This window comes from Coptis chinensis, chromosome 3 (genome assembly GCF_015680905.1).
Source record: "Coptis chinensis isolate HL-2020 chromosome 3, ASM1568090v1, whole genome shotgun sequence".
NCBI classification, from domain to species: domain Eukaryota; kingdom Viridiplantae; phylum Streptophyta; class Magnoliopsida; order Ranunculales; family Ranunculaceae; genus Coptis; species Coptis chinensis.
The window spans coordinates 49,305,284-49,377,372 of record NC_141458.1 but is presented as its reverse complement, the minus strand read 5'-3'; the positions used below and the strand labels follow the sequence as shown (position 1 = coordinate 49,377,372).

Below are 72,089 nucleotides of genomic sequence, written 5' to 3'. Positions count from 1 at the left end.
TCATTTCATCGAATGTTGTTAGCTGAGGTGAAGCTTGGTGGTGTGGGTCTGGTTGGTATGGTGTTTGATAGTCATAGTTATTGGCGTTTGAGTGACTCTGGTTGATGTCGTACTGTGATGGGTTAGGTTGAGGCTGAATGGCTGGTTGATTGTTATTGGTGAAATTACATGAATAGTTTGGATGACTAGGAAACTTTTGATTGTATGAGTCACTATAAAAATTTGAAAATTGAGGCTCATAATTATTACTATATCCTATAGTAGGCTCAGGCTCTTGATATGATGGGCATTGAGAAGCCCAATGGTCAGTACTACCACAACATGAACATGGTGAAGGGTTCCCATAATGATTACAAGATTGCTCTTGATATGATGGGCATTGAGAAGCCCAATGGTCAGTACTACCACAACATGAACATGGTGAAGGGTTCCCATAATGATTACAAGATTGCTCTTGATATGATGGGCATTGAGAAGCCTAATGGTCAAGACTACCACAACATGAACATGGTGAAGGGTTTGCATAATTATCATATGATTGTTGGTCTACATATTGATATGCCATATTGGTTTTTCAAATATATTATAGGGCAATTAATATGCAACCACAACTCTAAGCATACATTTCTAGATATGCGTGTGGTATTTCGTTTTAAGAAAACAAGCCTGATTATACTAGAATTAAAACTCCTCTGACAGAAGAAACAAGGAGTGAAAGAAGGAGTACCTGAATGCCTCCTTGCTTCGCTTACGAATAGCGTCTTGTATACGCGATTTCAGTGCATTTAACAAGTTAGAAACACTAAATAACTTTAAGGAATAGAAATTTGAACTTTCCTGTGAAAATCGGGCTGTTCACGATGAATTTTCCTTGTAGGGCGCGGGTTAAGCGCGGGTTGGGCGCGGTCGCGCTCAAGGTAAGTTGAAATTACAGTGTTTTGGCGCGGGTCGCGCTCGGTTTGGGCGCGGGTCGCGCTCCAGGGTTTTCAAGTTTTAGGCCTTTTATCGTACTCCAAAAAATCTGAAATTTTTACAGTAATTTTCTCAGACGTCTATCAAGTAGCCTGTAAAATTTTAGATCAATCGGAGCTGTGAAAGTCCCTCTACAGCCCTTCAAAGTTTGCAAAACGGTTTTCGGACACAATACAAACAACCGAATGGTTAACTCATCAAAACAAATCCAAAAATTGCCAAATTTTTACTGGAGACTCCTAACAGATCCTACTTGTTCCTGTAAAAATTTGAGAGCAATTGGAGTTCTACAACCTCTCCTTATCGGCTGGTGTTCCAGATATTAAGTGTTTGCAACACTGCAGAAACACACTGGAAACACTCTACTATTTAGGAGGTCAAAACAAATAAAAAACTCGTCAAATTTTTACTAAAAACTTCTGACTTAGGATAGATACTCCTGCAAAAATTATAGAATTTTTAGAGCTCCCTAAGTAACCTTATTCGTCTGTTTTTAAGAACATACGATTGTGAAAACTGAAATGCAGCACTGTAAAGATCGTATTTTTTTTCACAAGGTAAAACCAACTTTGAAAAATCTGAAAATATTCCAGTAAATCAACAACACATTAAATATTATTTCTGAAAATTTTCAGAAGTTTCAAAAATTTAGAAATACCTTCACCGTAGTGTTTGTCTCTGTGAATCCATGACCCCTATGCCTAAAACAGTGAAATGGGTTCGAAAATTCAAGAAATAATAATGAAAAATTAAAAGGGTGGGTGGGTAGAGAATGGGGGATTGCCCCTTGGATTCAAGCAATTGAATTCTTGTCTTGAACGAGATTAAGATGGCAGTGGCGCCATTTGATAACCCGAAAAAACTCAATTAGATTACTCTAATCTTATTCTTACGGTATCAATAATTTATTTCCTACTCTCACATATATATTTATGCAATATATAGAGTAAGGATTCGTTCCACTCTTAAACCTTCAAGACTTAAATAGAATTCAATTTATCAAACACAAGGAACAGTAAGAGTGATGTGTTATATGAAATATCTATTCTATGATTATACTACGGATTCAATTTATACTAACAAGATAATGATAATTCAACTACTGAAATACTAACTGGACTCTATGATAAGGAATTAGGGGATTGATTCCACCTTTAACTCTACTTAATCTACTAACAAAGAATCTGTAAGACTCCAAATTGAAATGTTCAATTTGGTAAATCTAATCCCTAACTATTCATGGCAATCTCTACCAAGTAATAACTAGCATGTGAAGCATTAAACCCATTCTCATGGTGAACTAATTACTTATAGAATTGAATAGATTATCAGGACGAATTCTAAGATAACAAAATCAAGTTTTCACCGAGGCTTCCTCAACCCCTCTAATGGAGGGTTAGCCTAGAGTCATTAAACTATCATTTCTCATGGAATCTAAACAAGACATAATATAAAGATTTGAACTTTACTTGTTTAAACTCAATTCAAAACTACTCATGCAAAAATTGAATTAAACTAATAATGATAACAAACAAGAATTTAAACTAGATCTATAAATGTAAGATGACAAAATCGAAATGACTAATAATAACTATTTTATTTATCTAATGAAATGAAGAACAATGATTCAAATGTTTAAACTAAAACAAGAATTTGCGACTAATTAATTAAAACTAATTAGATCTAGATCTACTTTTTCTAACCTAACCCTAGCTACCATTGCAAGGAACTAGTTTTCTAAATAAAACTAGATCTTAAGAACTAAGTTTTACTTTGTTTTTATATGTTTCAGATCCAAAAATCGTGCATGGGCTTGGAGCCATGTTTTGGGCCAGAGAATCAGGCCCAAAACCCAATTCTTTCAGTCCAAAAAGGGCTCTTTAGCTACAGTTGGCTTCGACAGATGTTTAGTCCACTTTTTCTCCTCTGATTGGGTCAAGGCTTGGACCATTGGAAAGCTCTTTCCGAGTCGGTCGTTTTGACATAAGGTAGACCCAATTCTGAGGTCTGAGTCCAAAGATATGGTCTTCGGAAGTTCTCACGACTTTGTGCCTTTGTTTTACGCCCGCGTGGACTTTGACTTTTCATCTTTTGACCGGGCTTTACAAAGGCTTTGTCTTCTTGAATCTTGGCCTTTAATCATATAACTTCTTAGCAACCAACCCTTGCTCCATTATCTCGCTAAAGTGGTACATATCTGCACATAATGGACTTTGAAGCCTGAAATACATAAAAACACGTAATCAGTATTAACTCTTAATTATTACTCACATAATTGGTCTAAAAGTATGATTATTAAGGGGTTAAAACTACAGTTTTGGGCTCTTATCATCCTCCATATTTCACTACTGCTTACACCAAAGAAAATGCATATGCCGCCAACATTAAGTCATGAAAATCATGTGACTAAGCCTCGAAATGTCTCATTCACTCTTTTGTTCTCCAGCCAACACAATGAATGTTGTCAATATAGGCCCTAACAACATGGCAATCACTGTACGCACAAACCCATGAACCACAGTAAGCACCTTTAAATAGTTGGTCCTCTAAAAATTCTTTACTTGTTTGTTAATAGGAATGTGACCTCCCCAAATTGTTGCTGTCATAGGATGTCATCTACAAGCGGTATTTTTGCACATCTGAACTCAAGCACCCCCTTTGATAGTCTAGGATTGTGTGCCAACCTAGGTTGTTAATAGGAATGTGACCTCCCCAAATTGCCTTTGACGTGTGCTGTGATAATTAATTCCTTGACTATTAAAGACATCCAATCACATTAAACCCATATATTGTTTTTTATTCCTAAAGACGACTAATTCCATGTTTTCCAGGAAATTAGCAAACTTAATTCACAGCGGCGAGCAGCAAAAGTATATAACCACAGGATGGGCAAGACGGGATTTGCTGATATTGGAGAACAATTGGTGAGTACATTGTCTATCTCAACATTTATACATGTAGGCACTTTGTTAATTTGTTTGGGTATGATAAACCTTCAACCAAGAGTTTCGAAGACATGCATCGTATTAACCCTGTCATTTGTGTGATTATTTTGTAACCATAGAAAAAAAAGTTGGGACCATCCTTTAATGGAAAAAATCGAAGGCCTTCAATATGGAAAAGAGCTTACTCAAAAAAAGGAAAATATATTGAAGTAGCTATGGAAAGAGTGGCTGAAAAGATTGTAAGTTTTCTAATCGTTTATTATTATGTTTTAATGTTAGACATGAATGCTTGTTGTGATTTGGATTTGCTAAATCCTTGTTTACTTCAAAACTTAATTGAAGGATGTGTTGACTAAGGAAGTAGAGGAGGGAAAGGTAGTTATTGAAGGAAGTAAAGACATCTTAACTCTAGCATTGGGCACACCTGAGCATCCTGGTCGCACTCGAGCAGTTGGAAAGGGGATCACCCCCACCACATATTTCCATGTTAACAAACATGGCTCAAAGGAACATGTTACAAAGTTGGAATCAACAATTCAAGAGCAACGGGACCAAAACTACCGTCTTCAGGAAGACGTTAGGTTGCTGTTGGATAAAGTCAGAAGGTTGGAGGACAAAGATAACTCCTTACCATCTGAAAAAATCTTTTCAAATAGCAATATGAGTGTCAATATTGATCAGATGATACACTCATTTGGCAAACATCAATCTGGTAGACTAGTAAAAAATGCTCAGCAAGTAAGTTACTACTGTGAATGTTTCTTTTATTTTTTTTTTATTGGTAACCTGCCATCTATTTGTGCATCATTCATCGTTGCATCTAGTGTTTGTGCAACAACAGCTTGACCCAACCATTTTATGCATTCCAACCTTCTAATTACAAATTTTATTTTTCTGACTAATAGATGAAAAAAAATGGGAAGGCAGCCCAACCTCCATCAAAGCCCAAAGCAGATCATGGTAACAAAGGAAATAATAAAACACAAGAAGGTCAAACACCATTTTCGAGGCCAACATCTGGTCTAGGACAGGCAAGTAGCATTTTACACATGATATATATAATTTTAATAATGTTGCGTGGTTCTAAGATTTATACTTCAATTGTAGGGCCTAGAGTGTAATTTGGCTCAATCTGATCGTGTGAACAAACATCATTTCAGGGTCCAACATCTGGTCCAGGAGAGGTAAGTAGTGTTTTACACGTTATATATATAATTTTAAAATGGTTCTAAGATTTATACTTCAATTGTAGGGCCTAGAGTGTAATTTGGCTCAATTTGATCATGTGAACAAGGCAAATAAGAAAACACGGGGTCAAACATTTGGTCTAGGGGAGGTAAATTGTAGTTTACACGTAATATGTTATTAAAATATAATGTTGTGTGCTTATTATGATACTTAGACATTTATATAGGAAAAAGAATGTTATTTGGCTGCGGTTGGCCGAACAAATATTGTTGCTGAAGACTTGGTATACGAGGCAAATAAACGAAAAGAAATTCACGGTTACCCTTTGGGACTCAATAATGTTAGGTGTTGTTGGGTTGTATCGCTTGTTTCAAGAAGAAGGGTCGCCTTGCTCTTCCTATACAAGTGAATGAGGAGCTTAGATATGCCGTAGATGCTCTTGGCACACAAGTTCCTTGGCCAAAGGACCATGTCTATTATAAAGACGACATTGGGGTAAATAACAAGATTCTTTAATATGAAGTTATATGATCGATTTCTGAATTTGGCTTCTCTTTTAATAATTGGTTGTTCTGAATTTTTAATTTAGGGAAGTAAAAATCAAACTAGTGATAGTCATAATCAAGGTGCAATAGATTCGTTTGTGGGATTCCTCAATATGGCGCTTCCAGGGGACCAAGGTTCGATACATTTTCTAATAGGAGGAGAATTGTTTGGAGATAATATGGGTAGTTTCATTATGGAGAAAAGCGATATAATGGATGTATGTAACATGGGTTGGTTAGATGCTGCTATTTTGGTGGTATACATGAGGTTAGAATATCTGCAAAATTTCATTGTTGGTGTTATCGTAAATCTTAGATATTCATCTTTAGTTTTAGTAATTATGATTGCTTTATTTTTCTTTCTCTAGGATTCTTTATGACGAATTTGTGAGTTATCGTGATGTCGTCGGATTTGTAAACTCTTTATCTTTCACAAGAGCTAATAGGAATGAGAAAACTCAAATTATTGTGGAGAGCTTGCAGAATACAAGTGGAAAAAGAGTTGTTCTTATCCCTTATAATCCAGGGTAAGGATATTGTCTTATATTTTTAATACCATCCATGTTTTATCATTTTCATTGGAATGTATATTATAGTTTTAATGTCTAATTTTTCTTTTTTAACCACACATGCCTCTGATCTTTTTGTAGTGGACATTGGGTTTTGATTGCTATTAATTTATCGCGAATGACTTTTAATTGGTTGGATTCAATGCATAATCTACCATCTAATGATATGGATATCTATTTTAACAGGTTTGTCATGATTGTGTATGTATATGAAATAATTAGATCATTACGTGCTTATCTTTTACTTGCTAATTAGGTTTTACATTGATCTTATTTTGAAGTGCGGTCATGAAAATAGAAAGACTTGAAGGGAAAGGAAGTAAAGGTCCAGTGAAGTGGGAGAAGATTATGGTAATAAACAAATTCTTATGCATACATACTGTGTGTTTGGAAAAATATATGCTTATGAATATTTTCCATGTTTGTACTTAGGGCCCGTACCAACCTGGTAGTAAAGAGTGTGGGTATTACGTAATGAAGTTTATGAGAGAAATAATGGAAGCTTGTTCAGATAATTCTTTTGAAAATAAGGTATAATTCGTCATACACTAACATTCTCTATTTTGTGTCAATTTTCATTATTTAGTTATTATATACTTTTTTATCTTTGATCGTGCAGATGACAAATCTATCCCTCAAAGATACATATACACAAGAGGAACTTGATGTTGTTCGACTTGAAATTCTTAGATTCATCTAGCATAATGGAGCGTTCGAGCCAAGCGTCGAGTCTTAGCTAGGTTTTGGCCCTTTCCAGTTAAGGTGTGGTGCTTGGTCTCACCATTTTTTTTTTGATATTTTGGATAGAACAAATAGATTGTTTTTTTTTTATTGATGCAACAAGTTAGGTCATTATTATTTTGATATAACAAGTAAATTTGGATGATTCTTTCATTATTGATGACTCAAAAAAGTTCAAAATTCTTTTAGCAATTCAATGTCTTTGTGTTGGATGTGTAAATTTATTTCTTTTGTTTGTGTTGCACTATGAATTGTTTATTTGAGCAATGTGTTTTTAAATCCAGTGTGGATATGTATGGTGAAAATGGGCAGGTTGCAGGTTGAATGAATATGATTAGAATCAAATAATTAGGGGTTTTTATTTTAAAAAAAAATGACTATAAACCACGGTTTGATTAGAACCAAGGTATAAGCAGTTTATATAACCCACGGTTTGTAATGACTATACACCACGGTTTGATAAGAACCGAGGTATAATCAGTTTATATAACCTACTGTTTGTATCCAACCGTCGTATATATCATCATTATTTCCCACGGTTTGTAAATATAAGACCAAACTTTTCGGACTATTAACCACGGTTTGTAAATCCTAATACCACTGTTTTACTTAAACCCATGGTATATAAGAGGTACCTTTCCCCACGGTTTTGTTAGAAGTATTTGTCACGGTGGTTGTTACCACGGTATGAAAACAGTGGCTAAAGGCTTTTTACCACTGTAAATAACAGTGGTATATGAGCTTTTCTGTAGTAGTGAGGGTATTCTAGTAAGACTACTTTGTTGTTAATCATTTTGCCATAACGCAAGGTTGTGACTACTTTAATCTCTTTGGTTTTAAGGTTTTAAACTTTCTTTTCTTCTTTATCAAGATAGGTTTTAAAGAAAGCCTTCTTTTATGTCAAGGACATCTATCTCTGGTCTTCTGAGTTAAGGACTTGACTTTCAGCTCTCTGGTTTGGAGTCCTTGACCTTTGACTTTGACTTTGACTTTTTAAGCACTTTTTCATAGCAGCTTCGAGTCTTCATAATAAGCGTAAATAAGGCTCCTTTTGGTGCTAAGATGCAGCTTTCATAAGAAGTTATCTGAATTGCTCTGTAACCTGAAAAATGCAATAAAAGTTATGAGTTGTAATGCGTAAGAAGGGTCCTTTTGGTGCTAAGATGCAGCTTTCATTATGCATAAGAAGGGTTGTAATGCAATAATGTATGGGTAATAAAACGCATATTTAGGAGCTGATCAAGTAACTACAACAGTTACAAGTTGAGATGTACTGATAAGAGCCCAAAACTGTAGTTTAAATCCTTTAATAGTATTTATATTTAGCCAATTATATTATTAATAATATAGGTTTATCACTAATTACGTGCTTTTGAGTATTTTAGGCTTCGGAGTTGAATAAATGTCAATTTTTTACTAATTAGGCGCTAAAATGAGCTAAAGTGATTGCTAGAGAATTTCCATGAAGAAAGCCTAAGTTTAATGGAGAAAAAGCCCTTAAAAAGTCCAAGTCAACACTGTAAAGTGAAAATCAAACCGGATTAGAGAGAAGAAGAAAAGTTAATAGAACTTCAAAAGGCCATATCTTTAGACTCAGGCCTTGGAATTAGACCTATTTTATATCAAAATGACCGGCTCATAAAGCTCTTTCCAATGGTTTAGGCCTTGACTCGATCAGAGTAGTATAAGTTGGTGAAAATGTATGCTATAGTATTACAACTAGAATTGAAAGTCTTCGATTTACCCAATTAGGTTACAGACTTGATTTATGGGTCCATAACCTAGCCTAAAAGCCCATGCACGAAATTGTAACCTAACCCTCTCCTATATAAAAAGGGTTAAGGCTAAAACAAAGATTGGTTACTCCCTCTTTAGTTTAGAATAAATTAGGGTTCTCTCTCTCTCTCTCCTTTTTAGTTTTAGTTTATAAGTTTAGTTTGTAGCCTCCATTAGAATTATTAATAAAAGCTTTAGTTTACTTTCAATTCAAGTATCTTTAAATTATGTCTTCTATTCAATCTTTAGTTAATATGATTCCTATAATACAAGGTTAAACCTCCATTAGAGGAGGTTTATGAAGCCATGTGAGGATGATTGGAAATTAGTATGGTTGTGGATTTGTATTAGCGTTTTAAGTTTGATTCTTATGATTGTTTAAAGATAAAGATCATAAGAGTTGAACTAGAGTTTAGAGCTACCACCAAAGAGATTTGTGGTGGAGCTAAACTCTTATGCTAGTGAAGCCTTGATCCGACAAGACTTGGTGTTCACTAGGGATCAATAAGCAATTCGATAATCAACCTAATGGTCAATCGAATTGTGTGGTGGATTGAATATTCTCTATACCATTTTATCATCATTATATCTACTGTTTTGACATCTTATTTACTGATTTCACATCACATATTACTCTCATCATTGTTCCTTTTGTTTGATTAGTTGAATTCTATTTATGTCTTGATAGTTTATGAGTGGAACGAATTCATATTCTTTATATATTGCATAATGAATTGAGAGTAGAAATATTGATTAAGCACTTATTTAGTTAATTGATTATTTATGTTTACGCATAGATAGTTAGTATACGTAAATTTGCTATTATCATGTACATTTGTAAATATTTTATTGATGATTTATTATAAAGCACACAAAGTAATACAGGAACAAGGAAGAATACGAGGAGATAGACAACCTGGTTAGAGTTCTAAGTCAGGATAGATGCGTTCAATGTTCACTTGATTTTTTTTATTATTATTATTATTAAAAGAATATATTTTATTAAATTTCCAAAATAAATCATATAAAGGATTTGGAGGTCAAGCGCACAACAAATTGAACTGCAAGACTTTTCTGAATAGCAAACCCAATCCTTCTAAACACATATTCATTGGAACTAGCTATCATCACATTGGTGTTCCTTACTTTCTACAACCTGTTTATTAGCAGCTCAACCGCTTCCAACACCAGGTGGCCAAATGTATCAAACGCAAATGGGACAAAGCAATGTAGGTTAGCTGCACACGCTCCTCATGTTTCCAACAGACCAGTTATAATTCAAAACATTTGTTGGTTGAAGCATTGATCTACATTACCATCTCTAGGGTTTATAAGGAAGTTGACAGGAGCTTTTTTTTCTTTTTATCGGATGTAAAACTTTGGAACTTCGTATGTATGAGAATTTGCACTTAAAAATAATGGTCAACTACTTGTGTTTAAATTATATATGTATATCGTTGTACGTGTGTGGTTTGGAGTTAGTTGTGTACCCGTGTATGGGTAACGCTAGAAAATGACTTTTACCTTGTGAATGGCCTGGAGGGTAGAGGCAACATAATTTGTATAATGTGTGCACTCAAGCAATAGACGTCATAAATTATGTCCTATGTTCACTACTAAAATAATATATGACAGAATTTGTGTTGTACGTTCCTCTAAAGCAGTTGTACCAGCTAAATTGAGACCTTGTATAGCACCCCTATTGTCTTTTGGGGGATTGGGTGTTATATTGCCCTTTTAGCAGTCCAAGTAATATTGAACTTGCTCCTAGATAGATGAGATATGACACATTTAAAGCATTTGTTGAAAAGCCAAATCAAGTTGTGGCAAACTGGCAACTCCTAATTTAGCACAATAACTGACTGATGGCAATGTTTGTACAATATGTGCGTACTCTTACTCTTGCAAAGGCACACAAAGAAGAAGAACAACTTTCCAGCAAGATGCAATATTTAGTGTCACTTGGCCTGAACGTCCTCTGTACATAATTACTGATAAGAGCCCCAAACTGTAGTTTTAACCCTGTAACAGACATACTTTTAGACCAATTATGTGAGTAATAATTAAGAGTTAACACTGATTACGTGTTTTTATGCATTTCAGGCTTCAAAGTCCATTATGTGCATAAATGTGCCACTTTAGCGAGATAAAGGAGCAAAGGTCGGTTACTAAGGAGTTTCGTGATTAAAGGCCAAGATTCAAGAAGACAAAGTCTTTCTAAAGCCCGGTCAAAAGCTGAAAAGTCGACGCGGGCAGAAACAGCACACAAAGTCAACAGAACTTCCGAAGGCCATATCTTTGGACTCAAACCTCAGAATGGGGCCTACCTTATGTCAAAACGACCGGCTCGGAAAGAGCTTTCCAATGGTCTAAGCCTTGATCCAATCAGAGGAGCAAAAGTGGACGAAAATTCTGTTGAAGCCAACTGCAGCTGAAGAGGCCTTTTTGGACTGAAAGAATTGGGTTTTGGGCCTGATTCTCTGGCCCAAAACATGGCTCCAAGCCCATGCACGATTTTTGGATCTGAAAGTATAAAAACCAAAGCTTAACTCCTTGTTAATGGTAGATTTTTAGGTTAGAAAATAAAGGAGCTTAGAATAGAAAGTAGCCATTAGAATAGCTTCTAGATCTAGATTTAATTGTTTTAATTAAGTTTAATTTCAAATCCAATTCTTGTTTTAGATTAAACTCTTAGAATCATTACTCTTAATTAGTTTGATTAATAAAATAGCTAGTTGTTAATTTCAATTCTTATCATTTACATTTGTGTTAGATCTGATTCATTTATTACTTGTTATTCAATTCTTAGTTATTAATTAGATTTTAATTATTGTTTAATTTAGATTAGTAAATTTCAATTCTTTATATCATGTTTAGTTTAAATTTAATCGAAATGATTATGTAATGATTCTCGGCTAAACCTCCATTAGAGGGGGTTGAAGCCTTGATGAAAGCTTGATTCCGACTATCGTAGAGTCGTCGTAATTTCCTTTCCACTCTAGAAACGATTAGTTCACCATGAGAATGGGTTTAATCATTCACATGCTAGTTATGAATTGGTAGGAATGTCATGTGTAATTAGGGATTAGGAAGAACCAATTGTTCTGCGAAGCAGTTCAATTCGGATTACGACGATTCGTCGCTAATAGGATTAAGTCGAGTTAAGGTGGAATCAATCCCCCTCTAACTCCTTATCATAGAATCAATGTAGCATTCCCTTAGTTGTTTTAATAGTTGACTAGTGCATCTTGTGGGTAGTTGCATCGTAGTCTAGTAGCCACTTCGTAAATCTCTCATTAGACTTAGAGTAGAATACTTATACTTAGAAAACACAACATGCGGAAGGACTAGGAGTGGAACGAATCACTCTACTCCACTATATCCCATAGGATTGAGAGTAGAATTCTTTGATAAAATATAGACACGTAAATAGTTTGTAGTTTTACTTACGTTTTGAGTTCATCGTTCATTTCGTAGGTAGACTATTCAATTTTATGTTTATCAATTACTAAAAGAGCAATTGTTTTATGTTAAGTAGAATGAAAAATATGATAACTATATATGAACATTTCTTCCTAAACGAGAACACTTACTAAAGATTGTGCTACAAGGATTATTTAGAATCTAGAAAAATAATTAAATCTGTGATATTTTCAGGGCATTTTGTAGGAATATCATCAAACCTGTAAAAGGTTCTTTTTTTGTTTAACCTAATCAACCTATGAGGATAGGGGATAGATGAGATTGGTGATGTTATTACTGAGTTCAAATGATCGAACTGCCTACTGATAAAAGTAATTTTACGTATTCTAACTATCTATGCGTAAACACAAATAATCAATTTACGTAAATACGTGTTTATATCAATATTCCTACTCTCAATAACGAAGTAATAATATAAGAGAGTCAGGATTCGTTCCACTCTTAACTGTCTAGACTTAAATCGAATTCAACTAATCAAACCCAAAAGGAACAATGGTGAGAGTAATGATTTGATGTGAAATTTCTATACTACCATTCCCAACACAAGAACAATAATAACAATAAGACATAATTAAATTAAACTGAAATTAAAACTAATTTAGAACTAAGATTGTGAATAACTAATTATGAATTTAAGACAACTAAATCTAAATAAGAATTTAAGCAATAATCTAAATTGAAATGAAGAACTAATACTTTATTCTAAAAACTAAAATATGATTCTAAACTAACTAATTGAATGAATGTAAAAAAACTAGATCTAGATCTAAAAACTAATCTAGATCTATCTTTTTCTAACCCTAAACTCTATTAACATTAGCTTCCTAACCTAACTACCATTAATATTGAGTCAAGCTTTTGTTTTTATACTTTCAGATCCAAAAATCGTGCATGGGCTTGGAGCCATGTTTTGGGACGGAAAATCGGGCCCAAAACCCAATTTCTTTAGTCCAAAATGGGCTCTTCAGCTGTAGTTGGCTTCGACAGATGTTTCGTCCACTTCCGCTCCTCTGATTGGGCCAAGGCTTAGACCATTGGAAAGCTCTTTTCGAGCCGGTCGTTTTGATATAAGGTAGGCCCAATTCCGAGGTCTGAGTCCAAAGATATGGTCTTCGGAAGTTCTCACTTTTGTGCATCAAGCCGCCCGCGTGGACTTTGACTTTTCAAATTTTGACCGGCTTTACAAAGGCTTTGTCTTCTTGAAAATTGGCCTTTAATCACAGAACTCCTTAGCAACCGACCTTTGCTCCTTTATCTCGCTAAAGTGGCACATTTCTCACATAATGGACTTTGAAGCCCGAAATGCATAAAACACGAATCAAGATTAACTCTTAATTATTACATAATTGGGTCTAAAAGTATGATGGTTAAGGGTTAAAACTACAGTTTTGGGCTCTTATCAAACCACCCCCAACAGCATTTTGCTTGTCCTCAAGCAAAGATGAGAAATTAGAATAAGTGACCAAAAATGGAGTTCTATATACTCTCATTTCGCTGAGTGTGATTGCATTGACCATATGCAACAAGGCCTTAAACCACTAGGAATTCCCTAGTGGACGAAGTTATAGCCTCGTGAGAGTTTTCCAAAGAAGGTACTCACAAACTTCATCTATATACTACAACGACTAAGAAATAAAACTATTGTTTCCTTTATTTATGTCTCAATTATCTATACATCTCACTAGCAATGAATACGTAATAATCATGTCTAAAACCTAAGTTAATATATGCATAATAATCAATCATCTATAAATAAACATATATACAATGAGTAATGCTATGAAATGCAGTAAATGGTCCATTTCTGAAACTTTGGAATAAGCGTCCTTAAGTAGGTTCTCACATAAAAGTCAAGACAAAAATCACTGATTTTTCCACTCAAGTTTTGCTACTCCAAAGGTGTACTGGCATACTTTACGCTACAATCTCAATGACACACAAGGAAGTTCGAAGTTGATCAAACACATCTGCCACTTACTATCCCACTAACCTATTCCTAATTGAGCTAGAGGTCTTTATTAGGTGTTGCGGGGATTAGGAGATGGTTTAAGAAGGAAGGAAATGGATATTCAAAAAGGACAAGTCTGAGATAATAGAGTCTTCATATTATGTAACTAGAGAAAACCTTGTTATTTACTTTTGCTTCTACACTTTGTTTCCATCCTTAGCCATATTTTATTTTCTTTTTCTTTGGCTTTTGACTCCTTTTATTCTAATTTTTTGGAGTTTTTATTTTATTTCTATTTTTATTTTTCTTTTCTTTGGATGGAAACTTATTTTCTTTATTTTCTGAAGCAATTAACTAACTTTTGTTTACACAGGTTTTTCTCTTCTTCTTTCTTCCTCATTCTATTCTCAGACTTATCTAAATTGGGTAGGTTGAATTTTTTAATTTGTTTTGTTTTGTGATAAGGTAAAGGATTTGTGGTTTATGAAAGGGCTAATAAAAGGCTTAGTGGGGCGACTAGCGGAAAATATACTTAGGTCAGAATTTCTAGCTATATCGATCCAAAAAGGGCCTAAATTCTCTCTTAGGACATGGTATAGTGGTCAAGCAAGTGGATGTGTGATTTCTCTATTCAGAATATACTTCTCCCTTGTGTCATTTCTCAAATGTTTCACTCATATAAGGCTTTAGGCTATATTCTCACAGGATTTGTAGAATAAGTACTCTAGCCTAGATTTCAGAAACTTACTGCCAAACAATCATAGATACTCATGTAATATATTTATAGATAGATGCAAAGATAATTACCTACATATTAACCTAAGTTTCTAAAAACTATTCTAATGCAAAAGCTACGTGAGACTTCTAGATTATTAAGAGCATAGAGAAAGAAACAATACCAATATTCCTAAGTGTATAGTATAAACTTTTTATTTTTATTTTTATTATTTTTAAGACAAATAATACGTAATATACAACCTAATATGTGCTTAACATTTACATCGTGTTTCTATACCACCCCCAAACAATTTGGGAGAAAGGGATTCATGAAACAATTCAATAGCACAATTAAATTATGTAACTAACTAATTTTTATAATTTTTAACATTTTATAAATAAAAGTGCGTAATTTACATCCTAAAAGTGTCTAATTTTTGCAAATGTTTTTATCCCACCCCCAAACAATCGAACGCTTTGTCCTCAAAGTGTAAAGAGATAAGGAAAGAATTTACCATAGAAACGGGCAAAAATTGGCAGACTATAATGAAAATATTGTAAAGATGATATGATAATATGAAGCACAATTAAACCGGTATCGCATTTAACTAACACAAACTCTAATGAGTAAACATGACAGCTTAGGGTGGCAACATGATTTGAAATGAATGCCAAAATCATGCACCCCCAAACAAAATTGGAAAACTCTTTTAAGTTTGAAAATTTTGTTTGGCCTATACTCCGTAAAGTTGGTATTGTAAAAAACTTGGGTCTTTTAAAGTCGATTCCCTAGACTTACTAATATATGTTTATGTTTTTATTTTATTTAGTTTTTATATGTTTGATTTTTAGAAAAACAAAACAAAATTACGATAAAAGAAATAAAAATGAAACTCACTCCATAGAGAAGCACTACTCAATCCACGAGAAAAAGTGCAAGAGATAAATGCGTGAGTCACATGAAACGTAGACTAAGAATCCGACACTTACAACCACTCACTCTAAAAGGAGGGTCCGGTTGCCTTAATGGTGCACTCCCATAACATAAGATTGGAATGGAGTTCACCAAAGAATAAAATGAGTCTTTTATAGTCAGATACTTGAGACTTTATCTAATATATATGTATTAAAATGCAGTTTACCATATATCAACAATCGAAAAAGTTGTGGGTCTTTCCACAAATAATTAACATGGAATGTACCATCAAACAGAATTAAGCACCAAGATTTCCTATGACGTAGCTTAGTGGAATGAGAGCAAAGCCTTATAGATCTAAAACCTAATCGAAAGCACGCTTTCTTTTTGTCCTCCTAACAAGGGGGATGCCAAGTAAAATGAACGCGAGAAAATTGATGGTTGTGGAAGATAATGAGGGATGGGATAATTTTGAGAAGGAAAAATGGAAAAAAATGAAAAAGTGTCGGTGGCTTGTCCTTGGGTGTTACTTCTTCACCAGTTGGTTTTAGATAGTTATGAAGCATAGGAGAAACGCCAAGGTCAAGTTCAAACTCAATGGTTCTTTGAAAAGGTAGAGGGTGAGGAACATTTGTGATGGAAGGTGAATGAGTGACATGAGGATGTGAGGTGGGTGACCGGTGTTCAACTAGTGTTCTTAGGTCTATATCATCGAGGCCTTGAGATATGCAAGACATTCCTCAATAGGTGGGTAAGAAGAATCACTAGGATAGAGGGCAAAAAATTCTTCTTCCGGCCATGGCCAAGAGATGAATGGATGTCAATAGGAGAGAACTTCAGGCGGCAAAGAAGGGTTGCAAAAGAGTCAAGGAAATCCTCTTTGATGTTATCTATCTACGCCTAGGGAGTAGAAATTGTGATCCTTGTCTTCTTCCATAAGAGGGGTATCTACTAGTGTGGGGGGACTAAAGTGTCATCCGCGACTAATGTGAGGTACAAAACTCTCAATGGACTTCACTTCCCCTTCTACAGCAAACCTAATTGTCCCTATTTTTTGTCTAAACATGTTAACTTCTACGTAAAGATTTCCAAAAGAAAGAGTCATTGAGCCATCCTCGACAATTGATTTGGGCATTGGCGGTGCCAAGAAAGGATGCCCTAAGATGATGGGAATGGAATCATGAGCAACTTCGTGTCAAGAATAACAAAGTCGGCCGGATAGTAAAAATCCTTGAACTTTAACGAGAATATTTTTAACTACACCCTTGGGATACTTAATAGAACGATCGCCTAACCGCAAAGTCATTTTGGTTGGTTGAAGTTTTGTTAGACCTAGTTGTTTATATAAATAAAAAGGAGTAAGTTAACACTTTCCCCCGAGTCTAATAAAAAAAGGTTGTTATGAAGGTATCACCTAAGGTGCATTGTACAAGAGGGATCTACCAGTGGTCCTTGTAATTTAACAATTCCGTTATGTTCGATAAAGAGGATATTGTTCAGCTTAAGAATGCTTCGTAGGTATGTTGGTTTTCCTCTTCTTGGTGCACAACTCTTTTAGAAACTTAGCGTGTTCAGGTAGACTTTTTATAGCTTCTAGAAAAGTTAGGTTTATAGTCAAATTTTAAACACTTCCCTAATCTCATCAAAATTCTCATCCTTTTAAAACACAACTAGTCTTTTGGGGATATAGTGCTTTATCGCTATTTTAAGCGTAAGGATAAAAGTTTTATTAGTCTTTTATTTATCTCTATCCGCTTTCCAACTAGGTGTCCATATTGGAACCTCTACAGTGTAGGGTCTTCACTTTCTATTATTGGGTCTTGTAATGTTTTCCCCTTTTTGGTTGTGGTTTAACTGGTACTTCTACAACAGTAGGATCTTCAGCTTCTATTATAGTATTTGGTATGGTATCATTTTTAGTTTTTGCGGGTAATCTTTAGGCATAATCACTTGGTTATCAACTACTGAATGAAGGGTAGTGACTGCCAGAGGTCCCCTTTGGTTTATATTACCATTACAAGAATACCGCTTATTTCAAAGGCGGTGTTTGTTGACTTAGGATTAGGCACTCGCTGACTTGGAAACACGCCGGTTTGGTTATTATTTTGGTTAGAAGACATGTCAATAACCTTTTGGCACAAAGACCGCATCATTTGCATCATTTGTTTCATCATATTAGAAGTTTTGATCATCTTTGATCTTTCATCAAGTTGGAGTTTTGTTGCATAATTTGATTTTGTTTCTCCAACAAGGTCACTACTACTTTGTCCGTAGATGGTTGTATTGGAATTAAAACTTGTTGAGCGTTCATGTCTTGATGTTGATAGTTCTCAGTTATGGGTACTAAACCTCTATTCGGTCACCTAAGTTCCTTTGTCCTTGATGTTGAGTTAACTGGTTGAAGTGTGATGGTTGTGGTGGTGTTTGTGCATAGACAAGAGGACAATAGAAGTCGGAATGCTCAAGACTACAAATGCACATTACAATGAGTAGAGTTAATGTTCATGACCGGAGGGTCATTGTTGAACAGAGATGGCATCTACCTTTTAGTGAGGGCATCGATAAGAGTTTTAAGCTTCGGGATCATATTTAACCTCAAGAGAAGAAGGAGAAGAGCGGGAGAAATCGCTACCTCCCAATTGTTGTTCTTCTTAGATTGATCTTTTAAGAATTTATAAGCTTCCAAGGCTCCTTTATTAAGAAAACTACCCCCACCATGATATCTAGAACCTCCTTATGATAATGTGAAAGCCCCTTGAAAAGCACGCGAACAAAAGTGTCTTTCGCAAGATTATGATGCGCATTCAATGAGAAGATCGTTGAAACGATTCCGTGCCTCAAAAGGATTCATGAGGATTCCGGGCTGAAGAAATGAATCTTGTGAAGCATTTCATCCGCCTTTGGTGGGTAAAACTGTTCCATGAACAATTGAACAAGTTGAGCCCATGAGTCCACGAGAGTTTGGCGTTTGGGCGCTTAACCAAGATGCGCCTTTATCGGCTAAGGTGAAAGGGAATACCCCTCAATTTAATTTGTTCCGCACCAACCGTAGGATGGTGGAATGTTGTAAGGACTTGTTCAATCCTACGCGATGCCGATAAGGTTTTTCATGGTCTAAACCATGAAAAACGGGTAACAAATTAAAAATATTTGGGGGGATTCGGAAATCCCTCACTGGGTCTGCTAGACGATGCAAGATTTGGGGCTATCGCTCAAGGCTTTGTAGAAGTCAGAGAGAGGAGTCTCTCTTTCTTCAGCCATTATATCAGGTGGTGTGTGTAAAATTCTTAGATAGGCGTGTGGTATTTATGTCTACGAAAAACAAGTCTGATTATACTAGAATTAAAACTCCTCTAACAAAAGAAACGAGGAGTGGAAGAAAGGAATACCTGATTGCGTCCTTACTTCGCTTATGAATAGCGTCTTGTTTACGCGTGTTCAGTGTATATAACAAGTTAGAACACTGAAAAACTTGAAAAATCGAAGTTCGAAACAAAAATGTGGAAACATCCGGCTAAAATGAGCTCTTTCGCAGGTGCGCTTCCTTGGCGGTTTGGTTTTGTGAATGTCCAGTGTTTGGAGCTGGTCGCGCTTTCGGTTTGCCGGGTCGCCAGGCCAGCTTTTTTTGCGCGCAAAGCAAGCGCTTTGCTTAGGCGGGTCGGCGCTCGGGGAATTTCGATGTCAGTGTTTGAGCGCTGGTCGCACCTCAATTTAGGCAACGGTCGCGATTCAGGGTTTTCGAGTTTTAGGCCTTTTATCATACTCCAAAAATTTGAAAGTTTTACAGTAATTTTTTAAGACGTCTATCAAGTAGCCTGTAAAATTTCAGATCAATCGGAGCTATGAAAGTGCCTCTACTGTCCTGCAAAGTTTGCAAAACAGTTTTCGGACACAATACAAACAACCGAAGGGTTATCCCATCAAAACAAAGCCAAAAATTTCCAAACTTTTACTGGAGACTCCTGACAGATCCTACTTGTTCCTGTAAAAATGTTAGAGTAATTTGAGTTCTACAACCTCTCCTTATCGGCTGGTGTTCTAGATATTAAGTGTTTGCAACACTGCAGAAACACACTGGAAACACTCTACTATTTAGGTGGTCAAAACAAATAAAAAACTCATCAAATTTTTACTACAAACTCCTGACTTAGGATAGATACTTTTGTAAAAATTATAGAATTTTTAGAACTCCCTAAGTAACCTTACTCGTCTGTTTTTCAAGAACATACGGTGTGAAAACTGAAATGCAGCACTGTAAAGATCGTATTTTTTTCACAAGGTAAACCAACTTTGAAAAATCTGAAAATATTCCAGTAAATCAACAACACATTAAATATTATGTATGAAAATTTTCAAAATTTTCGAAAATTGAGAAATACCTTCACCGCAGTGTTTTTTTCTGTGAATCCGCAGCCCCTATGCCCCAAAACGATTGAACAGTTCCGAAAATTCAAGAAATAAGAATGAAAAATTAAAAGGGTGGGTGGGTAGAGAATGGGGATTGCCCTTTGATTCAAGCAATTGAATTCTTGTCTTGAACGAGATTAAAATGGCAGCGGTTTGGCATTTGATAAAAAGTGATTTTAATGATTCTAACTATCTATGCGTAAACACAAATAATCAATTTTACGTAAATACGTGTTTATATCAATATTCCTACTCTCAATAACGGAAGTAATATAGAGAGTCGAGATTCGCTCCACTCTTAACCGCTGTCTAGACTTAAATCGAATTCAACTAATCAAACCCAAAAAGGAACAATGGTGAGAGTAATGATTTGATGTGAAATTTCTATACTACCATTCCCAACACAAGAACAATAATAACAATAAGACATAATTAAATTAAACTGAAATTAAAACTAATTTAGAACTAAGAGTGTGAATAACTAATTATGAATTTAAGACAACTAAATCTAAATAAGGATTTAAGCAATAATCTAAAATTGAAATGAAGAACTAATACTTTATTCTAAAAACTAAAATATGATTCTAAACTAACTAATTGAATGAATGTAAAGGCCTACCTTATCAAAACGACCGGCTCGGAAAGAGCTTTGCAATGGTCAAGCCTTGACCCAATCAGAGGAGCAGAAGTGGACGAAAAGTCTGTGGAAGCTAACTGCAGCTGAAGAGGCCTTTTGGTTTGAAAGAATTGGGTTTTGGGCGATTCTCGGCCCAACCCATGGCTCAAGCCCATGCACGAATTTTGGATCTGGATGTATAAAAACAAAAGCTTAGCTCTTTGTTAATGGTAGCTAGTTAGACCTAAATTAAGATATAGAATTATAGATCTAGTTTTATTAATTAAATTAAGTTTTAGTTCCATTTAAATTCTTGTTTTTAGATTAAATCTACGAATCATTGTTCTTGATTGATTAGATAAATAAAGTAGTATTTTTTATCAAGTTCGAATTTGTCATTTCCATTTTAGATCTAAATTCAATTCTTGTCATTGTTTTATTCCAGCCATTAAATTAGATTCATTATTGCTAAATTAAGTAATTCTCAATTTCTCACATTATGTTTAGTTTAGATTCAATGGTAAATGTTAGATTGATGACTCAAGGCTAAACCTCCATTAGAGGGGTTGATGAAGCCTTGATGAAACCTTAGTTGTTTAGTATAGAAGCGTTGTAGCATCTATTCCACTCTAGAAGGTTAGCGTTTAGCCATGAGAATGGGTGGGGCGACCTCACATGCTAGTTAGTACTTGGTAGAAATGCCATGAACACTAGGGATTAGACTTCGAATTCTTGCCGTAGAAAGCGTTGAGAATTGAGATACAACATTCTGCTAGGTTGTTAAGTTGGATTAGAGGTGGATTCAATTCCCTCTAATTCCTTTATCTAGAGTCAAACAATAGTATTTCCATAGCATTTGTAGTTAATTTCTAGTAATCATCTTAATTAAGTATCGTAGTATAATATTTAAAAGCTCTCATTGACTTAAGAGGCGACTAGTTAGACTTAGAAAACAATCCATGCTAGGGAACTAGGAGTGGAGCGAACCATTACTCCATTTAGTGCAATTAAGCATTGAGAGTAGAAGCTTTGATAATAGACTTCGTAAAGAATAGTTCTAGTTTACTTACGTTTTGGATTAAGTAGTTCATTTACATTAGGTAGACTATACATTTTACATTTTATCAAATGGGCGCTAAAACTTATATCTTAGTTGCACTTTAGCATTGTATTCATAATATAATTAGTTATTTTTAAGTCCCATTTCACCCACCCACCCTTGTTTGATTCATCTCTTTGTGGTTGCCGTTTCAGTTTTGGAAAAATTCAGCGAGAAAGCGGCGCCAGCCAAAAAAGCGCGACCAGCTATCTTCTTGGACTTCGACTTTGCCTTGGCGGGCCAGCTTTACAAAGAAAGAAGCGCGACCAGCGCTATCTTCTTGGACTTCGACTTTGCCTTGGCCATATATAAGCGCCAGCAGCGCTCCTCTGAAATTCGGGGATTTCCACGGTTTGATTTAAACTTGAGGTGTCAAGTTTTTTAGGTGTTCTAATATCTTATTACGAACAGCGTGCACAAGGCGCTATTCATAAAAGCGAAGCAAGGGCGGCTATCGGGTATTCCTTTCTTCCATACCTCGCATTTTTCCGGTTAGAGGTTTTATACTAGTATATCGAGAATTGTTTGGAGTGTTGCATGTTAGTTAAAGCTCAACTTAGTCTTGCATGAGATTAAAGGTGCAGTCGAACAAAAACAACAAAGCGTAATTACACCACAACAAACAAGTCTATCTAGTACACCACCCGCGACACCTCTAACTACTATCACACAAACCATACGACATAATGGCTGAAGAAGAGACTCCTCTCTCCGACTTCTACAAAGCTTTGGCGATAGCCCTAAGTCTTGCATCGTTCTAGCGGAGACCGATGGGGGATTTTCGAATTCCCCAAACATATTTAATCATTACCCGTTTTCCATGGTCTAGACCATGAAAAACCTTACCAACACATCGTAGGATTGAACAAGTCCTTACAACATTCCACCATCCCTACGGTTGAGTGCGAACAGATTAAACTAAAGGTATTTCCTTTCACACTAGCCCGATAAAGGCGTCTTCTTGTTAAGCGCCCAAAGCCCTAATTACGTGGACTTCGTGGGCTAAACTTGTTCATTTGTTTATGGAACATTTTTACCCACCCCTAAAAAACGGATGAAATGCTTTCCAAGATTCATTTCTTCCGAAATGAAACCCCTCATGAATCATTTTAAAGGGCATGGAATCGTTTCACCGATCTCCTTATAGAGTGTCCACACCATAACCTAGCAAAGACCGTTAGTTAGTGCCTTTTTCAAAGGACTTCAACATCACCATAAAGAAGTCCTTGACATAATGGCCCGGGTAGTTTCCTAAGTAAAGGAGCCGGGAGGCTTACAAATTTTTAGAAGACCAAACTAAGCGAAATAATAATGGGGGTAGTGATGATATCCCCGCTCGGCTAGTTCTTCTTCAACGGTAAAGGCCGCCCGGTATATTTGAGAATAAAACCGATCGAACTTAAAATTTCTTGGAATCTCTAACTAAAAAGTAGAGGCTATTTACGTTCAACAAAAGCCTATCCCGTCATGAATGTAAATTCCAACCCATGTACTTTCTGTTTGAGTCGAGCACCACGACAATTATTGTCCTCTAGCTTATGAACAACAACCACGAGCGGGATAATGTTTACTCTATTAATAACTATCCTATTCTAGCCCCGGGAGGCGACATCCCACTTCGGTTGGAGAAATAATCAACAAGTAACACCTCGAGTACAATAATCAAAGCGTTAGGCAAGCAAACAATTATAACCAAGCTTCACTTAGACAAGGACAAGGACAAAGTCAAGGGAATTATAATAATTATAACACCCAAGCGCCAACCTAGGCAAGGTCAAGCACAAGGTCAAAATAATTATAATAATTATAATACCAATAGAGGTATCGTTAGGTTAATAATAATAACTATCACAACCCACCCATAAATAATCAGCGAGAGATAGTTCGGTCGCACCACCGTGACTACTACACCTACACAACCGGATCGTATCGGCGCTTTATCTGAGGTTACCCAACAACTTTTCCAATCAATGACTAAATCAAGCGAGCGGATCTTACAATCAATAAATCGGGGCATACAACGGTTAGTTAGCCCAATGACCAAAGGCGTTTTCGAGTCGAAGCTATACCAAACCCCAAAAAGCGACAAACCACGACCTTTGAGGTAAGCGGTAATTCTAGTCACGGACACTACAATGGTAGGTGACCTAAATGCCATCACCACTCTCCGTTACGGAAGAGTGGTTGATAACAAAATAACTTGCTCTATAGTTACCCCATGATTACTCCTACACGGATATCGAACTAGATGCGAAATAGAAACCGAGGAGCCTACCACCGGTAGAGGTACCGGTTAAACCACAACCAAAGAAACCGAAAGCCAAGGTTACCGCGGCAAGTAGAGAGCCATATCGCGAAAATATAGAAGCGAAACCACCGTTCCTCGAAAATTAGCCATGCTAACTAGGGATACAAACTTTGAGGAAATTAGGAGCGTTTTCAAGAATCTAACGATAAACCTCCCTTTTCTCGAAGCTATTAAAAGCTTCCTAACCCGCTAAGTTTCTTAAAGAGTTGTGCACTACTAGGCGTAAAGGCGAACATACCCAAAGGCGCCTTTTTAAGCTGAGCGGTTCCCACTTTATCCGAAAATAATGGAATTGTTAAGTACAAGGACCACAATTAGATCCTCTTGTAAAATGCACCTTAGGAGATTCACACCGCGACGACGGCTTTATTAGACACGGGGGCGAGTGTTAACTTACTCCCGTATTACTTGTATAAACAAATAGGTCTCTAGAAATGCAACCTACAAAATAGCGTTGCAATTAAGCGGACCCAGTCAATTAAGTATCCTAAAGGTGTAGTGGAAAACGTGCTTGTTAAGGTTCGGGGATTTCTACTATCCTGGCTGATTTTGTTATCCTCGATCTGAGAAATTAAGCTAATGACTCCGTTACCGATCATCTTAGGGCCCCTTCTTGGCAAGCTGCCAATGCGCTTATAAATTGTCGCGATGGAAAGATGTCCTTATCTTTTGGCCATCTTTTTACGTCCGAGGTAAATGTTTTAAAATGATGAAACGATTACCCGGATTAGTCTATAGATGGGGAGGTTAGCATGATCGAGAGTTTAGCTCAAGATTATTTTAACAACCGTTTCACGAAAACAATATGTACAAATTCCTTTCTTTTGGAACTTCCGATTTTGTAAATGACTCCTACTTAGAAAGTCAACACCATCCTAGAGTCCACACCAATTGTAGACCCGTCGGTTGCTCCATACACTGATTATGAAGACTTGCTACGGCGGTATTCATTATGCAAAATGAGGACCGGACGAAATATCTATTGATTTTCCACCCACCCGTGCTTAAACCTCTTCCCGGGAATTAAAATATATACAACTTGATCCGGATGGTAGTCATCCGGTAATTATATCTTCTTTGTTATCTAAAGATGAAGAGACATCTTTAATAAGGGTGATTAGGGAACATCGGTCTGCGATTGGTTGGTCCTTAGCTGACATTAAGGGCATCGACCCTAATATGCGCACTCATCGTATCCATTTGGAGGATAGCGAAGACTTCTCGCGAACCTCGGTAAGCTTAAACCACGCCATGAAAGAGGTGGTTAGGGAAGAAGTCTTGCGATTACTTTCGATCGCGGGTATTATATACCCAATCTCCGATAGCGAATGGGTAAGTCCCATTCATGTAGTTCCTAAGAAATCGGGAATTACCATGGTAGTGCGTAGCGGGAAGGGTGACTATGTTGTCACTCGAGGTCCTATGAAATGGAGAATCTGTATTGATTCTGAGGCGTTTAAATGCTATGACCGCGAAAGGATCACTTTCCCTTACCATTTATAGATCGGATGCTAGAGCGTCTAGCTGGTCATGCCTTTTATTGTTTCTGGATGGCTACTCGGCTATTTTCAGATTATTATTGATATTGATGACCAAGAAAAGACAACTTTCACATGTCCCTTCGGAACATATGCCTATAAGCGAATGCCTTTTTTGGCCTTTGTAATGCTCACGGAACCTTCCGGTGATTGTATGCTTCATATATTTAGTGACATGGTAGAAGCTTTATGGAAGTTTTCATGGATGATTTTTCTATCTATGGAGACTCCTTCCGCAATTTGTTTGTCTAACTTTGTCTAAGGTTTTTGACCGCGGTGTGAAGAAAAAGAGCCTCGTTTTAAATTGGGAAAAGTGTCATTTCATGGTCAAAAGGGCATAGTACTAGGTCATATTGTATCTAGTGATGGCATCGAAGTAGATAAAGCCAAACTAGATAAGATAGCGACCACTACCTAAACCACGGACTTGTCCAGGTGAGATTAGAACCTTTCTAGGCCATGCGGGGGTTTATAGGCGTTTCATCAAGGATTTTTCGAAAAATAGCTAGGCCTTTAACTAACCTCCTTTTGAAGATGCCATCTTTGATTTTAATTTTAACTAAAAAATGCTTTTGAAACCTTAAAAGCCGCCCTAACCACTTGCACCTATTATCAGACCTCTGATTGGTCTAAACCATTCGAACTCATGTGTGATGCTAGTGACTATCACGGTTAGTCTTTGTCTTAGGGACGAGAAACTAGATAATAAGTCCACTTGTTATTTATTATGCTAGTAAAACTTTAAAGCGATGCTCAACGGAATTATACAACTCTTGAAAAAGAATTCTTAGCTGTCATTTTATGCTTTAGATAAATTTAGTCCTTATTTGGTTGGTTCTAAAACTTTAGTTTACCACGGACCATCACGACCATAGGTACCTTCTTGCAAAGAAGGATGCTAGCGAGATTAATCCGATGGATTCTTCTCCTGCAAAGAGTTCACATTAGAAATAAAAGGACAAAAGAGGGTCAGCGTAGTTGCCGACCACTTATCTAGACTTACAAATGGCGATAGTAGTGATTACGAGTCCATACGACTCTTTTCACGATGAGCATCGTATGCTATTTTTCATCACCATGGTATCACGGACATAAATAAATTATTTAGCGGCTGATGTTATGCCTCATAATTGGTCAAGAAATGAGCGTAAGAAGTTCTTGGCGAGTCAAGTTATACTATTGGGATGAGCCCTACCTTTTTAAGTATTGTCGCGGATCAGTTATTAGATCGTTGCATTCCCGATGGGAATATAATGAAGTCTATCGTTACGCCATGACAAAGAGTGTGGTGGCCACTTTAGGCGGAATGAAAACAGCCGCTAAAGTTCTTCAATAATGGATTTTATTGGCCTACCCTTTTTAAGGATGCCCAAGTGCATTGCAAGGCGTGTATTAGTTTACCAACAACTTGGGCGAATCCGCGGGCGTAATATGATGCCTTTAAATCCAATCTTGATAGTAGAAATTTTTCGATGTTTGGGGTATTGATTTCATGGGCCCCTTCCCTATTTCCCACGGTTATATTTATATCCTAGTTGCCGTGGACTACGTGTCTAAATGGATAGAGGCCCTAGCTTGTAAAATAGCAATGACCATAAGACCGTTGTATTTTTATTAAAGAATATATTTTTCAGTCGGTTTGGCATTCCTAAAGCCATCATTAGTGATGGTGGAACACATTTTTACCTTGAGTTGTGTGCATCCCTAGTTAAAAGTATGGAGTTACACATAAAATAGCAACTCCTTATCATCCACAAACTAGCGGACAAGTAGAAGTTTCTAATAGGAAATCAAAAGATTTTAGAAACAACGATAAACCACGATAGGAAAGACTGGTCGAAGCGTCTATCGGATGCCTTATGGGCATATAGAACTGCTTTCAAAACTCCTATAGGTATGTCTCCTTTTTAGACTTGTATTTGGGAAACCATGTCATTTGCGGTCGAATTAGAGCACCGTGCTCTGTGGGCTATAAAAAGCCTTAACTTCAATATTGATGAGGAAGGGTGTCAAAGCGCCAAGTTACAATTAAATGAGCTTGAAGAAATCCGTGGCGATTCTTACGATCTTCGAGAAGGATTATAAAGCCAACATGAAGCGTGTTCATGATAAGCATATCTTAGCGTAAAGAGTTTGTGGTCGGACAAAAGGTTTTGCTTTACAACTCCGTCTACATATTTTCCCGAGGGAAACTAAAACCCGTTGGTGCGGTCCTTTTCTGGTTCTTGAAGTCACCCACTACGGGGCAATTACCTTAGTAAATCCCAATGACAACAAGTACCTTTCAAGTTAATGGTCAGCGGTTAAAACATTTTCCGCGAACTTTTGTCCCCCTCGATGTGGAGGAAGTCCTTTTACGGGACCACATCTATGAGGACTGACCTTGTCATTTGGTGTACTTACTTTCATTTCCATATCTTGATAAGTACACCATTCAGTAACCGGGCCCTCCTTATGGAGTGTGTGGCTGTAAGTACGGATCCTAAGTCCACAGTTCACATAATTCCGCGTTTTCCACTTTTCGCATGTTTTCGATTTTTTTGAGTCATGTTCCTCTATGGAGTGAATTATGTATTTATTGTTTTTCGTGTTTCTTATAGTAAACAAATAAAAATAAATTAAAATTCATAAAAATCATAGACATAGCAATCCAACAAGTCTTGGGAATCGACTTTAAAGCGACCCGTTGTAAACAAATTTTGTGGTTAAAAATTTGTTTGGGGGTCAGGAAATCAGTCTTTCCATCCGGATTGCTCGAACTTTCTAGTTGTGTTGTGTAGGTCCATTAGTATAGTTCATTTGGGTTGGCGTTATCAAATTTAGTGTTCATTCGTTAAGCATAACTTCGTCAAGCCGCACTACTGGCGTTTTCCACTATCTTATTCGTCACCCCGGTTGGAATCGAGTGTTTTATGGATCATTGGATTGGAAATTCTCTCCTGATCATTTCCATATCTCATTAAAGAATCGGACCGATAATGAAGGCGGAAATCTAGTTTGAAATTGCGCTTTAAAATCGACAAAAGTCGAAAAATACGAATTGGGCTTGGGCCTTCACTTCATCAAGCGGCGCCCAGCTTCAATCATAAGCGCGACCAGCTCTCAAACTCTGTAAGTCAAAAATCCAAAGAGCGCGACTTCGCTCTATCTGGCAGCGCCAGCCCCACTCAAAACCAGATCGCGATCTTCTTCTTCTCCAGCCGCTTGACACAAAGTATAAATCCAAACCCTAGCAACCTAAAAATAAAAAAAAAAAATAATAATAATAAATAATAGAATATATCCAAATAGAAACACCACCCACGCCCATAATAGAAACTCAACACCAATCTTCCACAATCTCCAACCGATCCCACCATCGAAACCACCAACCAATTCGAGTTTCGAACCTGCCGCCGAACCTACCATAACCACCACTGTTGGTTTGGTTAGTTTTCATCAAACTCGCATCCACCACCATCTACAAACCCCAAATCAGTAAATAACTTCAATGGCAGTAGCGGCGTAGAATTCTGCGGAAAAGCGCGTTTGTTTAAACCGGTTTAAAATCATTTTATGGCTGAGGAGATGTTAAAGAGACATTGGAGCGGTTGTGGTATTCGACCGGAGAGGATTTCTATCACTATGAATTGGTAGAACAGTTTTATAAGAAACGAGAAGTGGAGGAAATAGGATTTTCATTAGGATAGCGAGGAGCGGAGGAATTCTGAGAGGCGGTTGTTGGGTGAGCTATTAGGAATCACCCACAGTAACCAACCTAGATCGACCATTCGGGAATCCAAGAATCTTTGCGGTTCTGTTTTGATGAAAGATCACGGTCATAGAGGGTGAATACAATCGATATCTCATTGCGTTAAGCGGGCGACCACGAGAACCAATCAAGGGCTGTAAATCGATGGATTGGTAAGAACGTCCTCGGGAAAGACAAAGTCGGCGACATCGGACTTGATTAATGCGCGTTCTCACGGAATTTGCAAGCGAAGGAGTATAATTTCTGCATCCTTGATTTAATTTTGAATGTGATTAGAGGTGGGGGAAAAGAGCCTGGCCTCTTCCCATATTGATCACTAAGATTATGCTCTCATTTAGAGCCGTCGCTAGATCTGCTCCTATTAAGATCAAATTGCCTTCTAATGCAAGTATTTATAAAGAATGCATTCAAAAGACTTGGCCGTTGTCTGCAGAGAAGGAAGTTGAGTCGGGATAATGAAGGGGAAGATATGACATGGTTGGTTGAGGATAATTTTGATAGTCATACTTCTAATTTAGAAGCGAATGATAATCTTTGCAAACTGGTTTTCGCGATCACGGTTATCATATCTGTGAAGATATTAGACATAGACAAATTACGTGATTGAAATAAGCAAAGCGGACCTTGGGGCGGCCGGTTGAAATGCTCGTAAAGGGTCGACAAGATATAATGTTTAACTTGGAGGTTATCCACAAGAATCACCAAGCCCGATTATCACGATACCAAAGGCTGAGATGGAAGCCGCAGTAGCTTGTTGGGATAGAGATGCTACGACGCATGCCACTCATTGATGAGTCATCTCCGTTGAGTCGAGAGGCATGGCGTCGTCGCCCTTGAACCGATGGCTCAAGCCATTCGACACCCGAGAGCGATCTCCATCTCGGGGACCATCTTCTTCCTGCGCCTAGGTGTTCACCATAAATTGGGTCCTTTTATTTCATTGTCTTTATTGTTTTGTAGTGGAATTTTACTTCAGTAGTTAGATTTGAATATTAAGTTGTTTGTTTTAGATTATTTGGATTCCATAGTATTTTAATATAATTTATTTTGATCATCTTTCGAAAGGTTGTCTTGGAGTAAAAGTTGAAATTAGGCCGATATCGGCATATCTATGATTTTTTTGTAGTGGTAGCATGATATCTAGGAGAGTTTAGAAGTTACTATTCTAAACCAAGTTTAAAAGATACCAGGGTTGTTAGGAAATCAAAGCTATGGATAGTTTCCGTTTTGGGTTTGGCGGTTTCTATTTCGAAATGGCCTTAAAACAATTTGGCAACTTGCCGATTCGTTTTGGAAACCCGGAACCTATTTAAACTTCCATCATACTACACTCACAACCCACACTACACCCCACAATCATCTTTCACTTTTCACTCCGACCCTTTTTCTTGTTTTTCTTGTTTTTCTTAGAAACTCAATTTCTGCACTTTCGGGGCGCCAGCGCTCAAAATTTGCAGCGACTTCGCCTACTTTCTTGTAAACTGAAAAATCACTAGAAGCGCCCAGCATACGTAAGTAAGCGACCAGCTCAAACACTAAATCGAAAATTTAGAGCGCCAGCGCCAGTAAAGTAAGCGACCAGCGCTAAAACAACAAATTCAAAAACCCAAAGCGGCGCCCAGCAGATAAAGATAAGCCAGCGCCCTCTCCGATAAACCACGAAATTTTAGATTTTCTGAGGTTCTTCGAGTTTTTAGCAGCTATTCTACAAAGTAGTGTTGAGATGACACCACCTATAGTCATTCTGAAACGATCTTTTGAAGACTTGATGGGAACTATACCTATGGAGCATCGTTCAGCGGCGGATCTTGCGATTAGGATGGCGGCATCTTACGGTAAGTGAGGGCGATTCTTTTCACCTAAGCTAACTGAATTCTTTTATAATAATATTACTTTCTTTTGTACCCAAGAAGGAGAACAAAAGTTTTCCCTTACTATTGATGAATGCGACTATGGAATTCAATAAGCACTTGATAGCTTTGGTTTGAGTTGCCATTACGACCCTATGCACACATGGGGATATATGACGGATAACGATACCTATATGAATATGCCTATTTCCATGAGTATTATGGGGAGGGTGTTTAGTATCATGGACCAAGACCAATATAACATGTCATGACGAGTAGCCTATCGGCTGAATGTAGAGCCTGAACCATGTTGTTCATCATGATGAACATTCTAGAAACGGCGGTTTATACGCGAATAATACGGCTGTGGCGTTTTCCTTGCTTTAGGCGAGGGGCGTCGTCGGTATGACATTCCCCGAGTTTTAGTTGCTCACGTTGAAGCGAGGCCATACCTTGAGGCATAAGTACCTTCTTATGCATCTTGGTTTGCGCCTTATCGCGGCGCTTGCCTACCGTATTACGTACCGCGATTACCGCAGTTGGAAAAGGGTCGAAATCATGAGACCTACCAATCGTGGTGGTAAGATCATTCGAGCCATGACTTGGCGGGATGGCGAGATGAAACCACATTTGGTTGCTCCTTACACCCCATCGGACCAAATATCACTAGAGAGGTTAGCATTAGTTGATGATACGGCGTAAAGGCGTGGCAAGTTGTTATGGCATGGCGGGATCGCGAAAAGAACCTCATATAGAAGAGGAGGATGGCGAGTAAATGCTGAAGTGCGCGGTAAGTTTTTAGTTAAGGTTAGTTATCTGCTTATGTCCCAAGCAATTTAAGTTCTGTTAACCCCATAATGGGTGGAACTCTTATAGTGTTGCGTCGGTTTTTATTTCCTATATTAGTATGTTCTAACATTGTTTTGCGATGTTTACGAATTTCCGCAGCGTTTTCATGGTATTGTTCTACCCTCTTTATTTAAATGCTTTGAGGACAAAGCATGCTTTTGTTTGGGGGCATAGAAACTTCGTGTAATTAAAGGCATCTGTTAGGATATAGATAGATATAATATGCTTTCAAAAATTTAAAATATAAATAAAATAAATCCATGCTATACACTTAGGAATATTGGTATTGTTTTCTTTCTCCATGCTCTTAACAATCTAGAAGTCTCATAGCTTTTGCATCGAATAATAGTTAGAAACTTAGGTTAATATGTAGGTAATAATCTTTGCATCTATCTATAAATATATTACATGAGTATCTATGATTGTTTGGCGATAAGTTTCTGAAATCTAGGCTAGAGTACTTATCTACAAATCCTGTGAGAATATAGCCTAAAGCCTTATATGAGTGAAACATTTGAGAAATGACACAAAGGGAGAAGTAAAATCCGGATAGAGAAATCACCGTCCACTTGCTTGATCACTATGCCATATCCTAAAGCGAGAATTTAGGCGCTCTTTGGATCGATATAGCCAGAAATTCAAACCTATGAATTATTTTCCGCTAGTCGCCACTCTGAGCCCTTTCTTTAGCCTTCCATAAACCACAATTCCTTTACCACATTACAAAAACAAAACAAAATAAAAAAATCAACCTACCCAATTTAGAATAAGTCGAGAATAGAATGAGGAAGAAAAGAAGAGAAAAACACATGTAAACAAAAATTAGTTAGTTGCTTCAAAAATAAAGAAAAGAAGTTTCCATCCAAAAAAAAAAAAAAAAAAAAAAAAAAAATAAAAAATAAAAAAAAAAAAAAAAAAAAAAAAAAATATAAATAAAAGGGAGTCAAAGGCCAAAAAAAAAATATGGCTAAGGATGGAAACAAAGTGTAGAAGCAAAAGTAAATAACAAGGTTTTCTCTAGTTACATAATATGAAGACTACTATTATCTCAGGACTTGTTCTCTAGAATATCCATTTCCTTCCTTCTTAAACCATCTCCTAATCCCATGACACCTAATAAAGACCTCTAGCTCAATTAGGAATAGGTTAGTGTGATAGTAAGTGGCGGATGTGTTTGATCGACCCCGCTTCCTTTGTTGTCATTGAGATTGTAAAAGGTAAAGTGTGCCCACCGCATTACTTTGGAGTAAATGTGAAAACTTGAATGGAAAAATCGAGAGAGGTTTTTGTCTTGACATTTATGTGAGGACCTACTTAAGGGCAGCTATTCGAGAGTTCTCAGAAACAAACCTGCTAAACATTTCATAGTATTACTCATTGTTATATGTTTATTGTAGATGATTGATTATTATGCATATATTAACTTAGGTTTTTTTACTGTTATTCTTATGTAATTGCTAGTGAGATGTATAGATAGTTGAGACATGAAGGAGAAAACAATAGTTTATTTCTTAGTCGTTGTAGTATAGATGAAGTTTGTGAGTACCTTCACTGGAAAACTCTCACGAGGCTATAACTCGTCCACTAGGGAATTCCTAGTGGTTTAAGGCCTTGTTGCATATGGTCAATGCAATCGCACTCAGCGAAACGAGATTAGGTAGAACTCCAATTTTTGGTCACTTATTCTAATTTCTCATATTTGCTTGAGGACAAGCAAAATGCTGTTTGGGGGTGGTTTGATAAGAGCCCAAAACTGTAGTTTTAACCCATAATAATCATCTTGTTAGACCAATTATGTGAATAATAAGTAAGAGTTAATCTGATTACGTGTTTTTATGCATTTCGGGCTTCAAAGTCCATTATCTTGCTTGAAAATGTGCCACTTTAGCGAGATAAAGGAGCAAAAGTCAGTGAGAACTTCGAATGCCATATCTTTGGACTCAGACCTCGGATTGAGGCCTACCTTATGTCAAAACGACCGGCTCGGAAAGAGCTTTGCAATGGTCCAAGACTTGACCCAATCAGAGGAGCAGAAGTGGACGAAAAGTCTGTGGAAGCTAACTGCAGCTGAAGAGGCCTTTTTGGACTGAAAGAATTGGGTTTTGGGCCTGATTCTCTGGCCCAACCCATGGCTCCAAGCCCATGCACGAATTTTGGATCTGGATGTATAAAAACAAAAGCTTAGCTCTTTGTTAATGGTAGCTAGTTAGACCTAAATTAAGATATAGAATTATAGATCTAGTTTTATTAATTAAATTAAGTTTTAGTTCCATTTAAATTCTTGTTTTAGATTAAATCTCACGAATCATTGTTCTTGATTGATTAGATAAATAAAGTAGTATTTTTTTTATCAAGTTGAATTTGTCATTTCCATTTTAGATCTAAATTCAATTCTTGTCATTGTTTTATTCCGGCCATTAAATTAGATTCATTATTGCTAAATTAAGTAATTCTCAATTTCTCACATTATGTTTAGTTTAGATTCAATGGTAAATGTTAGATTGATGACTCAAGGCTAAACCTCCATTAGAGGGGTTGATGAAGCCTTGATGAAACCTTAGTTGTTTAGTATAGAAACGTTGTAGCATCTATTCCACTCTAGAAGGTCGCGTTTCGCCATGAGAATGGGTGGGCGACCTCACATGCTAGTTAGTACTTGGTAGAAATGCCATGAACACTAGGGATTAGACTCGGAATTCTTGCCGTAAGAACGTGAGAATTGAGATACAACATTCTACGCTAGGTTGTTAAGTTGGATTCGAGGTGGATTCAATTCCCCTCTAATCTCTTTATCTAGAGTCAACAATAGTATTTCCATAGCATTTGTAGTTAATTTCTAGTAATCATCTTAATTAAGTACCGTAGTATAATATTTCGTAAAGCTCTCATTGACTTAAGAGCGACTAGTTAGACTAAGAAAACAATCCATGCTAGGGAACTAGGAGTGGAACGAACTTCGTACTCCATTTAGTGCAATTCGCATTGAGAGTAGAAGCTTTGATAATAGACTCGTAAAAGAGTAGTTCTAGTTTACTTACGTTTTGGATTCGTAGTTCATTACGTAGGTAGACTATACATTTTACATTTTATCAAGCTCCCATTCAGAGTGCAATCGAGCTAGTTTGCTCCTTTTGGTTAGCACAACTTTCTAGCCCCTAGTTTTGGGTTCAACTCCACTTGATCATGAAAATTGATTTAGATGATTGCAATTAGGTGGCACAATGTGCGTGACGACCTGGCTGAGGTCTTGATATGAGTGACCTGGCTGAGGTCTTCATATGAGCGACCTGGCTAAGGTTTTAACATGAACAACCTAGCTGAGGTCTTGACATGAGAGACCTGGCTGAGGTCTTAATATGAGTGACCTGGCTGAGGTCTTGATATGAGGGACCTGTGATATGTATTCTAGTGATGGTTGGAGCACGCTCATAGTATAAATAGTGTGTGAACTAGTCTGTCAAGTTACGACAGACTAGAAAAACTGTGTTGTTACTATTCTAGAGTTATGGCAGCTCTAAAAAATAACTATAATCCAGATCCAAAAGTGAAACAGATATAAGAAATGAGTTTGCTTATCTAATTTAGCAATATTTATTGTAGTTGCTAATTTCCGTTGAGTAATCCATTCACGGCTTTTGATTCACACTTTATGGTCTTGGAAATTGAAGGCTCTTGATAGTTGATTGAAAAAATATAACTTTGAGTATGTGACTTTCCAAGAAATTTGACCCGGGGGCACCAATGTAAAGGTTATTTTTGTGTTTAACCTTATTAGCCTATGAGGATAGGGGATAGATGAGATTAGTGATGTTATGGCTGAGTTCAAATGATCGAACTGCCTACATTTCCAGTTCTCCAGTGAACTGGAATCAAGTCAGACGTAGTTCATATTAAAATTGAGTGATTGAATTAGAGGTGGAGAGAATGTGAACGTACCCCCTTCTTTTGTGATTTATAGCACATGACCTATGGTCAATCCGTTTTAATGTGGGACTTGAATGAGCTTAAATGGAGGATAAATTAGTGCATGGGTGCTGTTACAGAATTGCTATAACGATTGTCTTTCCTTCTCTGAGTGTTATGAGACCTGGCTAAGATATTGATATGAGTGACATGGCTGAGGTTGACCTGGCATGAAGTCTTGATATAAGCGACCTGGCTGAGGTCGACCTATCATGAGGTCTTGATTCGAGCGAACTGGTTGAGGTCGACCTGGTATGAGCGACCTGGCTGAGGTCTTGATATAATTTTGTGATAAGCTGTGCTGGACAGTGTATAATATACATTGGTTGTGTATATTAGTCTCTCACAAAACCTATCAAATTTTTCTTTAGAAAATAATTAAATCTAGAGATTCTGATTTTTTTTTAAAAATCTAGATAAGAAAACACATTTATAATCGTTACCTTTTTGGTTAATTTTCCAATTTAATTTCAGTAATTAATGTAAGACCCAAAAAATCGATTGGGGGATGCAAATTTTAATTCCAATGAGTTTCTTGTCCACGGAACTCCCGAGAGCACAGCCTACGCCCTAGGATCTCGGTTCAGATATCTCGAGTCAAGAAATCGAGAAAGAGAACAACTACGACTCGACAAGCAGGTAGTGGTGCGAACTTCGAACTGCCCAAGAATGTACGGCCAGTTATAGCGCGTGCCTACTTTCTTCTGCTGTCACAATCACTCCATCGGCATCATACTTTTAACAAAAAGCCATATCTAGTGTGAAAAACGGTTGTCTGCTTGCGTCATGGAGCTTAATACCTCCCACCCCTACTCACCTAAACAAGGTTAGTTAGCTTCTTCCACCTTCCTTCACTCAATCTTTACAACCCAATTCCGTTTTATTGCTTTCCGTTCAATTCAGCTGCCTTTTCGATATATCATATATTCTTTTGTTTTGTGTTCGTGATTAGGCCACTACATGTAGTGCCTGCTCTTATGGTTTTGTTGGAATTATTACTGCAAGCTTTTCTGGTTTCTTGGTACTTAAGTCTAGATCTAGATCACTAAAAAAAGACTTGTTGCTTTAACATGGTATCTAATGTCTGCCCTTCAAACTGCAATATCTGAAGGCACTTTCAGTACATTGATTGCCTACTAGCCTTGCTCTGAAGACATTCAGCAAATGACATTAAGAAGTAAAGAATGCTGACTAGTCGTAAATTCGACCCTCAAGAAATGGCACAAAGAAAGAAATATGTACTGCTTACATCGAGACCATCGGCAAATTATAGTAAGAAATAAAGAATACTTACTAATCTTATCCCAAGACCTTCAGTTTCTAACTAATAATATATAATCAACCCCCATTTCCAAAAAGTTTTCGTTAATTCTAACCAGTTAAGGTTATGTGATTTTCATTTTATGAGAGTAAAACAAAACCCACAGAGATCAAAGACATTGGGGGGAAACAACACGTACATAAAAGCTCAGAGAGAAATATAGAAAGAAGAAGAAGAAGAAGGTGAAGGGAAAGGGCTTACCTTTTCAGCAGACAACGACACTAATGGAACCAAAACAATAGATAAGAGAGAAGAAATTAATAAACTAGGAGATGGAGGTGTTTTTGCTTAGATAGAGTTGCCAGTATAGAGAAGCAGTTTTATGAGTTGGGAGAGACTGAGAGATCCTGCAAATGGATGCGATGGTTTTTGGGTTGCAAATGAGTGTTGTGGGAGCTATTTATACGCGGAAAGTGGAGGAAACAATTTGTTGCAACGGGCTATATGAAATAGTGGGCCAAACACTTGGAAATTGGTAGTTATTGGGAAATGGGTGCAAATGCATCCCATTACGTTGAACCAAACAGAGCAAGTAGATCATTACAAGTACCAAGCACTAACCACACAATGTAGTAACTACCCGAACATGGTTCTGTGCATAACATGACCATAACTGAATCTAAAGACTTTGTCAACACTTGACAACTAACTAAGGACTTACATAAATACTTAAAGACATCCTAAACTCTAACATTCCCTCCCTTAAACTGATTGTGTTGCTAGCAATCAGTTTAGAAAGATATTGCACCTATCGCACCAGCTAGTACTGCACCTAGGACACTAGCTAGTAGTTCCCTCCCTCAGACTTCATCTGACATTGAACAAACACCAAGGAGCTCACGCAATTTCACGAACTGAGGCAGTTTGAGGGGTTTGGTGAGAATGTCAGCAACCTGATCCTCACTCTTGCATAGATGAGATCAATTGTTCCATCCTTGACAGGATCCCTTAGGAAATGATAACGCACATCAATGTGCTTGCTTCGCCCATGCTGAACCGGATTCTTTGACAACTTGATTGTGGAGCTGTTGTCACAATATACTGGAGTGTTACCGTTGGGATGAAAATACACTTGGCTGAGCATTCTTCTCAACCATATCGCCTCACAAGCACAAGAGGTTGTTGCCACATACTCTGCTTCGGTGGTGGACAGAGTAACAATTTCATGCGTCTTTGATGACCAGGAGATAGCTCCAAAACCAAGCATAAATGTGTAACCAGAGGTGCTTTTTCGGTCATCAGGATCACCGGCATAATCACTATCTGTGAAGCCAATCAATTCAGATTGTGTACCGCTCTTGTACAAGATGCCAACGGAACTAGTACCATTCAAGTAGCGCAAGATACGCTTGGCTACAAGAAGATGCATTTCCTTCGGATTCTCCATGTACCTACTGATCAGACTTACCAAGTGCATTATATCCGGCCTTGTAGTTGTTAAGTACATAAGGCTCCCAACAATTTGCTTGTACAGTGTGCTGTCCACTTCTTTTCCTTGAGGATCCTTTGTGAGTTTTGTACCAACTTCAACTAGTGTGCAAACCAGATTGCAATCTTTCATTTGGTGTTCAACATGCTACGCACCATATCTAGGATTGTGCAGTTCTTTCTCTCAGCGACACCATTTTGCTGTGGTGTGTAAGACGCTGTGAGTTGCCTTCATTCTCGCAGAAATTTGCAAATTCCTTTGAGTTATATTCTCCACCACGATCCAACCTAAGGACCTTGATGAGATTTCCAGTTTCTTTCTCAACAAGTCCTTAAAGGTTTTGAATGCCGAGAAATCTTCGGATTTCTGCTGTAAGGAATAAACCCAAGTTTTACAACTATAATCATCAATAAAGGTAATGAAATACCTTTTACTCCCATTGGATTGCGGATTGATTGGACTGCAAATATCAGTATGGATCAATTCCAGTGCCTTTTCAGCTCTCCAAGCCTTTCCCTTTGAAACGAATCTCGGTGTTGTTTGCTAACAACACAGCCTTCACATAGCTGTGGGGGATGATCAATTTGCGGAAGTCCTGTCACCATATTCTTTTGCTGGAGAAGCTTCAAGCCATTGAAGTTCAAATGCCCATATCGGAGATGCCAAATCCAGGATGAGTCTTTCACAATGCTTGAGAAACAAGGAAGAGCATCACTTTGTATATATAGTGGAAACATAACGATTCGAAGTCATTTGTACTTGAGCAAGCAAGCCTTTCTTTGGATCTTCAATCCGACAAATTCCACCTTTGATGCTGATTTCATAACCTTTCTCTTGGAGTTGACCCACGCTAAGCAAATTGCTTTTCAAGGCCGGAACATAGAAAACACTTGATATAGTCTGAGGAGTGTTTTCCTTGGTCCAGATTTGAACATCACATTTCCCTTTGACTGAGATTGTCGAGTTATCCCCAAACTTCACAGAATTATGGAATGACTCGTCTAGAACAGAAAATACAGATTTATCTCCACACATATGATTGCTAGAACCTGTGTGTCTAAATACCACATGTTTTGTTTAGTCACTTCATTAGTATGGCATACCATCAGAAGAGAAACTTCATCTTCCTTTTCTGCAAAGTTTGATTTTTCGCCTTTTTCTTTATACACAACAGTATCACATTCAGAACGATAATGTCCATACCTTCCACACTGGACGTTTGATTTATCAAAGGGCTCTCCTCTACTATGCTCTCCTCTACGATGACTGTCACGGCCTCTACCTCTGCCTCGCCCTCTATAATTAGGAGCATGAAATTCTTCTGATTTCATAGATGTTGATCGATCATCTCTGTTGTTACTTCGTCCCCTTCCTTATCTCCGTCCCCCTTGATGTTTTGATGACGTATTGGTAATAGAAAGCTGGGACTGCAAGGCTTGCTCCACAGTCACACGTTAATGCATTCTTTGCTCATGAACCATCAACGAACTCATCAATTCGTCAATCGAAAGTGTATCCAGGTCTTTCGATTCCTCTATCGAACAAACTACATAATCAAATTTCGAGGTCATGGAACGAAGTACCTTCTCAATTATAGAGATATCGTCCATCTTCTCTCCATATACTCGTAATGGACATTGCTTTGGAGAAATAATTAGAAACAGACTCAGTCGGTTGCATACGAAGAGTCTCAAATTCTCCACGAAGTGCTTGCAAATGTGCACGTTTTACCTTTGCAGTACCCTGATGCTTCTTTTTCATTGCATCCCATATCTGTTTGGAAGAATCCTTGCTGAGAATTGTTTCCAGAATCGACCAATCAATTGCTTGAAATAAATAATTTTTCACCTTTAGATCCTTTAATCATTGTTCTTCCAACGCTTTCTTCTGTGCGTTTGTCAACGCGGCTTCATTTTCGGGTTCAGAAATTCCAGTCTCGACAAGATTCCAAAACTCTTTGGTTCTTAGAAAGTTTTTCATTAACATACTCCAATGGTCGTAATGACCATCAAACTTAGGGATTGCAGGTTGAACAAAAGTTTCTGATGCCATACCATTCAAATTTGCCATTGGCAAAGAGAAACAATGTGCGCATAAGAATGTATGTTGAAACCAGGCCTTAATTTATTTGTATGTTGAAAATGTGGCTATAATGTGCGCATAAGAATGTGGCTCTATCCCTCCCCTTGTATATATCAACGTCTCATATAAACGCGCCAAAGTGAATTACGACATGAAATAGCGTACCAATTAAGCCAACAATTAAGGCTTCCCCAATGTACCACATCCCTACCCCGTATCCGTTTCCATACCCCGTATCGAAATGACCCACATTTCTTGGAACATTTGGTCCTACTTTACGCAATGAAGCTAAAATTATAATTATAATTATAATTACCACCTCCCCTGTATTCAGAAGAGAGAAGAGTACCTTCTACTAAGTTTATGAAATAGCATGAAACATTCAACCTTTTTCTTTCTTTTTGCCCGGCATATAAGAAAGTCTTTGTATTCATAACACTTTCCCCTGTGAAGCCTTGTCCTTTATCGCTTTATGTTCAAGCAAAAAGTAGAAAATGTTCTTTTTATTTATTTATTTTTTGGTAAGTAAAAATCCTTTTTTTTTTTTGCATTGTTGTTAGAAACATTCAACTATTTAAGAGCATTCTTGTACTGTATTAGAATCCTTTTTGGCATTGTCGTGTTTTGTAATACTCTCACAAATAAAGAAGAAAAGCAACAAAACAGGCTGATTAGTGGATTTATGTAGATGCTCCTGTATCACTTAGCCTTGGTCATGGAAAAATTATTCTCATTTGGTTTTCTCTGGTGGACCCTTAAGCAAAAACTTTCATAAAAGCCTTATCTGCGTTCATGAAGCCAGCTTGATATAGGCATAAACATAAAATACGTCACTTGCTCAATTCCGCAGGAAATGCAGTTTAATGAACGAGAAAAAAAAGATCTCACATGTCATGAATTAGGCTACTTCACAAGAAATATGTCAATGCAGGTTGCAGACTCTAGTACCAGAAAGGAAGATTGACATTGATAAAACAAAAACTGACACCAAAAACAAAGATTAAGAAACATATAGCTCATATCACTGGCTTTGTAGTTTGTTATCTACATTTGCTAACACTGTTATCTATCATTTTTATTCACCTCAGGAACACCTCAAGAAAGTGCATCATCAGTAAATTATGCTTTTTGGCACCAGCACCTTTTGAAGTTCAGTACCATGGCATCGGAAGCATACAAAAGGAAGCCAATTTCATATTGGATTTTATTAGGTTTAAGCTGTGGAGCAATGCTCGTTGCGTTTCCCGCTTCCAGCCTTCTATCTCGTGTCTACTATGCTAATGGAGGCAAGAGCAAGTGGATCATCTCTTGGGTAGCAGTTGCAGGGTGGCCTATAACTGCTCTCCTCTTAATTCCCATGTACTGCTTCTGTAAAATTTCACCGACACCTCTTACCGTTAAGCTCACTTTTTCTTATGTCATCTTAGGCTTTTTAAGTGCTGCTGACAACCTCATGTACGCATGGGCATATGCCTATCTCCCAGCTTCAACTGCTTCCCTACTGGCATCTTCATCCCTTGTGTTTTCTGTACTCTTTGGATATTTTATAGTTAATAACAAACTCAATAGCTCCATGGTAAATGCCATTGTAATCATCACTGCTGCCATGGCTATAATCGCCTTGGATTCAGGATCGGACCGCTACAGCAATATAAGTAAGAGTCAATATACCATGGGGTTTATATGGGACATACTAGGATCAGCTCTACATGGACTAATCTTTGCTCTTTCAGAACTAGTATTCATTAAGTTATTGGGAAGAAGATCTTTTCACGTTGTGTTGGAGCAGCAGGTTGTGGTTTCTTTATTTGCTTTTTTGTTTACAACAGTTGGGGTTATAGTAAACAATGACTTTCAGGGTATGAAGTCTGAAGCTAGAAGTTTCAAACATGGAGAAACCTCTTATTACATGGTTCTCATATGGGCTGCTATAACTTTTCAGCTGGGGGTTTTGGGTGGCACTGCTGTGCTTTATCTGTCTTCAACTGTGCTGGCTGGTGTTCTTAATGCAATAAGGGTACCTCTCACGAGTATTGCAGCTGTTCGTCTACTTAATGATCCCATGAGTGGATTCAAGATCCTTGCTTTGATCATTACGTTCTGGGGATTCGGGTCATACATTTTGGCAATTATACCGTTTCCGTAAATAAAGCAGCTCTCTCAGGTCATAGTTGAACCTTAATCGTGTCGCCTGTACTGTATATGTTAGGGGAAATACTTTATGTAAATATATTTTGTTATTAGATTTAAGTCGACCTTTCTTTCTACTTGTACAACAATCAGCATATCATGTTTTTCAGTGTATTCATGTTCAAAGATACGCTCCATATTTATGTTGACATATTGACATACTGTATGCATTCAGCTTGTAATGCAGATACAATTGCACCCTTCCAAGCATCTGGACGCATTGACAATTACATGTTACATTCTCTGCCAGTCAATACACATATTTAGACTTCTAACCACTGGGTTAAATTGATTCCAGACTAGATGATGAATGATGAAAGCCTTTTAAAACTCTAGTAGTCGTTATCATGTCAATACACATGAGGGACTAAGACTTTAATCAAGGCGACGGAGGAGGTACTCGACTTGAACAAGCTTGGTTAGTGGCATAACCCATTCTCCATATAAGCGAGAAACTAATGATGGATCAACTTTATACTTTCCAGTGTCTCCCTTGTCATCGAGACTGACTTCTTGACCAAACACCATTGCTTTCTGCTCAACCCTCTTCTTGACCATCTCTTCAACACTTTCGAACGTCAATAGCTTCATAAGAGTGTCCTTGTCCTGGAAAACGAACATAATCACCACAACATCCACAATTTCCAACCATCTGAAATTGCCTGAAATGAAATGTCGTACCTGAGCACGAATTGCAGGCCCATAATCTTGTGCGGCATCTCTGAATTTGACCTCTGCTACAAATTTCCCATAATGTATCCTTCTAGAGAGGGCCTGCCAGAGAACATTTGCCATTCCAAAGTTTAAGTATCAAAACCTGCATTTTAATTTCGGAATTCTTGAGTAGATTTTTCCCACCCATTTTTACCTGCAAACATTTAAGATCACATTCTGCTGTAGACCCATAATTCCCATCGTCACCCTCAGCAGTGAACAATGGAAGGAACTGGTCAAAGTACATTTTCCATATGATATCGTTTATATTAATGAAGGCAGCTGCTGGATGCAATACCTACAATTGGGATCAGTCAAACAAGTAACTACAACGTTTGTCTTTTCTGAAAGCAGAAGGTACCTTTGAGTTGAAAACAAACCTGTGGGTAGTTATGAGGAGGCGCGTGCGGTAGTGGTAAGTCATTTGGAAAGAAAGGATGCTCCTCAGGGCTTGTATATCTCCCCACCTGTGTAGTATATACCCAACACAAGAATGCATTCAAGTATAATCTTAAAGAACATGAATTAGTTTACCAAGCTAGCCACACATAAACAATGTAATGAATACTATTTATTATTGAAGCAGTCGTCTCTCTTGCTCACTTGAGCTGGAATGATATAGCACACGCGGGTATGAGAACGAACGAATTGAACCAGTTGATCATGTGCAGCTCTTCATTACTGAGTTTGGTGATTCTATTAACTTCTTTTTGGTTAGAAGTTGAAATTTAGTGCAAGGTCAGATTCCAATGTGCAAGTTGGGCGACATTAGCATAACCATTATTTTCTTAATACACTAGGGAATCAAATTGTAAAATATGCATAGAAGAACTCCACTTGACATAAACAATGTAGAATGGCACGAGCACTTCAAGGCACTAACTACCTAGTTGCCTAGTAGATAGACATAATATACATTTGGATAGCATTTATAATGATATTCAACTTTATCCATTTAATATTTAGAGTATAGATCTTAACTTGGTAAAATAAGTCTAAAAACTAAGGAGCAGAGGTGTGACCTTGGCGCGAATAATTTCCGTCTCCTTGACGATGTATTCAAGTAGAGATCCACAAAGAGCAGGAGAAGACAGGGGGTCGTACGCCGGAGAATTGAAAGGAAATTGGGCTCGTTCAATAAGACTAAACACGATAGTGTCTTCTTGACTAATGAGGGACTCCCTCACTGACTCCAGACTCAATCCAGAATCTGTTGCCGAGTCAGTGGTCGTCTTGTTCTCCATGAATCTGCCTGCAACAACACAGACACAGATTGAGCGAGCTCATCCCAGATTGTAATTCATGAAAAGAAAGAAATTCAATATTAATTAAAAGGTGCAAGAGAAAGACCTTCCTTGTACAAGAAAATATGAAGCTTGGAATGAGCTTCTGATCAGAAGGATCATGAAGAGAAATGAACAAACGGATGAGTGCTGTTTCGGTGACTACACATCTCTTTGGTGCGTTATTTACGCGTCATGGCTTGACTTTCGGCGAGACTTGGATGGAGTTAAGGGTGGAATTCGAGGCTAAACAAGCCGAGCTTTACCATGCTCAAGCTCGGCTCGCTAATTACACGAGCTTTAAATTGAGCTCGAGCTCTACTCCATATAGTTAAACGAAAATGGTCGAGCCGAGCTTAAACGAGCCAAGCCCGAAACTGAGTCCGAGCAGGTTATTTTTACACTATAAATATGCTTATTTAAGTTTAAAACGAGCCGGAACTTCATCAAGCTCATTTGTTACACGAGCTTTAATTTGAGCTCGAGCTTGGCTTATATAGTAAACGAGCGAGCTCGAGCCAAGCCCAAGCCGAGCTCCGAGCCCTCGGCTCAAATTCCACCCTTAGATGGAGTCATGGAGACTTTGCTTTCAGGTTGGTAGGTAGAGAGAATGTGGTTGACTAGAAAATAGACTACAGGTTACATCCTCGCGGGTGCGGGTTACCTTAACTTAAATCCAACACAAGTGTCTACAGAAAACATGGCTTCAAAAGATATTTTGGTTAATTTGGTTGTGGACAACCCAATTTTAAATTTAAGCAATAAAAAAGGGTCGCAGTATTGACACCCCCTTACCAATTCAAATGTACTGACACCTCTCTATTAATCACATGAAAAACACTCACGGCAAGAAGTTATCGCGAGATCGCACAATCTATGGTATCGGGTTGCCACGAGATCCCATATCCCACGGAAGGTGGTTGCCGTGGATCTTTTTTTCTTTTAATTTTTTTTAATAGCCACCGTAAAAAAAGTTAGTTGCCGCGAGATGGTTTTGTTCACTAAAATGGAGTCTTTGATTGTGTTAATTATCAAAACTCTTCTTCATTAATTTGATCACAAGTTTTTCTTATAACATATGTAAATATTTGTCGCGAGATAGCAAAATTATGTCTCGATTATATATTTTTTTGTCATGGTTTTGGTGTTGTTCTTGGAGTGTATAAAGAAACTTTAAAGAAGAAAATGAGATATCCATATGTTGTGTGTTCAATACGCAAAATTTGAAGTGAAAAAATAAAACACACAAAAATTGTTCGCGCAACCGCCTACCGTGGATATGGGATCTCGCGCAATTTAATACCGTGGAGGATCCGAGTCCTTTTATAGTTTGTTTGGTGATCTTTCATCTTCCTTTCCGTCAAGTTAGGTCTCATTGATGAGAGCCTTTATGGAGCATTTGATGGAGAGTAATAGCGAAGCATTAATGAGGCTGAAGCTCTAGTCTTTGATGAAGATAGTTGTCACGTATGTTACTAACCGTTATGGTCTCACACCAAGCTGGCAGCTCGTGAATAAGTATACGATCAAAATACTTGCGATCTTCCTTAGAGGTCGTTGGTTCGTTCTAGAGCGAGCTAATATGAGTTCGTCAAGAAAAGTGTTATGTGTGAGTTGTGTTGGACACGTGTATAATATACATTGGCTGTATATATTAGTCTCTCACATACACCCCCCCCCCCCCCCCCTCTCATTAGGTTGTTCATATCCTGTGGGGCGACATGATGAGAGAGTAGTTCCACACATGGGAATCACACGGGGTAGTAATTGAAGATGCAAGTGATGTTGCTTTGATAGGTATTGCTCCTATTGAGCTGACTGGGGATCATTCTTTGGTGCTAAAAGCATCTGTTGATGCTCCTGATTGTATTAAGCCTCTGAAGGTGCAAGAGATGCAGCTGTGATAAAAATTTTATTGTTCCACTAGAGTCACTGATGCTAAAAGTGGATGATGGGGTTAAGTCCTTGTAACTGGGAAATGTATTGATGTTATGTAGGTTGGTTTTCTTGGAGTGATGGGATGTCGTTTTGTTTAGAAATGGTTTCCTAAGATAGTTTGGGTAGTTTGTTGATACTATGATGTTTTTACGAACTGGTTTCCTGAGATGACTCGGTCAATTTGCTGATACTTTGATAATTATGTGAATTGGTTTCATGAGATGACTCAGGCAGTTCTTTTGAAGCTTTGATAAGTAGTTTGACATAATATCTTTGGTTTAAATACTCATTTGAATTGTGTTGAATTGAATTGACGTGGTAAGACTCGTTGACGCGGCCCTATGGGATGGGGATCTTGCAAATTTGAAATATTTGCAAAAATATTATATGAGTTCAACAAGTAGACATTGAATTGAATTATAAACTCGAGAGAGCGCTCGATTCAATTGATATAATCCTAGAAGCATAGGTCCTCAATTAGTGACAATGGTTTAGCTCAAAAGAACGCTCTACGTTGGATTGATCTTAAAGTATAGGTCCTCCGATTTGCATTGGCTCAAGAGAGCATTGGTTAAGGTGTGTGATGTTTTCCACTTAATTTATCCTAGAAGTATAAGTCTTCATCAATTAGTGAGAAAGTTTTGGCTCAAGAGAGACTGCAAGATTGTAATTTGGATACCCTCACTTTCAGAATAGTATGGTGATATTGATCATGGCCATGGTATCAATATGTTGGTAAACTACTATATTTGAATAGTACTTGGATTTGGAGGTCGCTCTTTTATGTAGTTGGTGATTCTATCGAACTGTTTGGCAATCTTCCTTGTAGCCGGTGATTTGGTTTGGTTGCTTTACCCTAAACCGATCCTAGAAGTATAGGTCCTTAGATCAGTTGGTAGTTCCGTTGAATCGCCCTTGTAGTTGGTGATTCTATCGAACTGTTTAGCAATCCTCCTTGTAGATGGCGATTTGGTTTGTTGCTCTGAACTTATCCTAGAAGTATAAGTCCTCGCTTAGTAGAAAATGGTTGCCCTACCCTAAACCGATCATATAAGTATAGGTCCTCAATTGGTAGTTCTGTGTTGAATCGCTCCTTGTAGTTGGTGATTCTATCGAACTGTTTGGTGATCCTCCTTGTAGTTGGTGATTTGGTTTGGTTGCTCTACCCTTTACTAATCCTAGAAGTATAGGTACTCAGTTGGTAGAAAATGGTGGATCTACCCTGAACTGATCTTAAGAGTATAGGTCCTCAGTTGGTAGAAAATCAAGATAGCAACTCAAGAAAGTGTTCTGGTTTCTTGTTTGTTCTTTGATGAATCCCCAGCAGGCTCGTCTTCTGTATGGTGATTCGCGTTGAGCATCCTTGATTGCGAGCTGATCTCGTATGCATTCGTTGACATCTATCGAGCTATTATGAATATATGAGATCTAATTTGAATTGAATAAAAACAAGTATTTAATAGACAATATAAGTGATGAACTGTTATAAAGTGAAATTAACTAATGATGAAATTTTTCAACAAGTGTTCTATGGACGAGGTAACATCTAACCGTTCTGATTTTTTTTATCCAGTACGCTCCATTCCCTAATCTCGATGAAAAATGTATTGTCTTTCCCATGTGGGAAAAGTTTTGAGTCTTGGCTAGCTTTGTTGTATTTTTGAATTGAAGCTAGCCCTAGCTTGCAGATGGTTGTAGCCTTGACCCGATTTGGAATTTGATTGACTCGCACTAGATCAAACTAACGGGAGCAAGCTTTAGACGCCAGTGTCGACCTAGAAATGATGTTAGCTCAAGTTTTTGTGAAACCCGATGACACAGTTATAGACTGACCTACTACTAAAAAGGAATTAGTATAAATCAAGTATAACAATTGTGGAGATGTATGGAGTATTGAGTTCAAATTAGAATTGGTCTGGACATGGGCAAATGGTTGTAGTTATCCCCGCTCTGTTTGGATAGTAAGAGATCTGCCAAGCAACAAACCCCAATTCTGGCATACTTTGGTGTCTAAACATTTAGTAGATCTGCAAATTATCTTGTATCGAAACGTCTTACAATTTATCAATTTATACCGTAAGATTATTAGTAGAAAAGCTGAACTTAATAGCATTATTAACTTCATAGTTCTATTAGTCCAAAATAAATTGAATTGGTCGTGCAACACTGGTTCTAGCTAGCCCTAGTTCGTGTTGTAAACGACCTGACAAGGAGCGAGCTGTAAGGTACTCAAATTATGCAAGAATTAGTCTACGTTGTGTGGAGTGCAAAGTTGATGTACTGGGTGTGCTTGAAATAAAAAGAAGATCAGTTACGACGTTTCTCCTTTATGAGAAAATCGTAGGTTGCATGTACAATCTATCTGTTGAACTTTTAAGTCCATAAGACTCGCTGAAAGTTATTTCTCCCTAGCTGAGAGAAAACTTTGTTGCCATGTTGTTGGCATCGAAATATATCAGTTCAAAAGAAAGATAAAGGGGATAAGAAAGCCTTGTAAGAACTGGTGAGTTAAAAACCTTATCTGATTTGAGAATGCTTAGACATTTCTCGGTTTAGAATTGTTGATTCATTAATTCGACGGATTGCTTCCCTCTGATTTTTTTTAACTTTGATTGATCTTTGGATATGTTGGCGACCTTTTGAACTGTTTGAATCGCCATACAATTTGTGCACATGAACATTGTAAAGTGTGAACCCTCTCATGTATGGTATAACTCCATGGCGAAAGCAAGCTTTTTAGATTGATTGACATCATCGATGATTTTAGTTCGAACAATAATCACCACACTTTCGTGGGGATTGGAAATTAAATTTTGAGAAAGATTGATATAGTAGAGTGGACCTAATTTCCAAGAAATTATGCCCACAGACGGCGCCAATGTAAAGGTTCATTTTGTGCATAATCTTACAATTCTAGGAAAATGGGAGAAATTTTGGGGGTTTTATTTGAGTTATGTGATTGAATGTGGTTTTTACGGAGAATCGGGAGAATTGAGTATTCTCCTCCCCTTCTAGAGATGGCGAATGGATAATATGGAGTCTACTTTTATAGTTTGTTTGGTGATCTTTCATCTTCCTTTCCGTCATGTTAGGTCTCATTGATGGGAGACTTTATGGATCATTGATGGAGAGTAATGTCGAAGCATTGATGACTGTGGTTGAAGCTCTAGTCTTGATGAAGATAGTTGTAACATACACTCATCAATCGCTATGGTATCCCATCAAGCTAGCAATTTATGAATAAGTATTCGACGAATTGCTTGTGATCTTCCTTAGAGGTCGCTGGTTCGCTCGAGCAAGTCACATGAGTTAAGTTAGGAAAAGTGTTATGTGATGAGTTGTGTTGGACACGTGTATAATATATATTGGTTGTGTATATTAGTCTCTCACATACAGTCAACTTTGTAGGTAGTAGTGCTATGCAGTCTTCTTTGCATGGTAAGATCGAGTAACATTGTTGTAAAGTTTTGCATTCGTGGAAACCACAATAATTAAATTTGCACAATTTAGTTCACCGCTACTTTTATACATAAAGATGGTGTTGTCGTGGTAACAACTTGTTGGTCAACCCATGTTGACATTAGTCCTTATGGGCTGTAATTATTTATTTTGAGAGTGGTGTTAGGGGAAAAAATCCTGACACGGGTGAGTAGGCTAAATAGAATGATGTGAAAATGCTAAAGTATAGTAAACCACTATACAAAAACTTTGTTTCGCGTACAATAATACAGAATCTATTAAAACATTTGGGTTTTCTAGGTCTTGGTCCCCACTTATCATAGAGTAATTATGCTTTGGTCTAAACCTTTTGAAAATTAAATTTTAGTCCAATTTATGTTACCGTAATGTGAGTCCACTATAAGTTGGCCAAATCAATCTTTTCAGTTTTTAATATGACCATAATACCCCTTTAAAAAGTTTGGACCAAAGTCTAATATGACCATTATTTGTTGGGCAAAAGTCTAAAATTTCAATAGATATGTTTAAACATGCATTCGTAAAAATTCTAAACTTACACATGTCTTCATCTTTGTCGTCCATTTTGATCAATCTAATGGCTCGTGGATAGCTAAGATTTGATAGATGTAAAAATAGTGTTTCTACAATACTAAATCATACTAATCAAGTTATTATAATACTCTCTAAACATGTTGATATAAAGGAGCAATCATGTTCTCTACTCTTACTTTCATGTAATACGAATTTAGACTAACTAAACTAATTCACTAATGAGAGACTAATATTTTAGACTATGAAAACAGTAAATAAATATGTTAAAACAGTGATTTAAATTATGAGAAAGATAATAGAGGAGAAATAAATCCACCTAATGATTAGTTTCATGCAAAAATCTAATTATTCACTGAAAGATATCATCTTTAGGTTTTCACTTGAATGATCCAACCTAAAGCTTCAAACTTTATCATCCCTATCAACAAATGTTCTACATCTCTATAATCATTATTACTAGTATGTAGGATTATTACAACCAAATCTCTCGACTTAATCATAACAATCCCTAGTTTAATTTATTGTGTGTTTATTTTTGGGAAGTCATACAATAAACTAAACTCATTGAAACACAATTAAATAATTCTACTTTAACAATCTATTTCTCATTAGGTTCATAATCACCTCTAATAAGGGGATTAGCCTAATATAATTGGATTAATTAAACTAAGACAATAATGTAAAGACAAGAATTGAATATAAAACTAAAGCTTTTTATTGATAGGTTCTAATGGAGGCTACACTACAAATAATTACTTAACTAAACCAACTAAACCCAGAGAGAGAGAGAGAGAGAGAGAGAGAGAGAGAGAGAGAGAAGAGAGCAGCAGAGAACTAAACTAAAGAGGGGAGTAGCCTAGTTTTTGTTTAGGCTTAACTTTTAACCCTTTATATAGGAGAGGGTTAGGGTTACATTTTATGCATGGGTCTGGAAGCTAGACTTTGGACCTCTAATGTGAGCCCAAAGTCCATTAGGTAAAGTCTAAAATGGCCAATTCTGGCTGGATATTACTTCAAGACGCTTTTCTTCAACTTTTATAGCTCTTATTGAGGCAAGGCCAGGCCCATTGGAAAGTTTATTCCGAGCCTGGGTCGTTTTGTTATAAAGTAGGTCTAATTCGGGCCCCGAGTCCAAAGATATACCTATTTGAAGTTCTATCGACTTTTCTATTCTTTTTTCTACCCAATCGACTTTGACTTCCCCACTTTAATTGGGCTTGAAAAGGTTTTTCTTCTTGATTCTTGGGTTTTAAACATAGAACTCTTCTAGCAATCATCTTGACTCGCTTTTCCATGCAAAATGACATCTTTAAGACATAAACAAACTTCAAAGATCTGAAATACACAAAACACGAAACAATACTAACTCTTATTTATTATAAAACATAATTGGCCCAAATAGAATACTATTAAGGGGTTTAAACTACATTTTTGGTGCTTATCAGCTCGATCTCATTTATCTTCATACTCTATCATGACCACTCATCTTCTGCTCCACCAAAATCCAACATCAAACTAACACAAAATCATATCAAACCCAATCTCAATAAGTTCAACCCCATTATTTCTTGAAGTCAATAGATCAAAATCCATTGTTTATTGAAACCAATAAATGTAATCACATTTAAAAGCTTTTCGAACCCCATTTGCATTTTCATTGAAACAATTGAAATTGAACTTTGTTTCCATTCTTCAAAAATAATAGATTGTGTCCACAAGCTTTAACAATTTGTAAATATTGGTGTTGTCATTTCCCCAAATCCTTGGAAAATCATTGAGATTGAATGAAATCTCACTAAATTTGAGAGCTAAAACTAAAAATGAGAGAGACATTGGTCCAACAAATAATGGTGGATATTAGACTTTAGTCTATGTTTAGGGTATTAGCCATATGAAAAAAATTATTGACATGGGTGCTTGAACTATAGTGGATTTTACATATGGGTAATGTATTATTTGTTTCTTGAAATAGGGTACCGATATTTCAAATATTGCTAATATGGGTTTTCGTTATATGCGTTGTTAAGTATTTATATGTATTTGATGATTTGGCTATTTGCTCATACAAATGAAGCCAACAGAACATTCCAACTGTGTAATTCGTTATTATTAAAAAAAAAATTATAACTTGTCAAAATTTGTTTGCTTCATAATTATACAACGGTCAAAATTGACAACGGTCTTATTCAAGATCAAACCAAAATTTGGGTTTCTCTTCATCCGTTTTTAGTGCAAGAAACTACAAACATCAAAACTCAAAATCATACAAAAGGCGAAACCACAACAACAGTTGGTGTTTCCTTACTTTCTACAACTTTTTTATTAGCGACTCGAAAGCGCTCCAACCAGGTGGCCAAATGTATCAAGCATAGGAAATGGGACAAAGCAATGTAGGTTAATTGCACTGTCCTCAAATGTTTCAAATGTACCGGTTATAATTCAAAACATTTGTTGGTTGAAGCATTGATCTACATTACCATCTCTGGGGTTTATAAGGAAGTTGACAGAGCTTTTTTTTTCTTTTTATCGGATGTAAAACTTTGGAACTTCATTATGTATGAGAATTTGCACTTAAAAATAATGGTCAACTACTTGTGTTTAAATTATATATGTATATATGTTTATGCGGTGTGGTTTGGAGTTAGTTGTGTACCGTGTATGGGTAAATCTAAAATGACTTTACCTTGTGAATGGCTCGGAGGTAGAGGCAACATAATTTGTATAATGTGTGCACTCAAGCAATAGACGTCATAAATTATGTCCTATGTTCACTACTAAAATAATATATGACAAATTTGTGTTGTGCGTTCCTCTAAAAGCAGTTTGTACCAGCTAAATTGAGACCTTTGTATAGCACCCTATTGTCTTTTGGGGATTGGGTGTTATATTGCCCTTAGCAGTCCAAGTAATATTGAACTTGCTCCTAGATAGATGAGATATGACACATTTGAAAGCATTTGTTGAAAAGCCAAATCAAGTTGTGGCAACCGGCAACTCCTAATTTAGCACAATAACTGGGACCGATGGCAATGTTTGTACAAATAATGTCGTGCTCTACTCTTGCAAAGGCACAAAAGAAGAAGAACAACTTTCCAAAGAAGATGCAATATTTAGTGTCACTTGGCCTGAACGCCCTCTCATTATAATTATCGATAAGAGCCCCAAACTGTAGTTTTAACCCTCAGAATGACATACTTTTTAGACCAATTATGTGAGTAATAATTAAGAGTTAACATCGATTCGTGTTTTTATGCATTTCGGGGCTTCAAAGTCCATTATGTGCATAAATGTGCCACTTTAAGAGATAAAGGAGCAAAGGTCGGTTACTAAGGAGTTTCGTGATTAAAGGCCAAGATTCAAGAAGACAAAGTCTTTCTAAAGCCCTAATCGAAAAGTGAAAAGTCGGCGTAAACAAAGACACAAAGTCAACAGAACTTCGAGGCCATATCTTTGGACTCAAACCTCAGAATGGGGCCTACCTTATGTCAAAACGACCCGCTCGGAAAGAGCTTTCCAATGGTCTAAGCCTTGATCCAATCAGAGGAGCAAAAGTGGACGAAAATTCTGTTGAAGCCAACTGCAGCTGAAGAGGCCTTTTTTGGATTTGAAAGAATTGGGTTTGGGCACGATTCTACGGCCCAAAACATGGCTCAAGCCCATGCACGATTTTGGATCTGAAAGTATAAAAACCAAAGCTTAACTCCTTGTTAATGGTAGATTTTAGGTTAGAAAATAAAGGAGCTTAGAATAGAAAGTAGCCGTTAGAATAGCTTCCTAGATCTAGATTTAATTGTTTTAATTAAGTTTAATTTCAAATCCAATTCTTGTTTTAGATTAAACTCTTAGAATCATTACTCTTAATTAGTTTGATTAATAAAATAGCTAGTTGTTAATTTCAATTCTTGTCATTTACATTTGTGTTAGATCCGATTCATTTATTACTTGTTATTGATTCTTAGTTATTAATTAGATTTTAATTATTGTTTAATTTAGATTAGTAAATTTCAATTCTTTATATCATGTTTAGTTTAAATTTAATCGAAATGATTAGTAATGATTCTCATTCTAAACCTCCATTAGAGGGGTTGAGAAGCCTTGATGAAAGCTTGATTAGACTATCGTGAAATCGTCGTAATTTCCTTTCCACTCTAGAGAACGATTAGTTCACCATGAGAATGGGTTTAATCATTCACATGCTAGTTATGAATTGGTAGGAATGTCATGTGTAATTAGGGATTAGGAAGAACCAATTGTTAGCGAAGCCGATTCAATTCAGTTCTGACGATTAAATTCGCTAATAGGATTAAGTCGAAGTTAAGGTGGAATCAATCCCTCTAACTCCTTATCATAGAATCAATGTAGCATTCCCTTAGTTGTTTTAATAGTTGACTAGTGCATCTTGTGGGTAGTTGCATCGTAGTCTAGTAGCCACTGTAAATCTCTCATTAGACTTAGAGTAGAATACTTATACTTAGAAAAAACACAACATCTCTTGGAAGGACTAGGAGTGGAGCGAATCACTCTACTCCACTATATCCCATAGGATTGAGAGTAGAATTCTTTGATAAAATATAGACAAATAAATAGTTTGTAGTTTTACTTACGTTTTGAGTTCATCGTTCATTTAAGTAGGTAGACTATTCAATTTTATGTTTATCAATTACTAAAAGAGCAATTGTTTTATGTTAAGTAGAATGAAAATATGATAACTATATATGAACATTTCTTCCTAAACGAGAACACTTACTAAAGATTGTGCTACAAGGATTATTTAGAATCTAGAAAAATAATTAAATCTATGTGATATTTTCGGGGCATTTTGTAGGAATATCATCAAACCTCATGAAAAGGTTCTTTTTTGTTTAACTCTAATCAACCTATGAGGATAGGGGATAGATGAGATTGGTGATGTTATTCTTGAGTTCAAATGATCGAACTGCCCTCTTGATAAAAGTAATTTTACGATTCTAACTATCTATCGTAAAACACAAATAATCAATTTACGTAAATCGTGTTTATATCAATATTCCTACTCTCAATACTTGAAGCAATAATATAAAGAGAGTCGGGATTAGTTCCACTCTTAACTGCTAGACTTAAATCGAATTCAACTAATCAAACCCAAAAGGAACAATGGTGAGAGTAATGATTTGATGTGAAATTTCTATACTACCATTCCCAACACAAGAACAATAATAACAATAAGACATAATTAAATTAAACTTGAAATTAAAACTAATTTAGAACTAAGATTGTGAATAACTAATTATGAATTTAAGACAACTAAATCTAAATAAGAATTTAAGCAATAATCTAAATTGAAAATGAAGAACTAATACTTTATTCTAAAAACTAAAATATGATTCTAAACTAACTAATTGAATGAATGTAAAAAAAACTAGATCTAGATCTAAAAACTAATCTAGATCTATCTTTTTCTAACCCTAAACTCTATTAACATTAGCTTCCTAACCTAACTACCATTAATATTGAGTCAAGCTTTTGTTTTATACTTTCAGATCAAAAATCGTGCATGGGCTTGGAGCCATGTTTTGGGATCTGAGAAAATCGGACCCCAAACCCAATTTCTTTAGTCCAAAATGGGCTCTTCACCAGAGTTGGCTTCGACAGATGTTTCGTCCACTTCCGCTCCTCTGATTGGGCCAAGGCTTAGACCATTGGAAAGCTCTTTTCAGAGCGGTCGTTTTGATATAAGGTAGGCCCAATTCGAGGTGTCTGAGTCCAAAGATATGGTCTTCGAAGTTCTCAGCGACTTTGTGCTTATTTTTACGCCCGCGTGGACTTTGACTTTTCAGCTTTTGGCCGGGCTTTACAAAGGCTTTGTCTTCTTGAAAATTGGCCTTTAATCACAGAACTCCTTAGCAACCGACCTTTGCTCCTTTATCTCGCTAAAGTGGCACATTTCTGCACATAATGGACTTTGAAGCCCTAAAATGCATAAAACACGTCGATCATTAACTCTTAATTATTACATAATCGGGTCTAAAAAGTATGATGGTTAAGGGGTTAAAACTACAGTTTTTGGGCTCTTATCAAACCACCCCTAAACAGCATTTTTGCTTGTCCTCAAGCAAAGATGAGAAATTAGAATAAGTGACCAAAATGGAGTTCTATATACTCTCGTTTCACGAGTGTGATTGTATTGACCATATCACGACAAGGCGCTTAAACCACTAGGAATTCCCTAGTGGGCCGAGTTATAGCCTCGTGAGAGTTTTCCCATGAAGGTACTCACAAACTTCATCTATACTACAACGACTAAGAAATAAAACTATTGTTTCCTTATTTATGTCTCAATTATCTATACATCTCACTAGCAATGAATCTGAGAAATCATGTCGAAACCCTAAGTTAATATATGCATAATAATCAATCATCTAAAATAAACATATATACAATGAGTAATGCTATGAAATGCAGATGTGAGTCCATTTCCTGAAACTTTGGAATAAGCGTCCTTAAGTAGGTTCTCACATAAAAGTCAAGACAAAAATCAATCACTCATTTTTCCACTCAAGTTTTGCTACTCCAGGTGTCGATGGGCATACTTTACGTTACAATCTCAATGACACACAAGGAAGCGAAGTTGATCAAACACATCTGCCACTTACTATCCCACTAACCTATTCCTTAATTGAGCTAGAGGTCTTTATTAGGTGTTCGCGGGGGATTAGGAGATGGTTTAAGAAGGAAGGAAATGGATATTCAAAAGGACAAGTCCGGATAATAGAGTCTTCATATTATGTAACTAGAGAAAACCTTGTTATTTACTTTGCTTCTACACTTTGTTTCCATCCTTAGCCATATTTTATTTTCTTTTTCTTTGGCTTTTGACTCCTTTTTATTCTAATTTTTTTTGGAGTTTTTATTTTATTTCTATTTTTATTTTTCTTTTCTTTGGATGGAAACTTATTTTCTTTATTTTCCTCAAGCAATTAACTAACTTTTTTTTTACATAGTTTTCTCTTCTTCTTTCTTCCTCATTCTATTCTCGGACTTATCTAAATTGGGTAGGTTGAATTTTTTAATTTGTTTTGTTTTGTGATAAGGTAAAGGATTTGTGGTTTATGAAAGGGGCTAATAAAAGGCTTAGTGGGCTGAATTGCGGAAAATATACTTAGGTCAAATTTCTAGCTATATCGATCCAAAAAAAGGGCCTAAATTCTCTCTTAGGACATGGTATAGTGGTCAAGCAAGTGGATGTGTGATTTCTCTATTCGAATATACTTCTCCCTTTGTGTCATTTCTCAAATGTTTCACTTTCATATAAGGCTTTAGGCTATATTCTCACAGGATTTGTAGAATAAGTACTCTAGCCTAGATTTGAAACTTACTACCAAACAATCATAGATACTCATGTAATATATTTATAGATAGATGCAAAGATAATTACCTACATATTAACCTAAGTTTCTAAAAACTATTCTAATGCAAAAGCTCACATTGAGACTTCTAGATTATTAAGAGCATAGAGAAAGAAACAATACCAATATTCCTAAGTGTATAGTATAAACTTTTTATTTTATTTTTATTATTTTAAGACAAATAATACGTAATATACAACCTAATATGTGCTTAACATTTACATCGTGTTTCTATACCACCCCCAAACAATTTGGGAGAAAGGGATTCATGAAACAATTCAATAGCACAATTAAATTATGTAACTAACTAATTTTATAATTTTTAACATTTTATAAATAAAAGTGCGTAATTTACATCCTAAAAGTGTCTAATTTTTGCAAATGTTTTTATCCCACCCCCAAACAATCGAGCAGCTTTGTCCTCAAAGTGTAAAGAGATAAGGAAAGAATTTACCATAGAAACGTGGCAAAATTGATGGTGCTATATTGAAATATTGTAAAGATGATATGATAATATGAAGCACAATTAAACCGGTGCGTACTAACTAACACAAACTCTCTTTGGAGTAAACATGACAGGCTTAGGGTGGCAAATATGATTTGAAATGAATGCCAAAATCATTCCCCCAACAAAATTGGAAAACTCTTTTTAAGTTTGAAAAATTTTGTTTGGCCTATAATCAGAAAAAGTTGGTATTGTACAAAAACTTGGGTCTTTTAAAGTCGATTCCCTAGACTTACTAATATATGTTTATGTTTTTATTTTATTTAGTTTTATATGTTTGATTTTAGAAAAACAAAACAAAATTACGATAAAGAAATAAAAATGAAACTCACTCCATAGAGAAGCACTACTCAATCCACGAGAAAAGTGCAAGAGATAAATCATGAGTCACATGAAACGTAGACTAAGAATCCGACACTTACAACCACTCACTCTAAAAAGGAGGGTCCGGTTGCCTTAATGGTGCACTCCCATAACATAAGATTGGAATGGAGTTCACCAAAGAATAAAATGAGTCTTTTATAGTCAGATACTTGAGACTTTATCTAATATATATGTATTAAAATGCAGTTTACCATATATCAACAATCGAAAAAAAGTTGTGGGTCTTTCCACAAATAATTAACATGGAATGTACCATCAAACGAAATTAAGCACCAAGATTTCCTATGGCGTAGCTTAGTGGAATGAGAGCAAAGCCTTATAGATCTAAAAACTAATCGAGCATACGGTTTCTTCTTTGTCCTCCTACGAAGGGATGCCAAGTAAATGAACGTGAGAAAATTGATGGTTGTGGAAGATCATTAGGATGTGGATAATTTTGAGAAGGAAAAAATGGAAAAAAATGAAAAAGTGTCAGGTGGCTTGTCCTTGGGTGTTACTTACTTCACCAGTTGGTTTTAGATAGTTATGAAGCATAGGAGAAACGCCAAGGTCAAGTTTCAAACTCAATGGTTCTTTGAAAAGGTAGAGGGTGAGGAACATTTGTGATGGAAGGTGAATGAGTGACATGAGGATGTGAGGTGGGTGACCGTGTTCAACTAGTGTTCTTAGGTCTATATCATCGAGGCCTTGAGATATGCAAGACATTCCTCAATAGGTGGGTAAGAAGAATCACTTGGGATAGAGGGCAAAAATTCTTCTTCGATGGGTCATGGCGTCAAGAGATGAATGGATGTCAATAGGAGAGAACTTCATGAGGCGAAAAGAAGGGTTGCAAAAGAGTCGAAGGAAATCCTCTTTGATGTTATCTATCTACGTCTAGGGAGTAGAAATTGTGATCCTTGTCTTCTTCCATAAGAGGGTATCTACTAGTGTGGGGACTAAAGTGTCATCCGCACTAATGTGAGGTACAAAACTCAATGGATGGACTTCACTTCCCCCTACGGGCAAACCTAATTGTCCCTATTTTTGTCTAAACATGTTAACTTCTACGAAAGATTTCCAAAAGAAAGAGTCATTGAGCCATCTCGACAATTGATTTGGGCATTGGCGGTTGCCAAAAAGGATGCCCTAAGATGATGGGAATGGAATCATGCAACTTCCACGTGTCAAGAATAACAAAGTCGGCTGATAGTAAAAATCCTGAACTTTAACGAGAATATTTTTAACTACACCCTTGGGATACTTAATAGAGCGATCATTAAACCTGCAAAGTCATTTTGGTTGGTTGAAGTTTTGTTAGACCTAGTTGTTTATATAAATAAAAAGGGAGTAAGTTAACACTCGCCCCCCAGTCTAATAAAGCAGTTGTTATGAAGGTATCACCTAAGGTGCATTGTGATGGGGCGACCGGGTCCTTGTACTTAACAATTCCGTTATGTTGATATAAAGAGGGATATTGTTCAGTTAAGAATGCTTCGTGGGGTATGTTGGTTTTCCTCTTCTTGGTGCCTGAACTCTTTTAGAAACTTAAGCGTGTTCAATTAGACTTTTTATAGCTTCTAGAAAAGTTAGGTTTATAGTCAAATTTTTAAACACTTCCCTAATCTCATCAAAATTCTCATCCTTTTTAAACACAACTAGTCTTTGGGGATATAGTGCTTTATCGCTATTTTTAGCAGAAGGGATAAAAGTTTTATTAGTCTTTTATTTATCTCTATCCGTTTTCCAACTAGGTGTCCATATTGGAACCTCTACAGGTGTAGGGTCTTCACTTTCTATTATTGGGTCTTGTAATGTTTTCCACTTTTGGTTGTGGTTTTAAGCGGGTACTTCTACGGTTGTAGGATCTTCAGTTTCTATTATAGTATTTGGTATGGTATCATTTTTTAGTTTGCGGGTAATCTTTAGGCATAATCACTTGGTTATATCAACTACTACATACTGAATGAAGGGTAGTGGTATTTTTGTAGGTCCCCTTGGTTTATATTACCATTACAAGATAAATCTTTTTTATTTCAAAGCGGTGTTTGTTGACTTAGGATTAGGCAATTTGCTTGACTTGAAAAAACGCCGGTTTGGTTATTATTTTGGTTAGAAGACATGTCAATAACCTTTTTGGCACAAAGACTGCATCATTTGCATCATTTGTTTCATCATATTAGAGTTTTGATCATCTTTGATCTTTCATCAAGTTGGAGTTTTGTTGCATAATTTGATTTTGTTTCTCCAACAAAGGTCACTACTACTTTGTCTGTAGATGGTTGTATTGGAATTAAAACTTGTTGAAGCGTTCATGTCTTGATGTTGATAGTTACGGGTTATGGGTACTAAACCTCTATTCGGTCACCTAAGTTCCCTTTGTCCTTGATGTTGAGTTAAGCGGTTGAAGTGTGATGGTTGTGGTGGTGTTTGTGCATAGACAAGAGGAACAATAGAAGTCGGAATGCTCAAGACTACAAACAGACATTACAATGAGTAGAGTTAATGTTCATGACCGGAGTGGGTTGTTGTTGAACAGAGATGGCATCTACCTTTTAGTGAGGGCATCGATAAGAGTTTTAAGCTTCGGGATCATATTTAACCTCAAGAGAAGAAGGAGAAGAAATGAGGAATCGTTACCTCCCAATTGTTGTTCTTCTTAGATTGATCTTTTTAAGAATTTATAAGCTTCCAAGGCTCCTTTATTAAGAAAACTACCCCCTACCATGATATCTAGAACCTCCTTATGATAATGTGAAAGCCCCCTTGAAAAAAGCACGAACAAAGCGTGTCTTTTGCAAGATTATGATCTTGGGCATTCAATGAGAAAGATCGGTTAAACGATTCCAGGCCTCTGAAAAGGATTCATGAGGATTAAAACAGGCTGAAGAAATGAATCTTGTGAAGCATTTCATCCGTCTTGATGGTGGGTAAAAACTGTTCCATGAACAATTGAACAAGTTGAGCCCATGAGTCCACGAGTTTGGCGTTTGGGCGAGTTAACCAAGATGCCGCCTTATCGGCTAAGGTGAAAGGGAATACCCTCAATTTAATTTGTTCCGCACCAACCGTAGGATGGTGGAATGTTATAAGGACTTTTTCAATCCTACGATGTAGCCGATAAGGTTTTTCATGGTCTAAACCATGAAAAGCGGGTAACAAATTAAAATATTTGGGGGATTCGAAAATCCCTCCGGTCCGCTAGGGCGATGCAAGATTTGGGGCAATCGCCGAGGCTTTGTAGAAGTCGAGAGAGGAGTCTCTTTTCTTCACCATTATATCGGTGGTGTGTGTAAAATTCTTAGATAGGCGTGTGGTATTTATGTCTCACGAAAAAACAAGTCCGATTATACTAGAATTAAAACTCCTCGACAAAAGAAAAACGAGGAGTGGAAGAAAGGAATATGATTTATTCCTTACTTCGCTTATGAATAAGCGTCTTGTTTACTGCGTGTTCAGTGTATATAACAAGTTAGAACACCGAAAAACTTGAAAAATCGAAGTTGAAACAAAAAATGTGGAAACATCCGGCTAAAATGAGCTCGAGGCGGGTGCGCCTTTGCCTCGCTTGAGTCGCCTCGGGGTTTTGTGAATGTCGAGTGTTTGGAGCGGGTCGCACTTCAGTTTGAAGCTGGTCGCGCTCAGCTTCTAGTGTTTTGAGCGCAAGTGCGCTTGCTTAGGGCGTGGGTCGCGCTCAGGAATTTCAGATGTCCAGTGTTTGAGCGCGGGTCGCACTCAATTTGGGCACGGGTCGCACTTCAGGGTTTTCGAGTTTTAGGCCTTTTATCATACTCCAAAAAATTTGAAAGTTTTACAGTAATTTTTTAAGACGTCTATCAAGTAGCCTGTAAAATTTCAGATCAATCGGAGCTATGAAAGTGCCTCTACTGTCCTGCAAAGTTTGCAAAACAGTTTTCGGACACAATACAAACAACCGAAGGGTTATCCCATCAAAACAAAGCCAAAAATTTCCAAACTTTTACTGGAGACTCCTGACAGATCCTACTTGTTCCTGTAAAAATGTTAGAGTAATTTGAGTTCTACAACCTCTCCTTATCGGCTGGTGTTCTAGATATTAAGTGTTTGCAACACTGCAGAAACACACTGGAAACACTCTACTATTTAGGTGGTCAAAACAAATAAAAAACTCATCAAATTTTTACTACAAACTCCTGACTTAGGATAGATACTTTTGTAAAAATTATAGAATTTTTAGAACTCCCTAAGTAACCTTACTCGTCTGTTTTTCAAGAACATACGGTGTGAAAACTGAAATGCAGCACTGTAAAGATCGTATTTTTTTTCACAAGGTAAAACCAACTTTGAAAAATCTGAAAATATTCCAGTAAATCAACAACACATTAAATATTATGTATGAAAATTTTCAAAATTTTCGAAAATTGAGAAATACCTTCACCGCAGTGTTTTTCTCTGTGAATCCGCAGCCCTATGCCCTAAAACGATTGAAATTCGAAAAATTCAAGAAATAAGAATGAAAAATTAAAAGGGTGGGTGGGTAGAGAATGGGGATTGCCCTTGGATTCAAGCAATTGAATTCTTGTCTTGAACGAGATTAAAATGGCAGCGGTTTCATTTGATAAAAGTGATTTTAATGATTCTAACTATCTATCTATCGTAAACACAAATAATCAATTTACGAAATACGTGTTTTATATCATATTTCCTACTCTCAATAACGAAGTAATATAAGAGAGTCAGGATTCGTTCCACTCTTAACTGTCTAGACTTAAATCGAATTCAACTAATCAAACCCAAAAGGAACAATGGTGAGAGTAATGATTTGATGTGAAATTTCTATACTACCATTCCCAACACAAGAACAATAATAACAATAAGACATAATTAAATTAAACTGAAATTAAAACTAATTTAGAACTAAGAGTGTGAATAACTAATTATGAATTTAAGACAACTAAATCTAAATAAGGATTTAAGCAATAATCTAAATTGAAATGAAGAACTAATACTTTATTCTAAAAACTAAAATATGATTCTAAACTAACTAATTGAATGAATGTAAAAAAACTAGATCTAGATCTAAAAACTAATCTAGATCTATCTTTTTCTAACCCTAAATTCCATTAACATTAGCTTCCTAACCTAACTACCATTAATATTGAGTCAAGCTTTTGTTTTTATACTTTCAGATCCAAAAATCGTGCATAGGCTTGGAGCCATATTTTGGGCTGGAAAATCGGGCCCAAAACCCAATTTCTTTAGTCCAAAATGGGCTCTTCAGCTGTAGTTGGCTTCGACAGATGTTTCGTCCACTTCTGCTTCTCTGATTGGGCCAAGGCTTGGAACATTGGAAAGCTCTTTTCGAGCCGGTCGTTTTGCTATAAGGTAGGCCCAATTCCGAGGTCTGAGTCCAAAGATATGGTCTTCGGAAGTTCTGCTGACTTTGTGCTTGTTTTTTACGCCGCGTGGACTTTGACTTTTCAGCTTTTGGCCGGGCTTTACAAATGTTTTGTCTTCTTGAAAATTGGCCTTTAATCACGTAACTCCTTAGCAACCGACCTTTGCTCCTTTATCTCGCTAAAAGTGGCACATTTCGCACATAATGGACTTTGAAGCCTGAAATGCATAAAAACACGTAATCAGTATTAATTCTTAATTATTACTCACATAATTGGTCTAAAAGTATGATGGTTAAGGGGTTAAAACTACAGTTTTGGGCTCTTATCACCTACTTATCCAGTTCTATGGTGAACTGGAATCAAGTCAAACGTAGTTCATATTGAAATTGAGTGATTGAATTAGAGGTGGAGAGAATGTGAGCATCCAGCTCCCCCCGCCCTCTCTCTGTAATGCTCGTATTTAAAATACATATTTATTTATTAATTAATTAATTTTATTTTATATAAAATCGGCTGGATTGGATTTGGGATACACGTGCTTGGTTTTGGGTCCGAGTCTGCGTTGGGCTTGGGTTTCAATCCCAAGTATATATTCGTATTGTTCTGGAGAATAGGGTTCTAAGAAAAATAAAATAGTAAAAATAGAGGCGGCTTGTTTGCTCGAGCGTTGGAGCGCGACGACTCGAACTCGGAGGAATTCGTGGAGCTTGGGATTATGGTGAGTAGCTATTTTGCTATTTCACCGGATTGATGGTTTTCGTGTATCGGTGTATACTGTATAATGTTTATGTTTTTTTATATACTACTCATTATATTGTTTTATTCGGCGTCGTCCTGTCTGTTGTTAAAACTCTATTGAAAACTGTTGTGTTGTTAAAACTCGAACTCTGAAATTTGGGATTTGAACCGCTTGGAACTTCGGAAGAAGTCGCCAATGGCGGTGTCGCGAGTCCAACAGCAAGAAATCGTCCAGTTTTTATTTGAACATTTATGATTTTATTTACTGTGTTGTGGGGTTGGGTTATTAAGTGAGTTTAGTATCGATTTTTATTGAACTATTATAGCTCTGTTCAAGCTATGAACAGGCGCTAATGGCGTCGCAAGAAAACGTCTAGATTATGATTCGAACTCTGTTTGTATTTGTTGTGTTTTGTGGTGATGGGTTGTTTGATGTCGGGGGATTATATGTTTGATGTTGGTTATTGGTGTTTGGGTGGAGGGTTTGCATTTGTGGAAGGAAGAAGTTAAATAAGCGCCAGATGGAGAGTGTTGGGAAAACTTGGTTTGGCTGTTTTTGGGTTTAATTTGAGTTGTGGGGCTTGCATATAGACTAAAATAGATGGGTTTATGGTTGATGGTAGTGTGTACCGAGTACTGATGTATGGGGATGTGGAAGTTTGGAGGAGGCACGATCCAGTTTGAAGGAGGGGATGTGAGGTGAGGAATCAAGTTGGAGCTTTCATTAAAGCTATAGGGGTTTTGATTTAGAGCAAACCCGCTAGAAGGAGGAGATGAGATGGTGGTGGCCGGGATTCTAGCCGGTGGTGGCTGGTGAGGTGAGGAAGACAACCTGATGGTTTTCCTTGGGCCTGGGGCTTGGGCCTTAGGTGGTTTAGGTGGTTGGGCCGGATTCTTTTCTTTTACTTTTGGTTGGGCCAAAGTCTTTTGGTTTTGTTTTGGGCCGGATTAGATTAAGTGTTGGGCCATTTTCAGTTTAGTCTTTGGGCCCAAGATTAGTTTAGTTTGTTATGGGGCCAGTTTCATTTTAGTAGTTTGTGGGCCGAACCAATTAAGGTTTTGGGCCAGTTTAAGTTTCATTTTTTGTTAGCTTGGGTCGAACCCAATTAGCTTTCTTTGGACCGTTTTTCTGTTTTTGTTTTGGGCTTGGTCCATATGTTTTAAAGTGGGTCGGTTGATTCACTAAGCCGCTGTAAACTTTTGGGCGGGTTAAGGGTTTTAAGGTTCACCTTAGATTCCGAACCATTACCTTAGCCATGACATGAACTTTGACCTTAGCCATGAACCATGGCTATGACCATGAACTTGTTGAACATAGAAACGACGGTTTGACTTGACAATGACAGTTTGACTTTGGCTTTGACTTTGACTTTGACCATGACGTGTTGACTTTGACCATTGACCGTTGACTTTGACTTTGACCGTTGACTGGGGAATGTTGATTTTTTCCAGTTTTTCACATGTTAAAAATATGGACAAATATAGTAATAAAATATTGTCGAACATTATATAACGTTGTTTGTCATTATCTAATTAAGATTTGACGTGAGTAGTGTGTAAAACATATATATATTGGGCTTTGATTATGGACTGTGGACTGTGGACTGTTTAATTACGCTACATTTTATGTTGTAAATTGTATGGACAAATCAAATGCTAAAATGCTGTGGAAGCTTATATATATTTGGTTGTCATTATCTAATTAAGATTTGACGTTGATATTGTGACATTTTATAATATGTTGGGATATATATATATATATATATATTAAATGCAATAGTTGTGGAGAAATAAATGTATAACCGCTCCATTATTTTATCGGTAAGATGCTAGTAGAGTATTTGTGGATATTTTCCACGGGATGGTGGCGTAGTGCAATAATATATTGGCACGTGAAAGAATGAAAGTGGTTATGAGATATAATTGAGATATTTATAAATATTGTGGCTTAGTGCAATAAGATATTTGACCTGCACGTGATTTAGTAGAATTATTATGAGTCATAGATGTATGACACTTGAATAAATTACGTAACGAAAATCCTAAAACCTAGCTACCACAACTCATGTGATTTGCCCTGTGTGGGCGTGTGTAATTTGATTGGCCCTTCTGGCGTTTCAGTGAATCTGAATGGCCCTTCTGGCATAGCCGAATAGTGGCTTGATTATTCCGTTCGCAAAATAGAACGAGACGCGCGATATTTTATGCCGAATAGTGGCAGTACTTACATAATGGCTTTCGTGTGAAGGTTACCTGGTGTGTGGCATCCCGCCAGGTAGTTCACGCGCGAATGGTACATTATGTAAGGGGAGGCATGTGGATGTACATGTTCGGCATTGGAAAGCGATTGTGGCAGCCAGGGAAACTAGGTAAGACATAGATACGACGTGAATTTTAGGGACACACAAAGAAAGCCTTAATTGATATAATTGTGGTAATGTGTTGGTTAATTATATATCTGTAAATATATGATTGTATATGGCTTTGCAGAAGGGTGGGTCAAACTAATTACTTAGGCAGAGACGACCCACTCTGTAATTGAGCATGAAATGAGGTAAGTATAGAATATGTTTGGTTGGTTATTTGTTTAGTTCGAACCTAAGGCACCTCGATGGAGGAACTACATGCCTTATTTATTATGCGTATAGTTTGTTGTGTGGTTAGTGGGAAGTTAAGGTGCCTCAGTGGAGGAACTACCTGCCTTACCTATTGTAGTTAAGAATGTCGTATTAGTCGTTGAAAGTTAAGGCGCCTCGGGGAAGGAAATAACGGCCTTATGGATTGTGTATATATATGTAGTATTATATGTTGTATTTTAGGGCTACTCACACCAGCATTTTTATAATGCTAACCCGATTTGCATGTTTGCTTATCGGGTGTGTTCATTAAATGAACATAGTTGATAAGTCTTGACAGGTTAATTTAGTGTTGAAGAAGATTGGTTGCTGCTTGTGGATTGCGTTAGCGTCGCATTTCAAGATAGGCTTTGTTTTCCTTTGAGGTGATATAGATTTTCAGTTGAGATAAGGTTATTTGCATTTTCATTTATTAATTTCTGTAATGAAGAGGACTTTTGTTAATTTGAAATTTTTATTGGTTTTTAAATTATCTGCATATTTAAACTGTTTATGGGTTTTTGGGAGTTGAGAGTGCGTCACACCTCGAAGATCGAAGAGTCGGGAACAAATATTGTTTTTTCGAATTCTGTCGAAATTCGGGGTGTGACACTCTCTCTCCTTCTTTTGTGATTTATAGCACATGACCTATGGTTAATCCTTTTTAATGTGGGACTTGAATGAGCTTAAATGGAAGATAAATGAGTGCATGGCTACTGCTACAAAATTGATATAACGACTGTCTTTCCTTCTCTGAGCGTTACGAAACCTGGCTGAGGTCTTTGTATGAGCGACCTGGCTGAGGTCTTGATGTAATTCTGTGATAAGCTATGCTATATATGTGTATAATATACATTGGTTGTGTATATTAGTCCCTCACACAACCCCCTCTCATTAGGTCGTTCCAATTCTATGGGGGCGACCTGATGAGAAAGTAATTCCACACATGGGAAGCACACGGAGTAGTAACTGAAGATGCAAGTAATGTTGCTTTGACAAGCACTGAATTTATCCTATAAGTGTAGGTCCTCAATTAATGAGACAATTGTAGCTCAAGAGAGCGTTCTGGTTCAAATTTCTTCACTAAATTGATCCTAGAAATATAGGTCCTTAATTAGTGAGAAAATTATAGCTCGAGAGAGTATTCTAGTTCAAATTTTTTCACTGAATTGATCTTAGAAGTATAGGTCCTCAATTAGTGAGAGATTGTAGCTCAAGAGAGCGTTCTGATTTCTTCACTTAATTGATCCTAAAAGCGTAGGTCCTCAATTAGTGAGAAGATTGTAGCTCAAGAGAGCATTCTGATTTCTACACTTAATTGATCCTAGGAGTATAGGTCATCAATTAGTGAGAAGATTGTAGCTCAATAAAGCATTCTGATTTCTGCACTGAATTGATCCTAGAGGTATAGGCCCTCAATTAGTGAGAATATTGTAGCTCAAGAGAGCATTTTGATTTTCAAATCGTAGTTGATATATAGCTAGCCTTAAATTGGAGTGACTATAGCTAGCCCCAGTTTTGGAGCTTGATTGACTTGTTTAAATGGCAATGACTAACCCTGATAAGCACCCAAAAGTGTAGTTTTGAACCCTTAATAATATTACATTTAGGCCAATTATGTTTATAATAAATAATAGTTAATCTTGTGTTTTGTGTATCCGTTTTGTGTATTCCGATGTCATTTTGCATGGAAAATGAGTCAAGATGATTGCTAAAGATGTCATTTTAAAACCCAAGAATGGAAAATGAAACTCAAGATGATTCTTTGAGAAAAGGATAAAAAGCTTAAAACCCAAGAATCTTTGAAAAAGCCTTTTTAGCCTATGTATGAAAACGATAACCCTAACAAATCTGACCTTTCCCAAATAAAGCTAAAAGTTGATAAAAAGGGATTAATTTATAGGCTAAACCTAACTTGGACTCACTCCCCTTTTCGTTGTATGTTTAGTTTTAATTTAAGGCTAAACCCTCTCTCTCTCTCGAATAGTTTAGTTTAGGTTAAGTAGTTTAGTTTGTAACCACCATTAAAACCCATTCAATAAAGCTTTAGTATTCAATTCTCTTTGTTATTATGTCTTTCTATTATTATTTAGTTAGTATGATTCCGATGACACGAGGCTAAATCTCCATTAGAGGGGGTTTATGAAGCCATGTGAGAATGATTAGTCATTAGAATAGTTATTGTTTTAAATAGTGTTTCAAGTTTAATTCTTATGATTGTTTAGAGATAAAATTCATAAGAGTTGAACTAGAGTTTAAAGCCACCATCAAAGAGAATTGTGGTGGAGCTAAACTCTCATGTTAGTGAAACCATGATCAGAGATAACTTGGTATTTACTAGGGATCAACAAGCGATTCGATGACTAAACTAATAGTCAATCGAATCGCGTGGTGGATTACCCCTCTCTATTATCTTTCTCATAATATAAATCACTGTTTTAGCATCTTTATTTACTGTTTTTATCATCTCATAATACTATCTCATTAGTTAGTAGTTGTTTAGTCTAAATTTGTGTCAAGTACGTATAAACAAGAGTGGATCGAACACGATTGCTCTCCTATATCAACATGTTTTGAGAGTATTATTATTTATTGATATGCATGATTTAGTACTGTAAAACACTATTTTTACATCTATTAAATCTCTCTTATCAAGCCCCAGTTCGGAGATGGTTGTAGCTAGCCTCCAATTTGGAGCTTGATTGGCCTGCACTAGATCGAACTAATATCAAAAAGGAATTAGAACAAATAAATGGTAATTTGGAAATAAATAGAGTGTTGAGCTCAACTCGTAGTCGGATTGTATTTGCGCATATGGCTATTGTGAGCTCCCATTCAGAGTGCAATCGAGCTAGTTTGCTCCTTTTGGTTAGCACAACTTTCTAGCCCCTAGTTTTGGGTTCAACTCCACTTGATCATGAAAATTGATTTAGATGATTGCAATTAGGTGGCACAATGTGCGACGACCTGGCTGAGGTCTTGATATGAGTGACACAGGCCGGGTCTTCATATGAAATGCGACACAGCTAAGGTTTTAACATGAACAACCTAGCTGAGGTCTTGACATGAGAGACCTGGCTGAGGTCTTAATATGAGTGACCTGGCTGAGGTCTTGATATGAGGGACCTGTGATATGTATTCTAGTGATGGTTGGAGCACGCTCATAGTATAAATAGTGTGTGAACTAGTCTGTCAAGTTACGACAGACTAGAAAAACTGTGTTGTTACTATTCTAGAGTTATGGCAGCTCTAAAAAATAACTATAATCCAGATCCAAAAGTGAAACAGATATAAGAAATGAGTTTGCTTATCTAATTTAGCAATATTTATTGTAGTTGCTAATTTCCGTTGAGTAATCCATTCACGGCTTTTGATTCACACTTTATGGTCTTGGAAATTGAAGGCTCTTGATAGTTGATTGAAAAAATATAACTTTGAGTATGTGACTTTCCAAGAAATTTGACCCGGGGGCACCAATGTAAAGGTTATTTTTGTGTTTAACCTTATTAGCCTATGAGGATAGGGGATAGATGAGATTAGTGATGTTATGGGCCGAGTTCAAATGATCGAATCACCTACATTTCAGATTCTCCGATGAACCGGAATCAAGTCGAGCGTAGTTCATATTAAAATTGAGTGATTGAATTAGAGGTGGAGAGAATGTGAGCGACCCGGCTCCCCCCCCTTTTGTGATTTATAGCACATGACCTATGGTCAATCCGTTTTAATGTGGGACTTGAATGAGCTTAAATGGAGGATAAATTAGTGCATGGGTCTTTATTCTGAATTGCTATAACGATTGTCTTTCCTTCTCTGAGTGTTATGAGACCTAAGCTAAGATATTGATATGAGTGACATGGTGAGGTTGACTGGCATGAAGTCTTGATATAAGCGACCTGGCTGAGGTCGACCTATCATGAGGTCTTGATTCGAAATAAAATTGAGAGGTCGACTAT

General features: G+C 36.9%; 2 protein-coding genes, 1 long non-coding RNA gene and 1 pseudogene across 5 annotated transcripts; 2 read left to right on the top strand and 2 right to left on the bottom strand.

Moving 5' to 3' along the window:
- Positions 1-6,369: 6,369 nt before the first annotated feature.
- LOC147509883 (uncharacterized) lies at positions 6,370-7,014 on the top strand. Its single transcript, XR_015216665.1, has 4 exons — positions 6,370-6,405; positions 6,501-6,570; positions 6,652-6,750; positions 6,839-7,014. It is a non-coding gene; the product is annotated as an uncharacterized LOC147509883 (long non-coding RNA).
- Positions 7,015-36,576: 29,562 nt separating this feature from the next.
- LOC147509881 (putative purine permease 5) lies at positions 36,577-43,278 on the top strand. Its single transcript, XM_086602047.1, has 2 exons — positions 36,577-37,007; positions 42,102-43,278. The coding sequence occupies exons 1-2, from the start codon at positions 36,968-36,970 to the stop codon at positions 43,157-43,159; spliced, it is 1,098 nt and encodes a 365-aa protein (XP_086458173.1). The 5' UTR covers positions 36,577-36,967; the 3' UTR covers positions 43,160-43,278.
- Positions 40,305-41,761, bottom strand: LOC147509882 (uncharacterized; annotated as a pseudogene).
- Positions 43,279-43,294: 16 nt separating the features above from the next.
- Positions 43,295-45,427, bottom strand: LOC147509880 (chorismate mutase 2-like). Of its 3 annotated transcripts, XM_086602050.1 has the most exons (6): positions 45,268-45,424; positions 44,940-45,165; positions 44,298-44,384; positions 44,072-44,215; positions 43,885-43,977; positions 43,295-43,809 (listed from the first exon to the last, which is right to left on the bottom strand). In XM_086602050.1, exons 1-6 carry the CDS (start codon positions 45,321-45,323, stop codon positions 43,579-43,581), a joined length of 837 nt encoding a protein of 278 aa, XP_086458176.1. In that variant the 5' UTR covers positions 45,324-45,424; the 3' UTR covers positions 43,295-43,578. The 3 variants fall into 3 exon arrangements, with proteins under 3 accessions (XP_086458176.1, XP_086458174.1, XP_086458175.1); XM_086602048.1 differs by having other exon boundaries at positions 43,295-43,977; positions 45,268-45,427; XM_086602049.1 differs by having other exon boundaries at positions 43,295-43,977; positions 44,940-45,169; positions 45,268-45,426.
- Between the last annotated feature and the right edge of the window lie 26,662 nt (positions 45,428-72,089).

What these genes read in the sequence shown, in the direction of transcription:
- LOC147509881 (XM_086602047.1), top strand. Translation starts at nt 36,968, where the DNA reads ATGGAGCTTAATACCTCCCACCCCTACTCACCTAAACAAG. An exon ending in CCCCTACTCACCTAAACAAG is followed by an intron (nt 37,008 to 42,101) that starts GTTAGTTAGCTT and finishes TATTCACCTCAG; the next exon opens with GAACACCTCAAGAAAGTGCA.
- LOC147509880 (XM_086602048.1), bottom strand. Translation starts at nt 45,323, where the DNA reads ATGATCCTTCTGATCAGAAGCTCATTCCAAGCTTCATATTTTCTTGTA. An exon ending in CGGAAATTATTCGCGCCAAG is followed by an intron (nt 44,385 to 44,939) that starts GTCACACCTCTG and finishes TATACTACACAG; the next exon opens with GTGGGGAGATATACAAGCCC. An exon ending in CTCCTCATAACTACCCACAG is followed by an intron (nt 44,216 to 44,297) that starts GTTTGTTTTCAA and finishes TCCCAATTGTAG; the next exon opens with GTATTGCATCCAGCAGCTGC.